Source organism: Tasmannia lanceolata, unplaced genomic scaffold (assembly GCF_043159265.1).
Source record: "Tasmannia lanceolata isolate RefF3 unplaced genomic scaffold, GAP_Taslan_0.1 ptg000018l, whole genome shotgun sequence".
In the NCBI taxonomy this organism is placed as follows: domain Eukaryota; kingdom Viridiplantae; phylum Streptophyta; class Magnoliopsida; order Canellales; family Winteraceae; genus Tasmannia; species Tasmannia lanceolata.
In genome coordinates, this window is record NW_027518695.1 from 23,489,855 (window position 1) to 23,551,134 (window position 61,280).

The window sequence follows — 61,280 nt, forward strand, 5'->3', positions numbered from 1 at the left end:
TGTATGCTTCCGAGAGTAGTATATCCAGAGGCAGCCAGTTTTGACAGTACGTCGGCTTTGGCATTTTCTGTTCTTGGTACTCTGATGACCTCGAAACTTGCAAACCGGCTGGAAAGTTGGCGAGCCTTGGCGAGGTACTTAATCATACGCTCATCTCGAGCTTCGTAGACCCCTTGGATCTGGTTTGCTACCAGCTGCGAGTCGCAGTATGCTTTTAATTTCTGGGCGCCGGTCTGAATTGCTAGGCTCATTCCAGCAAGGAGGGCTTCATATTCTGCCTCATTATTGGATGCACGGAATCCGAATCTCAGGGCGTAATCTGCAGTGAACTCATCAGGCCCAGTGAGGATGAGGCCGGCTCCACAGCCGTTTTTATTTGAAGATCCGTCGACATATACTTCCCAAGTTGGTGTGCTGGTTATGGAGTCCTGCTCGACTGACGGTGGCCTGATTTCCGTCCGAATTTCTTCTGCTATACATTCTTCAGGAACTGCTCTCTCTACAACTGAGAGCTGTACTGCTTCAGGATCAATGAGCTGTTGGGGGATGGTGCACTCAGCCACGAAGTCTGCCAGTACTTGAGCTTTGATGGCTGGCCTAAGTACGTACTGAATATCGAACTCGCTTAGCTCCACAGCCCATTTCACAAGTCGCCCGGAGATATCTGGTCGATGAAGTACTTGCCTGAGTGGCTGATCAGTCAGGACTTTTATGGTGTGGGCTTGAAAGTAAGGTCTCAGCTTCCTGGCCGTCATTACCAGCGCGTAAGCCAATTTTTCGACCCGCTGGTACCTCGCTTCTGCGTCGTGAAGAACCTTGCTGACATAATAGATAGGATTTTGCTGGCGGTGTTCCTCACGGACGAGAACAGCTGCCAGAGCCGTGGAGCTAATGGAGAGATACAGAAATAGCTCCTCGCCCGGCTCCGGCTTTGTTAGTAGTGGTGGGGAGGACAGGTACTTCTTCAATTCTTCGAATGCAGTTTGGCATTCCTCCGTCCAGGGCGCGGCCTTGAGTCCTTTGACCGCACTAAAGAAGGGCAAGCACCTTTCTGCTGATTTCGAGATAAAGCGTCCCAGTGCGGCTATCATTCCCGTGAGCCGCTGGACTTCTCTAATAGTTTTTGGAACAGTGAGCTCCATCACAGCTTTGATCTTCTCCGGGTTTGCTTCTATCCCTCGCTGGCTTACCATGAATCCTAAGAACTTCCCTGAACTGACACCAAAGGTGCACTTGGTGGGAATAAGTTTCATGCTGTGCTTTTTTAGGACCTGAAACGTTTCCCTGAGATCAGATACATGATCCTGCGCACTGCGACTCTTGACCAGCATATCGTCCACATAAACTTCCATGTTGCGGCCGATCTGGTGCTGAAAGAGTCGGTTCACTAGCCTTTGGTAAGTAGCTCCGGCGTTTTTGAGGCCAAAGGGCATAACGCGGTAGTAGTAAGTCCCTTGATCTGTGACGAAGGAGGTCTTTGGTATATCCGATTCATACATCCTGATCTGGTTGTATCCGGAGAAGGCGTCCATGAAGCTCAACAATTCGTGACCTGCCGTGGCGTCAATGAGCTGGTCGATCTTCGGGAGTGGATAGCTGTCCTTAGGACAAGCTTTATTCAGGTCGGTGAAGTCGACGCAAGTTCTCCATTTTCCATTTGCCTTCTTGACTAGGACTACATTTGCCAACCAGTCCGGATACCGAATCTCGCGAATGAAGTCAGCTTTTAAAAGCCTCTCCACTTCTTTTATTGCCTGTTGTAGACACCCCATTTTGACCGTGCCCTAAACCTTCCAATTTTGTGCGAAATCCCATCAAATCAGCTAGGTAGGATCCCAAATTTCACCCCAAGCTAGATCGGAGTCTCACCAGGGTCTCTGCGAAATTTCGTCGGAATCCGAGCGCGTTTGCCTAGCGAACGAGCCTCGAGAGCATCGTAATATAAATATATAGGGGGGTTGAATTAATCAAGATAGGGGGTGTCCATGGCGGAAAAGGAGATAAAATATCATTTTCGTATAGCCGAGGGGTGAATTAGCTCGTCTGAGACAGAGCCAATTCGTGCGCCTATCAAAGTGTTTGTGCGCTTATTAATTGTGTGTGCTTATCAATTTGGATGGTGCTGATATCAACAGCTGTATGTTTATATATAAGAAAAATCAGCAAGAGAGAGAGGGGAGGATTCATTTTATTTTTTTCGTAGAAATTCTCAGAGAGAAAGGCAAATCCCAAAATCTCCCAAACCCTAGTTTTCTTTATTTTCTTCTTCCCCGATCCATTTTCTCCGGCCGATCTCCGGCATAGCTCCGGCTGAGTAGTTCTCTTTGATCTCTAGCAAACTCCGGCCGACATACTTCTTCCATTTTCTTCCTTATTTTCATCTGTAACTATTGATTTCCAGTTCTTTCTCTTCATAAAACCTTAGAAATCTTAGATCAAAAGCACAAAACCCTAAGATCCTTGCTTGTTTTCAGATCTAGAGTTCCTCGTATTCTTGAAAGAGAAAAATTCCTAAAAATCCTCGAAAATCTAATCTAGTTTTATTTCGTCATCTTCTCAGATCTTCACATCGGCAATTTTTCCGATTATTTTCTTCAAATTCCGGCCACATTCTAGTGAAACTCCGGGTGAAACTTCAGTCAAATCTTTCATTTTCTTGTCTGATTGTTCTTATTGTGTTTCTCTCCTCTTTTAATCTTTCCATCTCAGATTTGAAGTTTTTAAATCTCATTTTCTGGCCATAGAAATCTCAGATCTGTAAAAGAAATCATAGATCTAGTTTATTGCTCATTATTTTTACCTTTGTTTAGAAGATCTTTAATTCTTTCTCATCAATAGCATTTTAAGACAAGCGTGTTGCAATTGCTTTGGAAAAGAATTTGATTTAGAAGAATCAGAAGAAGTTGAAGTTGATTCAAGTGACAGATCTCGTTTGAGTAAGTAAATTGAAAGGCTGAAGCTATAGAAAAGTTATTTTTCTTATTATTTTTCTTATAATACCTGATGAGAAATTACTTTTTGTATTTAGATTTCTTTTATGTAAATGAGTTTCTTTAGATTAATGAGATATTTAAAATCATTGATTAAATTTTTTATTATTGCTTGATCTAATTTTTAATTTGTTTATAAAATGAAATTTTTTTTTTTAAAAAAAAAAAGAAAAAAAGCTCGTGAGCAAATGTTTATTCTGATTGTAGATTAGGTCTATTAATTTGAGTTGTTGATTTATATTGATTTATTTAATTATATGGAATTTTTTTATTTTTTTTATTATTTTTAGCTTGCATCATGCTAAATTTTTAGAGTCAAAATTATATTCTTATATAGACATTGATCAGATAAGTTATCAGTAATCTTTGTGTGAATCTATATATATATATATATATATATATATATTCGGTTTGTTATGTTAAAAGTAGTTTTGTGATTCATAAAAATTGAATAGATAGTCACTAAAGATCTTAGTCTTATTTATTTTAATTTGTTTAATATTCAAAATTTTCATTGGAAATGAAAGTCATTATAGTTTCGATATTCTTTCATGTATTCTTTCGTGTGTTGTCTGTTCTGTATTCTTTGTTTCAATCAGACTGAATTTGGAGAATTTCTTCATTTGGGTGGTTAATATGTGATAATTAATCATAAATTTCCTATCGGTTGATATGATTAATTATTATATTTAGTTGGCTATTAGGCCTGGGGAGTGTAATGTGCTGTTTTTATTCATTATGGCCATTCCTTAATGATTATTTGGATTTAGAGAATTTAAATATCATTTCTTATGTATAAAAATATTACTATGTCCTTATGTCTTGAACCATGATTCCATCTCTATTTGTTTCCCCCTTTAATATCCACCTTTATTTATTTTTATTTTTATTTTTATATATTTATAGGTTTTGAACCTTTGTGTTACTCATAAGGATAAGATGATATTGTATTATTTTGGTGAGGGCATTATCATATTTATCTTTATTTAGGTTGTTCATGGTTTTCTCTAATTGGTTTATAATTCTTATCATTTATTCCTCTTCACTCTAATGTCAAATAACTGATGAATTTCAAATTCATTTCTCAACTCATATATCATTGTTGCATATTGCTTAAGATAATTTCTAATCCTTCTTTTCAATTTGAATTTTGAACCAAATGATTAGGAGTCTGCAAGATGTTTTCACACTAGTTGTTTGTATTCATTCACATTATTGAGGTGTTAGATAATCCTTTGGTAATCAAGGTATTTGGGTCATACCCTTGGTACACATTCATAGGTTCTATTAATAAACAAATGTCTCCTCATTTTGTTCTTTAGGAACATTATATTACATTTACAAATTTTTATAGTTGCATTTCATATTGTCTTTTCTTTCTAATTGAATTGCAAGAACCATTTGTGAACTTTTAGCAATATTGTGACAGTCCTTTAGACCTTCAAGGGATAATTCAAGTATGGATATTTCACCAAGAAATTCAGAAACATTGTCAATTAAGAATTTAGATGTATTTTTGTCAATTTTCTTCCCTTTAAGAAGTAGTAGAAATATGTTCCCCAATCTATTCGAGCCAAGGAAAATCAAAGATGTGAGGACAGTTTGTCATTTTATACAGAAGTCACACACTACAAGTATTACCAGACATGGTTATTAAACCCATGATCCCCAATTCAGTTGATTGAAAAGCCATTAAGATAAATATTCTATCATCAATTCTGAAGACATGATAGTGCCTATAACAGCTCTTGTTTTTTTTGTTGAGATATAGAAACACCCCTGTAATTTTTCTTTGATAAGATTCAATGGTGTTTAATAGCAACCTTCATTTGGCTTTGACATGTGTGACCCCTCTTTGCTGATTAGTAGATCATTAAATGCCATGTGAAGAGCTATTGTTAAGGGTTTCAAAATGAAAATGGCTTTAATAAAACAGTTAAGGCAGAAGGATGATTGCTCATGAATTATTCGTAAATTTTCTCTTGAAGGAGTGTGATAATAAGTCCAGCTCTGTTTGGTTCCCTTTATTGTGCTGAGCATTTATACGTATTCTCTTTTAATGCATGTAGTTAATAAACAATTGAATTTAGAGAGCTTTATTTGCTTACCTAATAAGCAAGCACATTTATGAGGTGAATGTTTCTATGTTCTCTATGTAAAAAGTTGAAGAATTTTGGGATATGATCATTCAAATGAGTAGAAATTTCTCAAGATGTAGATATTACACTGTCATATGTCATATGTGAATAGAGATATCAAAATCATTTGGAATGAGCTGATCTATGTGTATTTTGTCAAAATCAGTTGTGAAAATATTAGCTGATGGTTGTTGTATTCCTTTATTAAATTTTATATTTAGTCTAGTTTGATTGTATATGTAAGTCATTGATTTTATTGAGTTCGAAATCACGATCACATTAACAAGGTCATAGGGTTTTTATAGTGTATTAAGCTCTGCAGGTGGATTACTATGTTTCTGTTTTGACATAATTTCAGCCCGTGATTTGGCACCTATTTCAATACAGACTTCACTCACCTTAGCCCAGTTTCTGTACATTCTAGCCCCACTATTTCAACACAGAATCTATTTTCATTTGAGGCACAATTTTCGCACAGAATCTGTTCACCAATCATGCTCATTTTCTGCTCACAAATCTGCCCAGTTTTTTGGTACAAAATCTGCACATTTTCTGCACAATTTTAGCACACAAATTCTGCCTATAAATCTGTTTTTTGTTTAACACAGTGCACACACACACAAATTTGTCTTTGTTCAGCACAGTTCATGCATAAATCTGCTCTGTTTTGGCACAGATTCATACAGATTCAGCCCCATTTTAAGTACATTTCTGCCCCCTGTTTTAGCACAGATTTAGCCATGTTGCCACCCAGTTTTTAGCATAGTTTTAAGGCCTCAAATTTTTTTTTTGGGCATAAATTCTGCTCTTCTGCGCACAAATCTGTCCCAAATTTTGACACAGTTCAGTTTGAATCTGTCCCTTGTTCTTGTATAAATTCTGTCGTAATTCAGCACCTACCGTTTTGTATAATTTTGTCCCTAGTTCACCCTTGAATCTGTCCCAATTTTTTGTCTAGTTCAGACCCTGGATCTGTCCACATTTCAGCCTAGTGTTTAACACCATTCTGTCCATCATTTAGCCCCATTTTTGGTGCAAATCTGTACCCATCTTAGCTCTGTTTTGGTATAGTTTAGTCCATAATTTAGTCCTGTTTTTACACAATACAAATCCACAATTAAGTTCATAGCAGTTCCCATCTCATTTTTGATGTAGACAACCCCTAACCCCTTTTGAATATGGATAACCCCCACACTCCATTTTGATAGTGGCAGCTCATGCATTTTTTTTTATAATGGAAGCCTTTATTTCATTCTTGTAATGGCAGCCACATCTTCATCTTTGTAATGGCAGCCCTTCCATCATCCTTTTATGTCATTTGTCACATAGAGGTGCTTATGGGAAAACTTAACAGTGTTTCTATGCCTAAAATTTCAGCTCATGTGTAAATGTATGTGTATAAGAGTAAGTGTGTGTGTATTTAATTCAAAACAAGTTTTAGTTTAGCTATATCTTTGAGTTCATATGCATGTATTCAGTTCAAGGTCTGTTTTAGCTCAAATGTGTCTTTATATTCATATATGTGTTATCATTTTTAAATATAACATTATTTTGGGCAAGCCATTTGGTGTAGCAAAAATTGTTTAAGTTAGGAAATCTGCCTTTATACCTGATAGGATAGAAAGTTTAGGGTTTCAAAGATATTTCTGGTGTACACTGTGGATCAAGTGATGCTCATGATTTACTAAGATATAGTGTTGGACCTTTCACGTTCAATGGAAATGCAAGGTTAGAAATTTTGATCTGTTTTTTTTTTTTTTTATAAACAAATTCAATCCCTCCATAGTTTGTAGTTCTTTTCATGAGTGTTATAAAGTTAGATTAAATTGATTTTTTTTTTTAAAGTCCATTTTTAGTGGAAGTTGTTTTTTTTTAAGATCAATTATAAGCTAATGCTTTTATGGGCTGTGGTTTATGACTGAGCATATAGAAAGCAGTGTAGTTTATTCTTATTATGCTGAAATTGTAGCGTGCAAGTGTGTAAACTAATGCTTTTAGACTTTGAAATTAGTGGTAAACAACCACCCAATCATTCAAAGGGCTGTTGGAACATTTTATTCTGATTTCACTTTAGTTCAGGTTATTAGTTGGATATACATAGAGAAGTGTATCTTGATTATAATAGGTGTAATTAAATGTCTATGGATTCTATTGGAATATTTCATAGGACAAGGTCAATGTGATCATTAAAATAGGGCAGCATTTACAACTGTTTTCATAGGCTTATATTGATGTCATCGTGTTCAAAAGAGTTATATGAATATAGTTTGTCTTCTTTATTTAGTTGTAATAATTTTGGGTATGTTTGTCTTCTTTATTTAGTTGTAATAATTTTGGGTATGTGTAATTGATAAGGTAATAAAATATTTAATGTTATGGGGATAAATTGGGCTTGTTAAGGCTGAAAGAATTAAAAATAGACTTTGGTTTATGAGGTTAAGGAAAGATCTTTCTATATGTGCAACTATTAGTTCATAAAATAATTTATTATAATTTTTGGAAGAATTATGATTATTATAGAATAAAAGATTAATTTTATGTATTTCCTTCAGCAGAGAGTTCTCGGATGCACTATTTTGATGTGGTTATATTTTGTCTGCATATCATTGATGAAATAATTTGTGTATAATCATAGTCCATCATATGTACTTTCGTATGTCAATGATAATAATTTTTTGAGGTGATTTGCTAGAATGCTTTAAGGTTTATCATAAGTCTTTGAATATTTTAGATGCTCATGGTAGCTCTTTCCTTTGTAAGAATAGTTGAGCATAAAATTGGTGATTTTCTGTTTAAATATTTTCTCTTTGCGTGAAGTTTTTTTTTTTTATTTTTATATAATCATTCTAATACTTATATGATTCCAGTATTTTATTTTTTTTAATTAGTCATAAACCTGTTCAGTGTTGAAACTAATAAAGCATGGTAATGACACAAATTTTTGCTTTACATTTAACTAGTAGTTATATTGCTAGTTTGCTTAATGGAAGTCTCTTTTATTTTCCTCTTGTGAAATTGACTAGGTTTTCTAGAATATTTTCCTTGCTATGGCAAGGGCGATGAGGGCGCTAGCCTAAGCCTACCCTTAAGGGACTTGCTCAGTCCAAGTAGCGCTCCTCTCCATTTGTATATAAAAGACTTTCTTCAGTCTCATTAGCACCTTTGTTTATATCTTATGTAACTTAGTTGCACCTTTTCTTAGAGTTTTAAAGAGTCTTTGACTCATTTGCCCCCCTTTAGAGTGTCTTTGATATACTTGTGACTCCCTTTAGTGTTGTTTGGTTTAGAGATTTATCCTTAGAGACTAGCTTAGTCTTGTTCGAGTTTAACCTGTTTGGATCCTATTCTTTTCTCTTTTATTTTAGATTTCAACTACTTGTTTGTGGTTTAGTTCAAGTGTCTTTGACACTAGTTTGCTTGTTCGGGGTTTCCTCGTAGCTTTAGGGTTTTACCCTAGTTTGTCACTTTGTGTGTTCCCTTTGGCCTTTGACCAAAAGGGTGAAAACATTTAAAATTTTAAAATCCATAAACCATTGAAATCTTAAAATCACAAGAGCAATTGAATATTTTAAATCACAAAAACATTAAAAATTTGAAAATCCAAAAACAATTGAATATTTTAAAAATAAAAAATAATTGAATATCTTAAAATTAAAAAACAATTGAATATTTTAAAATTCAAAAAACATTGAAATATCTTAAAATTCAAAAAACAGTCGAAAAGTATAAAAAATCTTAAGTCTTTTGAAATGCTTTTGAACTTTATGAGCATAATAGGAGAGTTCGTTTCGAACTACGTTGGCTTGATCCTCTTCCACGAGGTACGTAGTGCAGCTTGGGATCCATATCCCAAGTCCAGCCAAACTTTGTAAATAAATGTTTTACCCTTTTTTTTTTTTTTTTTTTTTTTTTTTTTTTTTTTTTCTTCAAAACATTGTTTTCAACAAGATCTTCCTCTAGAGTTAGGAGTTTGTCCTAGATAGAGAGTTTTAGAGTCAGGAGTTTGTCTTTGATGTGTTGTGTGGTTTGTTTGTGTTTGTGTTAGAGTTAGGGGTTTGTCCTAGAGTTATAGGAGCGCCTCCGTCTGGTCAGTTGGCGATTCACATCACCGATTGATGACTAGGTCTTGGATACGTTAGCGAACCTATTGTTTTCCTTAGGAAATACAGCCTAGTTACACATAGGTTGTAGGAACCACCTGCATTAGCCTAGGGCTAATCTGCATTTAGTTAGGGCATATAGGGTGTCCTAAAATCCACAATTCACTGGAATTTAAATAATCGTACAATAAACTTTAATAATTGGTCCGGTCTTTTAGATCGAGTCTATGATAGAGGTCTAGGTGTCTTAGGCATCCTAGCTTAGAATAGGCGCGAAGAACTACGTTGCCTTGATTCTCGTGGAGGCGGGGATACGTAGGCTTCTTTGGATGAATACCAGACCATCCGAGGACTCAGGCTAATAATTTAGAGTCTTAGGATTTGTTGTGTAATTATTGTATGATTTGATATGTTTTCTTACTTTTTAGTACTGATCCTATACCTTTAGCTATAGGTTGCATGTGTTTGCACATCAGAATTTAGACACCCATTAGACATGTCACTCATAACCTAGCTTTGCTTAGGTGACACATTTTTCATTTCATTTTGTATGCTTATTTCTTTATCCTCAGGAAATGCATGCTTAGGTAGACGATTCTTGAGAATTGTTCCTATTTCATATGATTTTCGCCCGAAACTCTTTGAGGTTAATAATAAATGGCATAAGAGACCAAGTGCTTGCACTTGGACGAATTGGGGGTGCTCTCAGACCTTCTCCATTCGTAATCAGGCACGGACCCATATATATTTTTGGTTATCCATGGTATACAGAGCATATTTTTGTTTAAAGGATCCATGGCCGTATACCGTGGATGGCGACTCTGAGTTTGTTTAGGTACGTTTCGAATCCGGATTTGTTCCCGAATCGAAAGGTATCTCTTTTATATCGCCACTCGTGCTATGCTATGAGGGTGGCATCCGTTTCGAGAGTTCCTTGGTAGAGCTCTCCTTCACACGTGGATGATCCAGATGGTGTTAGGGACCCGTTCCCTCGCCGCCTATCTCGGGATCGGGGTCCACACCTGTCGTCTTTCAAAAGCGAAATGTCTCCTCTTCTGCTTGACCGGTCTACAGGTCGAATCGACACCGAGTCGGTGGGTGCTGATCTCTGGGTCAATGCCTGGCATATCAGCAGGAACCCATGCAAAAACATCTGCATTCTCCTGGAGAAACTCAGCAAGCTGATGCTGAATACTACTGCTGAGAGAGGAACCGATCAGAGCCACCTTCTCACTGTCTTCTGGGCATAGTGGGATGGAGATGAGATCTTCAGCGGGTTGGTTCCCCCTGAGTTCGTCCCTTACATCAAGTAGTTCAATTGGCAGTGATTCCACTGCATTTTTGTCTTTGAGTGCCGTCGCGTAGCACTCCCTAGATTGAGGCTGATCTCCTCGGACTTCGCCCACGCCATTGGGCGTTATGAACTTCATTTTCTGATGGTAAGCCGAGGCCACTGCACGGATCAGGTTCTGGCCAGGCCGTCCCAGGATAGCATTATAGACCGAGGTGGCCTTTACTACCAGGAAGTTGACCATGGCGAAGGCTTGACAAGGTGGGTCTCCGACAAGAACGGGGAGCTCAATCTGGCCCACCACCTTTACGACATCTCCGGAGAAGCCAAATAGATCCGAGTTCACCGGCTTCAGACGGTCGTCGCCTATCATCATTTTCTCGAAGGCATGGTAGTATAAAATGTTCGCTGAGCTCCCATTGTCCACGAGAATTTTCTTTACCTCCCAGTTGGCAACGAGCATGGTTAAAACCAGAGCATCGTCGTGGGGTAGGATAAGGTTGTCCAGATCTGCATCTGAGAAGGAGATCTCATTCTCCGTTCTCGTCTTTTTGCTGGTTGAGTGCACGGCGTTAACCCGTCGCGCATATGCTTTGCGGGTAGCAGAGGATGTGCCCCTGGCGGCTGGTCCACCCATTATTGTACCGATGACCCCCCTTGGCTGAGATCGAGATGCCTCCTGCTGCGTACTGGACGGCTGAGGAGTTTTGTTACGAGCAGGGGGCGGCTGTGATCTTCGAGGACTGCGGCCTCGGGGGCTCTTCTCTCTTCGTTCTTGCTTGCGGCGGTCGGTTCGAATATACTTTTCAAATAACCGCGGCCGATCAGCTGCCAATTTCTTCTTTGAGCTGCCAACACTCATCCGTGTCGTGGCCGTGGTCCTTGTGGAAGCGACAATATTTTGAGGGATCTCTTCTGTTTCCTTTGGAGATCATTCTCGCAGGCCACTTCACAAATTCCTCTTCGCTGATGGCAGCCAATATATGTTTTCTGGAAGTGTTGAGGGGTGTGAAGTTCTCTCCTCTTTTTTGCGGAAGCGGAGACTTCTCTCTCCGGGGAGGTTTATCCTCCCTGCGTTGCTTAGGGAGATTCTTCTCTTCAGAGGTTATCCTCCGATTTGAATTGAGAGCTGCCAGGGTTTCTTCCACCGTTATGTACTCCTCTGCCCCGGCCATGAGATCCGCCAGTGAGTGCGGATTTTGTCGGGCTACGGCCCGACGGAAGTCGTTAGACCTGGCGCCCGCAAGGAGCGCATTCATAGCTGCTGAGGGATCTAAATTGGGCACCTGAAGTGCCTCCCTGTTGAAGCGGCGGACGAACACTTTCAGAGGATCATTGTCGTCCTGTCGCAAAGCCATCAGAGATGCTGTCGTTTTCTTCGGCCTGCGACTGCTCATGAAGTGGCGTACCAGATCCTCTCCGAAATCATCAAAATTACTGATGGAGTTCGGTTTGATCCTGGAGTACCAGTCTCTTGCCGCACCAGTTAGCGTCATTGGAAACGCTCTGCAAATGAAGCCGTCGGAGACACCGTGAAGGAGCATCATTGTTCTGAATGTCTCCAAATGGTCGATGGGGTCAGTGGTCCCGTCGTACTGCGGGACAGCGGGCATTTTAAATCCTCTGGGTGCTGGAGCACCCAGGACATCATCAGTGAACGGCGTTCTGCTTGAGAACACCCTGGAGGCGGGCCGGCTCTGATCCTTCGCCAACTCTTCTATCCGGTGATCCATCTCCTCCATTCTCTGTAGGAGCGGATCCGTTCTGTGCTCCGCGGGCCTGATTCTTCCCATTGATCGGCTTACTGCGGAGCCGGACTGGCTCTCCGGACTCCTTCGACGAGACCTGGACTTCACTGGTGGAGCACGGTCTTTGTGAGCTCGGGGCCTTGGTGCGGAGCGGGACCGTGACCTCTGACGGCGGTAAGGTTCTGCTCGGGCATGTCCCGCTGTGGAATGATGGACTTGTCTGGCGGAGTGGTGAGTTCGATCCTCACCATGGCGCGACGACTCCCCCTGTGGACGTCTGGCCTTTCTTGGACAGATCGCGGAGCCTCTGGGGGAGGTTGTGAAGGCGTCTGAAGCAGTTGCTGATACTGCCCAACGAGAACTGTCATCTGTTGAAATAGAGCTTGAACTTGTTCCGGAGTGGGTAAGGGATTCAGATGCTCTGAGCTAGCAGGGCTCTGCTCAGCTGTAGCAGAGGCCGCCACTACCAGCGAGGCGATTCGTTCACTTCGGGTCCTGCGAGGCAGCACGGCTTGATCAGTCCGTGCAGCTGGCACCCGCGCATTCTTGCGCCCTGCCATTTTTTGTGAGATGTTTGAGAACGGCTTTTAGTTCTGCGGTCCCACGGATGGCGCCAATCTGTTAGGCCAAAAATCGGTAACAGGTACAGCAGTGACGTAAGGGCTGAGCTGGATGACCAAAGGAGCTGAGTCCTGGGGGGACCGGAGTGAACGAGTAGTGAAGTGGCTAGAAGCGAGTCCTGCTATGAGGGCTGAGTCCTGCACAAGGCAAGTGAGGTCAGAAGACCAACCCGGGTTTTACTCCGGACAGGCCCTTCGACACTCAAGTCAGTATGAGCAGGAGTGAAGGGGAGAAGTCTAAGAGTTTGGGTGGAGAGGGTTTTTCGCATTACCCATTGGTCTGAGCTTTGATCCCCTATTTATAGGGGATAACCTGGTGAGGTGTCCAGGACAGGTGTCCTGGACAGGTGGCGGCCTGTGAGAGGCTGGAGTTCACCTACTCCAGGACAGGTGGCGGCCTGTGAGAGGCTGGAGTTCACCTACTCCAGGACAGGTGGCGGCCTGTGAGAGGCTGGGATTTTTACACCCCATCAGTTATCTTTCTCTTTTCTTCATTTTGAATTTAACCGCCGTTTTACATTAGTGACATATATATTATGTAGACTTATATTTGAGTTTTTTGTGATCTACTTGTCACGGCTTTTAGTTCATTCTGTGTATAACAATAGGTTCCATCATGGTTATTTTTAAATTCACAGTGCAATTAATACTGGGGAAACTTTGTTATTTGTAAAAATTCCTTGTGGCCCCACTGCCTCTATCTAATTATTATCTGTTTTTGTCAAATATTTATCAAATATTTTATGATTTCATTTGTAAATTAAATATTTCAAACTTTCAAGTTCCTGTTGTGTATAGAGCCCTATTGGCAGCAGAAGCATTGGTTTGTGGAGTAATTCTCTCATCTATAGCAAGAAGGATTAGAAAGTCAAGATTTTTACGTCACATGTACAAGTAGTTGCACGATTCTGGCATTTTTTACTATCTCAACTAAATGAAAATATAGTCATCACATTGTGTGATCTGAACTTTCTTTGTCATCTTAACTAAATAATATGAGAATGACTAAGAAGAAAGTCACTTTTACAATCAAAAGGCAACTTTATGGTCCCACATTGGGGTGGGGTGGGTTGGTGGGTGGGGAGCTGTTGAGCTTGTAGAACATCGTGAGGCGAGCGACGACATGGTCTTTGTGAACACCAAAAATTTTGATACCCAAAATACCCCTACTTAAATTTTCGTCCACCCTTAAAACCCTTAAAAGGAGAGGGCGTTTTTGTCTTTTGGAATCCCATTAGGGTTAGAACTCTTAATAGAAAAACTATAAATACATCCTCTAGGGTTCTGCAGAACATATCTCAATCCTAATTGTTTCTGCAGCCCTCGAAGAGAGAGAAGTTCGTGAGAACGGTGTGGGAGAATCGATCGCAGAGCTTTCGTCTGTGAATCCGGGTAAGAACTTCGAGTCTTAATTGTTTACGTAGTTAAGAAAACTAAAGAAAAGAATATGATTAATCTGTTAGGATTGGCGTGTGTGTTGATCTAGGGATAGATTCATAGATCCCTAAGAAAATAGAATTTCGAATATGGAATTAGAATATTTAAGGTTTAGATCGATCCCTAAAAAGATTTAATTAATTTTTGGAAATTAGATCTGATGATTTTCGAGCGTGAAATTGGAGTAGATGGATTCCTCTCGTCGATACGAGTCCAACGGATCCAACCACGCGCGATTTGGATGTCAAACGAATAAATTATGGCCGTTTTAGTGTCAAAAACAGTGAAACTGGATTATAACTAGACCCACCCCATTTTCTGGATCCATCTCACATCAATAACTCTACCCTTTCCGCCTATAGGTAATTTTAGATAAGTTTCCTTTGCAGTGGATACCTGAATTCCAAGTCTGGCTCGTAATAATCTATCTTCCGGGGCATACGATGATTCTTTTGTTGTCTGAGGCGTTAATTTACCTACTAAAATATCACCTCTTTCTATTCAAGATCCCAACATCACAATTTCATTTATGTCTACCAATGGTCGTTGGAATTTCATATATCCTGCCATTCTCCACGAGAATTTTGATTTATTGGCGAAAAGGAGAAGAAATAGATTCATCATCCCATTCCAATATGATCAAGACCGAGAGAAAGAACTAATGCCTCGTTCTGGTATCTCGATTGAAATACCCATTCCCGAAATGCCTTTCTGGATATTCCTCAATGTCCCTGCTATTCACGGAATGTGAGAAGCAGATGAATAATCATCTGCTTCCGAAAGAAATCGACGAATTTCTTGGGAATCCTACAAGATCAATTCGTTATTTTTTCTCTGACAGAGGGTTAGAACTTAATTTGGGTTCGAATCCTACCGAGAGGTCCACTAGAGATCAAAAATTGTTGAGGAAACAACAAGATGTTTCTTTTGTCCGATCCAGGCGATCGAAAAATGAAGAAATGGTTGACCCGATACTGAATAAACGAATATCTCCTCTAGATGGGAGAAGATCCTCTTTGAAAAGCAGTTTTGTCCCATCCGCTAGACCTTGAAGAATTCCCAAGGGACCAGCATATTCAGGCCCAATACGTTGTTGTATCCCTGCGGATATTTCTCTTTCTAATCACACAATCACAAGTACCCCTATTGCGATCCCTGATACGGGAGTAAAAATAGGGACAAGCATCCCTATAAGGCCATAGCCTTCTTTTAAAGATTTCGATATGGAAAAAGAATTGATAGCTTGTACTTCTGTTGTATCAATTATCATTTTCGGGGAAAACTGGGTCCGCACATGGGGCAGACGTCCGGCAAATATGGTGGACGTCCGACTGAAATCAGTCGGGCTAACTAAGAGTTTCCCGGACGTCCGGCAAAGTTCTCGGACGTCCAGCGCGACAGTTTTTCCCCCGGCAACTTAAATTTCGAAAATTCATAACTTCTTCGTTTCTCGTCCGTTTTCGACTTTCTTGTCTCTACGGAAATGCCGAAAACGTGATCTTTCTGTTAAAAATAGTTTCAAGAAGTTTTGAAAACTTTATAATAATGATAATTCCAAAATACTAAAAAGAACCATAGGATAGTTTACCGATTCTTTTCTGATTGAGCACTAAAGGGTGTCTTGTGTTAGTGGAAGGACATATATGCTTTATGAGACTGAAATTAATAATAGAACTTATGAGGAATATTGATAATATTGATTGTAAGTGACCAAGGTGTACTGTGAAAAAGGATTTCAAACTTTAATCGAGGTGAGTAATAAGGGAATATATTGATGGGTTATCCCAAACTCTTTTTGACAGTATTCTTTTGTTCACATGCTTCACTGTTTGAAAGCCAATTCAGATTATTGATTATTGCACTCTATTGAATATTTAAATTCATGATACCTTATAGATTGAGACTATACGCCCATTATGAACCCTTTTGAACCACATGCTATTGAATGCCTAACCTTCTGAATATCGAATCAGTTTTTCTTGAGATACTAGTTTATTTCTGGACCCTTAGCCACTGGGGGAATGCATAATACCTTTGGCACTTAGATACCATTGGCCAGTGTAATTACCGCATTATAGTAGACAGATATTGAATCAATAAACATAGCACTATCGATGTCTCAAGAAACTCTGACTTATCGAATTTAACACCCATAACGAATATTGAAATTGAATGATGCCTTATTTCTGAAATTGATGCCCATTGAACTACCAATCACTGTTACCTTTGAATGCTTTACCGTCTTTGGATTGCTTTGCTTTTGATATCTCATTTGTTAGTGTAGTTTCTTATTACATCACATGAGTGCATTCAGTTCACCCTTATTTAATGGTTTCAGATCATGCAGAGTGATTCCAGCTTGAGGTTGGAGTGGAACGGGAGACTTTTGGAAGTTCCAGTTATTTGCTTTATTTTCATATTTAGTGAGTAATTGCTTTTAGTAGGCATTGGATAGATATAGTTTTATTTTATTTCAGTATTTGGGAAGAGAGGAGATTGAATTTGATGTAATAGACTAGACATATGTTGGTTGGATAGTTTATGAATGATTAAGAATTATGGATTGGGCATGGTTCTGTTTTATTGTTAGCCTTGCATGCTCGTGAAGGCAACTTTACATGCATGTGGCGCTGTTGCACCCCTAAGCCTTATGTTGTGGTTATCATGAATGTGTGGCTTGGGGCGTGACAGTCTTTGTCCCATGCCGAATGGACATCCCATGTGAATGATAAAGAGATACAAGCACTGACAGTTTTGCTTTTCTTTGAGGAACCCTTCACGAGGATTGACGGAACATGGGCCTTGGACTATCTCATCAAGGTGTTCTCAACAGCATCTGGCCTTACTCATGGTTGCGCCTGACTTATGGCTGCCATTCAGATCAACGGATCTGATCATATACACGACGCAAAAGTGGCACCAAAAATGTCATACAGGAAGGAACATAACAGACTAACTATAGCATTTTCTGATTGATATTTAGTCGGCTGCAGTGATCTAAAGTTGTACATTACAGGTTAGAAGTGCTCTTAATCTTCCTCAGAGACATTCAACATAGTAGCTTCATTCTAGAGCAGCCATCTTGTCTTCCTTTTCTTAATCTCAATCTTATATCTCCAGATCAGAACATAATGCCAGAAAATGTTTTAACTGGCCAATGTGGCATGCTTGTAGTTAAGATGCCCCTCACAACGCATTTGTCGCTTCTCCAAACATGTTCATTTTGCATGTTTATCGTATATCTAGGTGTGGGTTGGGAGCTGCTGAGCATTTTAGTTTTAATTAGCATGTGTCCTGAATGGCTGAAAGTCAAAGATAGGATTCTTATTCTTCCTTGGTAGCTAGTTGGGCTACCAAAACTAGAAACCATGGAATGAGCTGTTACCCAGCTGACCAAATGATCATTGAGCTAGTAGGCCCATTCTTCTCAGGTGGCTAGTTGGGCCCACCAAAACCACTAATCTAATGAGCTGTCTGACCAATTGATCATTGAGCTAGTAGGCCCACCAACGCCTGAAATCATGGAGTCTTCTTTACCCAGTTTACCAAATGATTACGGAGAATGATATATTTTGAGAAATGACAATATATTCATATTAAGCATTACAAGCAGAGAGGGGACCAGGAGTCCCCCTGTACACAAAAATTACGGAGAATGATATATCGGACTTGAATCAAAAATTCAGGTTTAGGGTGGAAGTAAATAGGAGCTCTGGTTGGAGATTACAAGATTTAATAGCGGAAGTACTTGATTTAATAAGGTCGTTGGGGCCTAGGATTGAACATCGAAGGAGATCGGCAAATGAGGAGGCGCACAGATTAGCAAAAGCAGGAGTTCTGAGGGAGGAAATGTTGGTTGTTAGTTCGGAGTTCTGAGGGAGGAAATGTTGGTTGTTAGTTCCTTGTAATCTCGTTACGGGACTGTGCCGGATCACTGATCCTTATCTTGTACTTTGGGGGGGACAACGTGTCCCAAACGATCTTTAATAAATTGTCAATTTAAAAAAAAAAAAAAAGGAGCTCTTGTTATCCTTTTTGTTAGTAGCTGGCTGTATTATGGTTTGATCTGATTAAACAACTATAGGTGATGGAAATAAAGAAGAGGTTCTAGTATGCAGGACAAAGTGGCATGTCAGTAAAATCATAAACATTGGACTGAAGAAAGTCAGGAAACTACACTTGGTTGAGGTCAAGGTTCTTGCATTGGGAAACTAGTCCTGTAGTCAATGTATTGGAATTTTGCAGAGTTTTGATCTAATCTTTAATTAACCTTGAAAGTTTTGTTAAAGAAATCAGCTGATTATGTAACAGCTAAGCCCGAGTCCCACAAGTACATTGACCTCAATATCCTGTCACTCAAATTGCATCCTCTCTACAACTCGTTTCTTTCCCGTCCTTTACTTCGGACAATCCGGTCACACATACATACACAATGATCTGTCTGAATGTCTTTAAGATTGAAAAATGAATATCCTAGGCAATCAATGTTTTAATTCTGATGTGGGTGAACCATCCAATCTGAACTCCCCTTTTTTTTCATGGCAACTTTTTTTCTAGCAAGATTATAATAAAAAAAACGGAGGGCGACAGAGAGTGTCAACACCAAAGACACAACAGAGACGAGAAACAAGAAACATAAAAAGAAAAATACAACAGGACCCCCAAGTCAGGGGGGTAGAAAATCAAAACACTCCAACAGTACTCTATCTACTCCTTCCCTAGCTAACCGATCTGCCATGCTGTTTGCCGATCTTCTAACATGGTTAAAAGTGATGGTAGATCCTTCGTTTTTATCCAGCATCTCATCAAAGAACTGAACAAACCTCCAGGGGGAACCAAAGAACCCCTAAGCCACTGAATGGTATTAAGAAATCCCCTTCTACTATTACTTTGTCTAATAACTCCTTATCTAGCCGGAGGATGCCTTGGAGCACAGCTCTAACCTCAGCTACACCAGCATCAGCTGATCCAAATGGGCCTTGAAAATGCCCAAATGACGTCACCCCTATGATCCCTTAGAAGCCCTGCTATGCCAGCCGGTCCAGGATTACCAGTACTAGAACCATCAAAATTCAATTTCAACATGCCACCAACAGGAGGTTGCCAAGCTTGAACAATAGGGGACCGATGCTCAACACTTAAACAAATCTCCTGCCAACCTTCCCATAGATCGAACAGCGAAACAAACTGGAATAAAGGCGTACGCTAGGGTCAAGGGCAACTAAAAATGGCCTTAAATTTCATGGCAACTATCTTTGTGATTTCCAGACAAGCCACAACCAAAAATATCTTTTCACCGAGTCTCAAATTTTATAACTTTTAGAGTTTGTCTGAACTGTTCTGCATTATGGTCATCCAGCATTTAAGCCTTCCTACGCTTGAAGACACTGTTATCTAGCTTATATTTTTGATTTCTAATTGATGTAAAAATGATATGCTAATATTTGCAGGCAGTTAATTAGATCAGCAAAAAGCATTAACAGAAAATCAGAAGCCTTTCAAGATCCTTATGCTGAATATGTGAATGGGATTCAAAAGTTGGAGTCTGAGTTTCTTAAGCATCATTCCAAACGCTTTTCATTGGCTTCCTGCACTTCGCCTGTTCCAGGTTTGTGTGATCTTTATATTACCCCCTTCTTCTTTTTTTTGATTAGTCTTTATATTACCTTTCAACGAAATACGAACATATGATTAACCAGTTAGCAAGCATGCTGTATTGACAGTTGTTTTTCAGTCTAGCGAGAGTAAGTCCTTCAGGTTTAACCAAGACGCCAACCCGTCAACTATCAGATACAGAAACTTATTATTCTTCCTTCCACAACACACCTGAAAGGAAGAAATTTTCAAAGGAAGAGTGGGAAACATTTACCAGAGATTCCACTAGAAAAAGCTTTGGAAGGGTTAGTTTCTTCCCCTGATTTCTCTCGATGGGCTGTAGCGAATGCTGAGAGGATCACTTTGACACCAACTGAAGAAAGCGAAGGTAAAATGAAAGGGCAGCGCCGCAGTTGGTTACATTGGTTTTAGTCATTTGATTTGACTTCTGCCATTGTTTGAATCGCAACGAGAATTGAAAGGGCAGGCATTCGGCTGCTATGAAACGTGATGACTTGATTGTAAGAATTTTGTAAAATATTTTCATGGTTTATACACAGATTACTTGCATTTGTATTATATTTGTTCTAATGTTGATTGAAAGATGCCTTGTGCAAGTTTCTGAAGTTTTTCAGTGATGCTGTTTCTTCTGAAACACATGTTAGGTCCAGAAATATTTGGGTACTAAATCAATTGCTTTTCTTTTTCTTCTATTAAAAAAGAATGTCTTGCAACGTATATTATAGGTTTGGTATGATGGAGGAATGCTTCATTAGGGTGCTGCCTCACTGTAATACAATTTGGTGGGCCATTAACAGCTGTGGGTCCCACCTTTAACTGATCTGAACTAAAATGCGATTAGGTAAAAACACGGCATGGCAAAAATTCGAGTTTAATGGAGCACTGGTTTAAAAAAGCGTAGTAAAAAGAAGGAAACAAAAATTGTGTCATTTACAAAACATGGTGTGGTTAAAATTGGAAAGTCGGCCAAAAAAACGTGAACGTTTAAAACGTTTGCCTAAAAAAAATGGAGTTTTATTTGTTGTAAAAGTTTTAAACGGCACACCAATAAAACGTGTTTTTCTAAAAAAACTCTGTTTAAAACGGAGTTTTGCTAACTATGCTTATAACATACATTTATTTTAGCTAATTTTATTTGCATCTAAACAAAGTCTCCTATGTTGAAATTTAGGCGCTAGCAACACAACTTGATCCCTAATTTCAGCGGTCCACTGCTTTGTTAGTTGTCGTACTATCATGTTTGAGGAGTTGCCTTCAATGTTCAAAGGCATTATGAGCAGCAAACCATCACAAACTTATCAGGGGTGCAACTCAGGTGAATTTTTGGGAATTCAGGTTGAGCTTTTACCATAAAATTGAGTCGGGTTCGGGTTGATTCCTATTCATTTTTTAGCAAAAGCTCAACCCAACCCGACCCAAGTTGCAATTAAAGCTAGTGCTTCTGCCTCATTTGTATCACAAATGCTAAATGCCGGGTGATGCTAACTAAGATAGGATTGGCTGTTCATCAGAGCCCCTGAAGAGACCACCAATGCCAGCACGGCCGGGATTACATTTTGAGTTTCCATCAAAAATTATTTTAAGCCATCCAATAGGTGGCGGATCTCATCAAGGCAGCAATTTTGTTGTCTTCCTTTTCTCGAACATGATCGCCTCCCACTTTCTTAGAATCTTTCCAATACTATAGCAAGGATGATCCTTACTCAAACCCAATCAGGTCTGGACTGACATACCTATGGATTTCATTAAATGCTTGTCGCCGTCAAATGAGAATGACGTCATTTTTTGTCAGTTTAGAATTTAGATCATCTTAGCAAGTATGCACACACTGTGCCTAATGTCACGGGGTCAAATTGCTCCTACTCAAAGGAATCTGTGATGGCACTAAGTCTTCACAACTTGGTTAGCCAAACCCACCCTTAAGTACACAATGGGGCTCTCTCAAGAAATGGGACATCAAACACAAATTAAAACCAGTGCAAAAAATGCTTATAAAAACATACACAAGGGACACCAATTTTTAATGTGGTTCGGCCAAACAATGCCTACTTCACGAGTAACTCCATTGCCATCCTCTTTCTCAAACTCTCACTCTAGGCCAAAGCCATTACAAGGAAGTTTTTCTCCCATAATACACACAAACTCCCATTGCCCATGTGCATGGGGCATTTTTGCCTCATATAGCGTAGTTTTGGCAACCAACTGAAGGCCATTGGCCAATTTACATAGTGCCTAAAGGCTATTGGCCAATGTACAACACATCCACAATCCATGTGCATAAGCACTTACGAATTACAAGCCAATAAGTGGCATAAAAATCCAAAACTGTCCAACCATGTGTGTGCAATAGCCACATGGTTTGCCTCCAAGATGTGCATGTGCAATACCACTTTGCCCATTGCCTTGCTGCCAAGTGTGCAAACCTGGGCCATAACCGCCCAACTGTCGCCTTCCTTGTTTTCAAACCACGTCCAAGCATGCTTTAGCCAAATTTAAACTCTTTGTAACCGTTCCCTCTGTGCAAACACACCCACGTGCTGGCCAATTGTCTCGTGCGCATTGGCCTATTGTTGCCCGCCAATGCCATAGCTTGGCTTCAACTCCTTTGCGCACTGTGCATTGCCGCCAATGCCTAAACCCGCCAGTATGCTGGTTTGCACACCAGTTCCCTGCAATGCCAGCGTTTGCACTCCAATGCCCGCAAGTCCCTTGGCCCTTGCGTGCATATACCTTATGCACTCCCTCTTAGCCATGCCCAACCCTTCGCCTTTGCTTGTGTGCCGCCTTGCACACATATGCCTTGCAACCAAGTTCTTTGCCACACTTCGTTGCCAAGCCCATCTACACTAAGTCTTCTTATGCCATAGGCCATATGCCACGGTCTCCTCCCACCTTGTTTCCTCTTGGCCTCTCCCTAGGCCCACTTGGCTATTGGCAATGGTGCAAAGTGCCACCACAAGCTAATGCCTATGCCATTGGTTTTACGGGTCTAACAGCTAGCTAGTAGCTATCACCCATTGCTACATTGCCATTGTTCGTAACCCAAACCTTCATGAACTATCCAAACCTTCATGAACTAATATAGATTTTTGGCAGGAGCTCTTCAAACTTCAGGGCACGCAACTTCGTCTCAGTTAATCTTACTATCTACAAGCCGATGGACAAACTAAAATATTAAATAGATGCCTTGAAAATTACTTGAACTGATAGTTGATCAGCCAAAGCAATGGGTTCACTGGCTTTCTTTGATCGACTGGTAGTACGACCCGCTCCATGTCAAACACCTACCATTATGCAACTAACGTAACTCTTTATGAGGCTATATATGGCCACCCACCACCTACCCACATTTCTTATAAGGATGGTGATGCTAATGGCGCAGACATTGACCAAGCACTTACGTGATCAAGAGTCCCTCATCCGTCTCCAAAGTGAGAACCCTCAAGAAACCCATAATTGTATGAAAAAAGTTGGTTGATGAGCATCAAATTGATAGGGAACTCGAAGTAGGTGATGTCCATGAGACGTAATATGAAGCTGGCTCCAAGGTACTGCAGTCTGTCTTTTCACGAATTGGGGAAGTTGCCTACACAGTCTTCTTGCCCATAAACTTATACATCCACTATGTTTCCTAATTTGTTTCTCAAGAAAAATTTAGGCCACCACAGTGTAAATCAAGCGATCACAATTCTAGATGGTCAACCTAAAGTTAAAGAACCAAGCCGTCACTCACTTTTAATTCATTGGTCAAAGTCTTTTCGAGAGAATTCCATATGGGAAGATTGGGTTGACCTTCAGTTATGGTTGTCGAATTTCCAACTGTTAGAGAATTTCATATATGACCGTTAGATCTAGATGAGAGTGAGAGGTTAGGTTGTTAGAATAGACAAGCCAAGTTCTTTAGATTAGGATTCTCTTGTTCTTATCCTTATAATCTTATGTTGATCTCTAGGTGCTTATTTAAGCACCTTTCCCAATTAATGAAATCATCTGAGAACAGTAGAAATCTGAAGTTCTTCACCAACCTCGAGGACAATGTGATGTTTTGGGATGCCATATATTTTCAAAATCCCTCATTTGTTGAACAAACAAACCAAACTTCTATTATAAAAAGTCTTCAATTAGAAAAAGGTTTTACAAATTTATAGAAGGCCCCAACACACTAAACTTTTTCTTTAAGCAAACCTACTTATCCTATTCTAGTCTTTTACTAACTCTTAAATAAAGAAAGAAACCAACTTAATGTCACTCCGAACTTTAATTAAAAATCATTTACCCTAAAATAGTAACTTTAACTCATGCCAAGTTTCAACCTAGACAAAACCTAAAGAACCCTACAATTCAATTTAGAAAGCATTAATGGTTCACTTTCTTCAAATGAAATTCAACTTAAACCCACTAAATTAACTAAGCCTAGAAATCAAATAAAATTACTACAAATTCTTGTAAATGAGAACAATCATACCCCTAAAATTTCACCAAGAACCAAAAGTGCTGCCCTGCCTCTCCTCCCCAATTATTTCCTCTCTCTCCTCTTCTTCTTTTTTCTTTTAGCCTTAATCATGAGCTAAATTCATTTATAAGAATTACATAATCTGAAGTTCTAGTACTAAGAAAATTGTGACAGATCAAACGGGAAATGATAAATTCGTGCCTTTTCTTTTACATGGGACATCCCGCTGCAGTGAACGTCGCAATCAGGCCCGTTGAATACTCCTGACGTGAAGTACATCAGCCCCTCTGCAGTCCTAGACTCGTAGATACACTGGAGCTGGCTGTCCCAAGTTTAAAAAAAGAGGGGGCCGATTTATCACTTCCCCGTCAAAATATAGAGATCAAAATTGAACTTCATTAACTAGCTACAAAAAATGAAGTAAAATGTTACGGTCCTGGGTGGTTGATATGTGATAGGTTTAAACGGCCCGTTCCATCAGTCTTGGGACTTTTGCGATATTGGTTCATGCCTAGATATGGGACTATGCATGACCCAAGTTGGTATGGGACGTTTTTAAAGGGCCTAAGCTAACATATCCCATCAATCATTGGGCTTTTGGTGTATTACCTAGGTACGTGCCTCCCGCCCCCCCTCCCCCCCCCCCCCCCCCCAAAAAAAAAAAAAGAAAAGAAAAGAAAAGAAAGGATTACCACGAATATTTCGGTAGGGCAAGAGCTCATTGTGACTTTTACATAGTGGGCTTCATCTTTGATCGATCCGGGCCATCCATCCCGTAGGCCCTTCGTTGAATCATTAGGGCATGCTAAAAACACTGGGAATATTCGGTTCGGTAAATCAGACCCGATTCCAAATCCCCACAAGATGGCCATTTTAGCATTGGCCATCTAAGTCCAGCCTATTGCTCTTGGTCCCACACTTATCTGATGATTCTAGACCGTTGATCAAGTATGATGAAAAAGTCTTCTTTAAGTGGTTGATTTTTCTATCCGTCAATTATGTAAGTGAGATCTGCATTCAGCTTCTGATCACCGGCCACATGTACCACGTGTGTACTGTGTCATGTTGGCTTTCATTCATCAAGACTAGATGAGAGACCCTCCGGTCAATCTATTACTTCAAACAAAAGGCAAGTGAGACTCTTCCTCCCTCTATCTCTCTCTGGGTTTAGTTTTTTAATTGCTTTTAGAATTCAAACAAAATATAACTAAATGCAACCAGCCTGCTACGCCATCCTATTTTGTGAGTATTATCTATCCCTAGAAACTACCTTCACCAGGGAGAAATACACCATCAGAATCAGTCAATGCTCTCTCTCTCTCTCTCTCTCTCTCTCTCTCTCTCTCTCTCTCTCCATATGTTTATGCTAGCAATATAATACAGATCTTTTGAAGATTGATGCATGCAATTACTTATACTTATATATAGTTTTTGGGATTGTGGAGTTAAAAATGGACATGTATAAACCTTTACAAATTTGTCCATATTTTGCCTCCACAGTTTGAAGGGTTAGTATGATCCCATGGAGCTGATTTTTTGGGCACATCTTATATATATATATATATATATATATATATATATATATATATATATATATATATATGTGGGCCTATCAAATGAATGCTTTGGATCATCCAAATAATGTGGCCCCTCCTATGTTTGTGAGCTCTGTTCAGATAAGGTTATGTGAGCTCTGCTCAGATAAGGTTATCTGAGCAGCTACTCACAAACCATTTCTTCATATATAAAATTTCTTAAATATCTCCCACATATTTTTCTGTGAGAATTACATATCACTTTTTTTAACAAAGGCACCAATTCAACCCACATATTTTCAATCATACCCCCTCCTTTATGCTTTTTAACAAAGACACCCATTAAAGCCACATAATTTCAATCTTACCCATTTTTCGGCATTATTTGAAAAAGAAAATCATGATTTGCTAGCCACCTTCTCCAAAGGCTACGCCTCGCCCATCCTTTGCAATTGTATGTGTTCAGAGATTTGTCTTATTAAACGTGGTGAAAAACTGCACGGAATTACTATTTCTTGAGAGGTGGCTAGCAATAATTTCTTGAAAGGTGGCTAGCAATAATAAGTACCCAAAGAAGCTAGCAATCATAATCATTATTAGTAAAGTTTTGGAGGGAAATTACGGACAACGGGTACCTGTATATGACAATTACGGAAAAACTATAAAGAAGAGGTATCGAAATACAACAATTACAAAAAATCTCCTTTTTCTTATTAATTTTTTGACAATATTACGAATTCAACACACCTTGAAAAATATTTACAAATTCAGGGCACCTTCAGAGGAACAACATATTATGGAAACCTCTATAGATTGGAGGGTTAGGATCAGCCTATGGAAATGATTTTACAGGCACAACATATTGATGTTGTGTTCCATCACATGGACGGTTTGGATCAACCTATGATATGGTCCGTACAATTCTAAGGCCGGGTACGGGTCCAAGATTCGTGATCCGTAAATTTCCCCGGGTCATTTTGAACTCGCCCGTGTCACCTGGACCTGTACGGGTCTGGTCAAACCCTCCCATATTTTTCAAAATCTTTTTGATGGGCCCAAAAATTAATTTCTTCAAATCTTTGAATTGGTCTATCCCCCACAGTTGGTGGGCCCAAAAATTAATTTCTTCAAATCTTTGAACAAGGTAGGCCCTACCTGTATTTTTCAAATTGAATTGTACGCCCCACCCCATGATCCAAACCCTCCATTTGATAATCATAGCCCTCCGATCTAAAGAAAAACTGCGTATTACGGAAACCACTATAGATTAGAGAGCTGTGATCATCCCATGGAAATGATTTTTGGGGCACAGCCTATTTACATTGTGGCCCATCAAATGAATGGTTTTGATCATCCTATGGTGTGGGTCGTGCATTAACATTAAGGCCAAATTGTAGGCCCCACCCATATTTTTCAAATGAAGTTTGCGGTCAACGCCATAGGATGATCCAAGCCATCCATTTGATGGGCCGCAACGCAAATGGGTTGTGCCCCCAAAATTATTTCGATGGGATGATCGCAACCCTCCGATCTATAAGGTTTCTGTAATATGCAGTTTCTCTATTGTCTATCATGAGAAGTTAAATATAATTTTTTCCCACTCCCTGTGCATCGTACGGGTTGTCTCACTAGTATCTACTACAACATAGCAAAAGAGAAAAAGAGAGAATTATTTGAAGTTCTCCCAAAATTTTATGAGAATTACACATCACTTTTTTTTTACTATTTTTAATAAAGGCACCCATTCAATCCACATATTTTCAATCCTACCCCCTCCTTTATGCTTTTTAACAAAGGCACCCATTAAAGCCACATAATTTCAATCCTACCCCCCTCCTTTATGCTTTTTTAATTATGGAAACCTCTATCGATTGGAGGGCTAGGATCAGCCTATGGAAATGATTTTACGGGCACAATCTATTGATGTTATGTTCCATCACATGGACGGTTTGGATCAACCTATGATGTGGTCCATACAGTTCTTTGTCGGCCTGTGCATCGCATGAGGTTTTTTACTAGCACGGGGTTTTTTACTAGTATATATATATATATATATATATATATATAGAGAGAGAGAGAGAGAGAGAGAGAGAAAACGGTTCCTACACATATGTGTAGAGAGTTATCTACACACTAGCTTAAAATACAGTGGGGGCCCACATTGTTTGGGTGATCCAAGCCATCCATTTTAAAGGCCCTCACATAGATAGGGTGTCTATAAAAAATCAGATCCATAGGATCATCCCAACCCTACGATTTGTGGAGGTAAAATGGATGTCTTTAAACCTTCACAAATTAGTCCATTTTTTGCCTCCACAGTTCGAATGGTTAGGATGATCCTATGGACCTGATTTTTTGTGGACACCCTATCTATATGAGGGCCTTAAAAATGAATGGTTTGGATCACCCAAATAATATGGCCCCCACTGTATTTTAAGCTAGTGTGTAGATAACTTATCTACACATATGTGTAGGAACCGTTCTCTCATATATATATATATATATATATATATATATATATATATATATATATATATATATATAGTGCATCTTTATGTAGGACCATTGTACTGGATTTTATGACATTTGGCTATGTAGGGTTTTCTTCCATTATACGATCTGACGATTTATATGTGACATTTGGCTTATGCCTCAACAACATCTTTATGTTGGGTGTTCTTTCTGTTGTGCGAACTTTAATTTGATCCAAGTATTCAATCCTGCCATTGAGATGCTCAATTAACTCCTTAATTTTGATATTAGAATGATTTATTAAAAAATTTGTGCATAAGGATAAACACTTTGGATGAATTAATGCGAATGGGTGTAATCCTCATTGCTCAGAAACGCCCAATCCTGACTACATATATGTATGTATTTATGTATAGGAAATGGTTTCTGAGCTCGAGCTCAAATAGCTTATTTGAGCTAGAGCTCAAACATAGGGTGGGTTGCTATGTTGTTTTAGTTATGTTAGATATTGATTTTATAGGACCTAATATAGATAGGGTGTACCTAAGAAACTATCTCCATAGGATCATGCTAAGCGTTGATTTGTGGAGGTTGAAAATGGACGGCTAAAATTGGGTCTATTTTTTGCCTCTATAGATCAAATGGTTAGATGATCGTATGGAGAACGTTTGTTAGGAACACCCTATCTATGTCAGGATATATGGAATTAATGGGTTGGATGAGTCAAACAACATGGGAGATGCCCTATTTTAAAACTCTAGCTCAAATAAGTTATTTGAACTTGAGTTCAGAAACCACGTCCTCATTGATGTATATATAATACATTGTAATAGAGACATGAATGCTAAACTGAAGGATGCCCTTGCAAAAACCCAGCCGCAAGGGTGCCCCATTGGATCCATGGATCCACATCACCAAGTACACTAATAATATAAAATTAAAAGAATAATAAACTTACTTAGGTGGTGTGGAACCGATGGGGTGCCCTTGAGGCTAGCAATTGCTGGGGCTCCTTTATTTTAGCATTCCTCAAGTGGAGAATAGATGGGCCTTTAAAAAGTCAAGGGAATCCTCATCAGGTCAAGGTCCAACGTGAGAGTTGGCAACTTACCTAATTTTGATAATGATACATGAGACGTTTCTTTCCATCAAAACATAGGTATTTGCTAGGGAGTTAAAGTGGAAAGCCATTTTGCGGCTGACTTTTGCATTGGAGAATAGCCACCTCAGATGAATGAAATGAATAAGACAAAATATGCAGAAAAGAGAGCATGTGTGTGGCAGTTCTCGCATGCAAAAGTCAGCCGAGTGAGAGCTTGACCTAGATATCTGAATCATTTCCAAAACGCTTCGGCTTAGTTACAAATCAAACAAAATCGTCTTTTAATTCGTTTTTTGGTTGCCTGTCAATGTCTCGAATTTTGCTTGGAAATGACGCCCTTTTGTCATTCCCCAAAGATTCCACCAAAATTTCGTCGATTTCATGGTTTGCCATTGGGCTCTCTTTCGAAAGCCACGTAAGCCGACCAGCTCCCGACATCCCAGGCAGTCAAAATGCGAAAAAGCAAAAAACAATCTACCAAACGTCGTACAGCGTTTTAAATCCTAGCGAAAGCCCAAGTTTTTTCCACTTTTTTTGCAACCAAACAGGCCCTTTGGCACTTTGTTTTACCTGGGAAAACCATATAAAGCTTGCTTGAATTCCTCCTTTAAGATATGGGAAGCATCTCCCAATTAGATAAGGGAGAATACGTATGGGAGTTGGAAATGAGAGAGTCAAAAATCCAATGTAGACATGAGAACTATTTCTAAGGCTTAGTAATTTGACAGATTTGGTGGATCCATATTTTATTTGGGTAAAACTTATGAGGAATGATAAACTGAAGGGCGCGCTTGCAAAATCCAGCTACAAGGGTGCCCCTATTGGTCAAACTCAACAAAGTGCATTAATAAGGGTTACCGAAATGAATGGATATGGGGCAGACAAATAGAGCAATAAATGTACATTTTAAAAAGAACCAATAGGAGCGCCCTTTTAGTTGTTTTCTTTGCGAGGGTACCCCCTTGTGAGAACTTATTTACAATTTTTCCTAGGGACGTGACATATTCGCCCCTTTTGTGAGCCCAAGTGTACTTATAACTACTTGATTACACTAACAAATGGGAGGCCAAGTAAGAAACATACTCTCAATGAACGTGGCTTCTATGAAATTTGCAAACTATGAACTCTGAACTCATACCTCAGCCGGGCAAGGGTATCGGTGGACCCAGACGGTCTGATGGATCTGAACATCAATGGACAAGATTCGAACATAATAGCTGAACCGTGTTTTCTAGATCCATATGTTATATATATTATAGAATATAGTATATTACTAGAGAAAACGGTTCCTACACATATGTGTAGAGAGTTCTCTACACACTAGCTTAAAATACAGTGGGGGCCCACATTGTTTGGGTGATCCAAGCCATCCATTTTAAAGGCCCTCACATAGATAGGGTGTCTACAAAAAATCAGATCCATAGGATCATCCCAACCCTACGATTTGTGGAGGTAAAATGGATGTCTTTAAACCTTCACAAATTAGTCCATTTTTTGCTTCCACAGTTCGAATGGTTAGGATGATCCTATGGATCTGATTTTTTATGGACACCCTATCTATGTGAGGGCCTTAAAAATGAATGGTTTGGATCACCCAAATAATGTGGCCCCCACTGTATTTTAAGCTAGTGTGTAGATAACTTATCTACACATATGTGTAGGAACCATTTTCTCATATTACTAATAATGTATTTGGTATTATAAATTATATTATATTATAATAATATATTTGGAAGGGAGAAATCAAAGTTTTGAGACTTGTGCAAGGTTCCCTCCATTAATTTGAAGGGCAAAATCAAAGTCTTGAGAGTTGTGCAAGTTCCCTCCACTTTTTCATTTTGGAATCTTTTCAAATGCTTTGGTGTGAATTATTTGAAATTGTTGAATCCCACATGGATATTTGGGATTCAAACCCCTTCACTCCATCTCTAAATAGGAGATGGTTTCACTCATCTCATTCAAGTTCTTTGGAGCTCTTTCTCTTTGAGAGAGCACCATGGAAGAACTTCAAATAATAATAATTATATATATATATATATATATATATATATATATATATATATATATATAGAAGAAGAAGAAGAAGAAAGGAAGGAAGGAAGAAAAAGAATAAATATAAAGACAGTTAGGCCTGACGGCTATAACGGTCATTTAAACAAAACGTTTTAAATTTTAATTGCCGAAACAATTTTCTGTTAAACTGCTATATTTGAAGAGTTGCGTCTCTTCTTTATAAGGGTGCAAGTTTCTTCGAAATATGGTGTTCTTTGCACCGATTTTGAGTCTCTTCGGAAGGCTGTCTTTGCACCTATTCAAAATCTTTAAAAAAGACCCGATTCGAGTTTATTAAAGATCTTCTTCTTCTAGAATTTCTATTGTCTTTTCTCTTCTGTATTTCATACTAGTTTTAAGAGTTTTTTCGAGTGGGTTCTGTTAGGGTTAAAATCAGCACCTACCGTTGATGAACGACACGTGATACTTCAAACTAATTAGGAACCGATCTACGAGATAAGGGAATGGGATATTATCCTCTCCTTATAAATAGCAACGTCCATAATTGGGAAACCGTCCCTCAAAGAGGCAATATGCTCCAAGGCGGTGATCTTCCAAATATAGGAGTCACATTCATAGCAACTTACTTGTACAGGGAAATAATATTAAACAATAGATATAAACTTATCTCCCAGGAAGTCGACCAATAAGGAAAGACTCCTGAAACAGTAAGATTCTAATCATCATGGACTCTATTCTCTATAAAAGGAGACCCTCACCTTCATAATGGAACTACGTTAGACTTGATCCTAAAAAAAAAGGGGTACGTAGGCAGCTTGGGAAGACCAGGTTCAGTCAAATCATCTCCCACCCCTCCTTCGTTGGTAACACTTCTGAACTTCATCTCCTTCCCTTCAATTCACCTGTGATTCCGATTTCTAGCTTAAATATTGAAGTATTATAATTCCGATACTACTAATACCTTTCTGTGAGTGCAAGTTGCTTACAGGAATAACTCTATCACTACTAGAACGTGTAGAGCGGATTTCGGCATCATCAGGTTCTGATTCGGAGAATACAAGAAGTGCAGTATTGTTAAAATTCTCACTGTTGGGCATTATATCCTGGAGATAGAATTTCAAGAGTCCATATGCAACTATATGTGGGAAATTACTATCTTAAAGATAGCTTCCTGGAAGTAGGGGTGCAACTCGGGACGAGTTGAACCCGAATTTGGGTTGGGTCGGGTTAAGCTATTTTAAAAATCGGGTTGGGTTGGGAAAAACTAACCCGGATTGGAAATCGGGTTGGGTCGGGTTGGGGTGTCAGGCAACCCGACCCGACCAGAAACCCGACAAGTATTCCCATATGTATAAAACTTTAAAAGTTAAAACGGCAAACGAGTGAATATTCCAACATAAATTTATCCTTATGAAGCTAGAAATGTGCTTAAATTTCAACATAAATTTATCCTTTAGTTACAAAGAGTTTTTATATGGTGGATGCCTGTGTAGGAATGTGAGCAAAAAAAAGAAAAGTGTGGCCCACAAAAAAACATGTGCATGATGGGCGGGTCAACCCGACCCAACCCAACCCGAATTGGACATCGGGTTGGGTCGGGTTGAGGAAATTGCAATTCGGATTGGGTCGGGTTGAGCCCAGCCGGGTTGGAAATCGGGTTGGGTCGAGTTGGGTTGGAAAAATGGGTTCCTCGGGTTGGGTCGGGTTGGCCTCAACCCAACCCAACCCGCCCGAGTTGCACCCCTACCTGGAAGTGTCTTGCCCAACAAATTCTACTGTTTTATTTTCTGCATTCTGTTCTGTCTTATAATTATCTACAACACCATATCATGAGGCCTAAATAATTTTGGAACCTGATTTAAATGTAGCAAGAAAATCCGATAGAATGTCCTAATCTGAATGGAGGGTGCCAACGTATGAAAATAACCTTGCCAAAAACGAAAGTCCTTTCATATTTTATTCATTTATGCCTTTCAATGAGAGTATTTTTGTGACATTTAAAAACCCTACTTAAAACAACAAACAACATTTCTTGGAGAGTCGATTTCACCTTCATTGTGACTAATTGCGCCACCCAAAACAACTCATATTCACATTTTTGTGAATGGCTTTGTTTAAGCAATCGAAAGAAAATAAGGAATTGAATGAATCGAAAGAAATTAAGGAATTGATACATAAGAACAATATCGATATTACGGTTTAAGCACTCTGTCGCTATATGGCCGAAATACAAGCACTTGAGCTCATCAATATTACGGTAGGACTGATTAGCACCCGCTGATCATGAGCTTCTCTTTCACCCATCTCATCCCGTAGAGCACATCAATAATAAGGGTTAACGTCTTAAAGGATGAGCCAATATGTTATTGTGACTCAGAGTTTTGAAACGCGTTACGTGTTCTATAAGTTGCTATAGTTGCCTCCATGACTCTTCGACTTCATTGATTTGGTGATTCTAATGAGGAGCCTGCATACGGATACCTCGGCCATGCCTACGATTGTTGAAGTCGTCTCTTAGCTACAAATGCCAAGGATCAATGAGAGCTCTTATACCAAATTAGTGGAGCGGAAGAAGAAGAATTTTGAAACCAAAAATAAATTCAACTAACTTCATTTATGGTCTTCTCCATAATCGTAACATAAAGAAGAATAAGAAAGGCCAATTACTATCATTCGTCCAATATATATCCCTTAGAATAATAAAAATCTTAAATAACCAATAAACTTCACGAACTATTCTTTATTTAACTTTCCTAACAAAAGTAAAATACCTAAAGATATCCTAAAATACCTCACTAAAAATTGACTGGAAGCTAAAGATAAAGATAATAGTTAGGAAGCAAGATCCTCAAAATAAGGATATTTTTATTACTTGATTGAATTTCTGGTAAAGATCTTTGGGCAATTTTGGTCAAATGATGCGTCTCTATCACACAAGAAAGTGAATGGGCTGATTTCGGGCGACACATCTTGCGATGGTGGAGAAAGAGCCTCTTTATGTTATCCATTTCCAATAGACAAAGGATTCAAATGGATTGTGACCAAATATCAGTGGATTTGATACCAATGGATTTGATGATACGTAGAAACGAACAAACCAATGAACCATCTAAAATAGTTACTCTCTCGATCTCAAAACACAAATAATGAGGGGATATGTGCTACCATTAGCAATGTTGTTAAGTAATTATGGGGTTCAAGATGGATATTAACTAATATTAATTAATTAACTATAGCAACAACCCTAATTTGTTAATTACTTTTTTTACTATTTTTTAGGTTAATTAATTGACATAATTTAATTAAAAGTAACTTTGAGTTAAGATCCTCTCTTGGCAAAAAATCAAGACATACTAAAAGAAATGTAGTTAAAGCAACTTTACTTTAATCTTCTATATAAAACATAACCACAAGTTATCAAAAAAATTAAAATCTCTCTCTCTCTCTCTCTCTCTCTCTCTTTATGGGTATGTTACAAACCTGATTCAGTTCGAACGGAATTGATCTTCTTAGAGGGAAGATCAGCCTCTCGACCCACTTCGAGGGAAACGTCAGCCCTCCTTTGTGTTCAAAACACAATTTCCACGATAGTTTTTTTCATTCCTTCAGAAAAATGACTATTTACAAGTGAAATAAAAAAGCTCAATCACTTACCATTTCCTCTAAAACTCCTACCTAAGCTAATCTAGAAAATTTAAAACCTTATCTCTAAGAATCCTACCCATATTGCAAAAGCAACCAAATCAAACTAATTTAATCAACCCAAGCGGGACCCATCTAGTACGTAACAGACTGCAACTTGGGCCGAGCTCGACCATAACAGGACATATTCAACATGATTTCGGCTTCGTTTGGCTTGGCTTTGTATTTCCTTCGGTCAGGTTGTAAAAAGGCAAAGGCAACCTGATTTACTTTTGGATTGGGTTAGGGTTGAGGCTGTGAGCAACACGGTCCGAACCCTTCACCATCCCCTAATTTTATTTTGGTTTTAACACGATTTTTAAAAGGGCAACGATAAATTCGCACCCCTTGAAACGAGGGTATGTGGCGCTTTTTAACGTCAATTCACGTTAAAGGGGTGCAAATTATCCTACAGCGGGTGCAAATTTATCATTGGCCTTTTTTAAAAGGGGAGTTATAAATCAACCCTCATATATCTTAAATCGACGACCCCTTTTAACGTCAAATGTTAGGGCATGTGAGTTGTCCACCTGTACGGCCTTTAACGGCAGGTGGCAACTTTATTCAACACCCTAACGTTTATGTTAAAAAGGGGTCGATTTCGATATATAGGGGTGTATTTATCACTCCCCTTTTAAAATCATAGAATTATGTTGTTGTTTTTCTATATATATTTTTTTCCATTTTTGCACTGGAGCAACCCGGCCCGATTGGGTTACACGGGTTGGGTTAGAGTTGACCCTATTGACCCAAGGCTCGGGTTGGGTCAAGCTAGGCTTGAGGTAAGGCTACCTCGGGTTAGGTTAGGATTGGCAGCAACCCCACCCAACCCAACCCTGCCCTAGTTGAACCCGTATATCCACCTATGACCTGTCTAGATGAATTGGAAGTTGAGCCGGCAGACACTCCTTAACAAGGTGGGTGTCTTTACAAATTAATAGCATCATGACTTAAAGACTAAGTTTAGAATCATATCAATGGCAAAGGAAAAATTGCCAACGGGTGACACCAAAATACGAGAATTGCCAACGGGGGACACACTTTTTAAAAATTGTTAGAGATGAACAAAATGAATAGGGCTGGCAACGGGGCGGGTCGGGGCCGGATGTTGGGGTCCCCTACCCCTTCCCCTCTGCGGGGATTTCCCCCCTCCCCTTCCCCTCCCCTCTGTGGGGATGGTGGGGAATCCCCCTCCCCTCCCCGCGGGGAATATCTAATCCCCTTCCCCTCCACGCATCCTTCGGGGACAAAATCCCCGCCCCGCCCCGCCCCAACATCACCCCCTCTTTAGTCATTGATACACTAATGCTGGGTGTCCCTAATCAACTTGATGCAATTTCAATATATAAAAATGTTATAAACTAACAATCGATAGGCTAACTATTAATTAAATTAGCAAGAGATTGGTATAAGGAGTTTGTCTTCTCTTCTTTATATATTGATTGCAATGCTGGGCAGCAACGAACGTCCAGATTTCACTTGTTTGCAGTGTTTTTTTACTTGAAGATTTAATAAGAGAGGGCAGATCCATATTCGATATTTGTGTGTGGACGATGGATGGATGGACCCATTGGACCGACAGTAGCTGTTGTTGGATGATGGGATTTTCGCACATTGCTAATTGGATTCGATCCAACTTCAATTTTAGATCAAGTGGTATCATAGCCTGCCATTTAGAGTACCCAACATCCAAACCCCATTTTGGATCATTAATTTTGGGAAATGTTATGAGCACTACTGTATTCTGATGTTCGCACTCCTGACTTTATTAAAAGTAAGGTATGGCCCGCACCATAGGATGATCCAAACTGTCCATTAGATGGTGCACACCCTAAATAGGTTGCGCCCAAAAAATCATTTCCTTAGGTTGATCCTAACCCTCCGATCTGTAGATGTACTGAATGATCCTATTCCTCTATAGATCGGAGGGTTCGGATCAACCTATGGAAATGATTTTTGGGGCACAACCTATTTAGGGTGTGCCCCATCTAATGGATGGTTTGGATCATCGTATGGTGCGGGCCATACCGTACTTTTAATAATAAAATGCAATTTATTTTGGCTACCGATGTTGGCACTACGATTTTTTGATAATTGCATACAATTATCACTCACTCACTCAGCTTGTCTTTATTATTTCAACATCTGTCAAAAGGTTATTATAGTTCCCAAAATGCTCTCAGAAGCTAATTAAAAGGAAAAGACAAGCTAAGTCTATGTTTGGGGGAATCTTGCAGCCGATCCACAGAGTTTCTAGTAGTTTTTCTAAAAAAAAAAACACTTAAAAATATATAAAAAAATGGCATTGATTAACGGGGCTAGGCGGGTCGGGGCGGGGCGGGGCGGGGAGGGGACAACTCCATCCCTTTCCCCTTCCCCTTCCCCTCCCCGCACCGGGGAATTTTTAAAATCCCCTTCCCCTCTCAAATCGGGGAATCCTCGCTCCAAACGGGGCGGGGCGGGGCGGATCCCCGCTTTTTCGGGTGAAATTGCCAGCCCTAGTTATCAAACTCTCAAAAGTAGGGGTGGCAACGGGGCGGGTCGGGGCCGGATGTTGGGGTCCCCTTCCCCTTCCCCTCTGCGGGGAATTTTCCCCCTCCCCTTCCCCTTCCCCTCTGCGGGGATGGTGGGGAATCCCCCTCCCCTCCCCGCGGGGAATATCTAATCCCCTTCCCCTTCCCCTTCCCCTCCCCGCATCCTTCGGGGACAAAATCCCCGCCCCGCCCCCTCTTTGGAACCCAACCAAACCAGCAAACAGAGCTTCTTTCTTCTACGTCCATTACAGACAATATTGTGATGAATGTTATGATTCTATTCATGTGATCAACAAACAGATGGACAAAATCAGAAATGCATGGATGAGACAACAAACATAAATAACAACAGGACCTCATCTTTCAGCAATTTTCTGCATAAATTATGAAATGATAAATAGGAAATGAGCACCAGGATTACCTTCATTAACAGGCAGCCAATGTGCAAAAAGTAACTATTTCAGTAGTCACAATGAACTTTAAAAGTCCATAAGTGGGCGCTCACACACGCAAAATAATGTTCATTAGTTCATTCTGTATAGCATGTTAACCCCCAGATGAGCATGAGAAATGAGAATGGAAAAGAGAACAAAATCAACAAATGACTTATTTCTTTAACTGCAATTTAGTCTAGTGCTGACATGAAACAAATTTCTAGTAGCTAAATTTTTCTTGTTGAAAATTAAAACCTGCAATCCAACCCTAAAATTCTGTTGGCACTACGATTTTTTGATAATTGCATACACTCAGCGTCTCAGGCTTTCAGCTTGTCTTTATTATTTCAACATCTGTGAAAAGGTTATTATAGTTCCCAAAATGCTCTCAGAAGCTAATTAAAAGGAAAAGACAAGCTAAGTTTATGTTTGGGGGAATCTTGTAGCCGATCCACAGAGTTTCTAGTAGTTTTCCTTAAAAAAAACACTTAAAAATTTACAAAAAAATTACATTGATTAGCGGGGCGGGGCGGGGCGGGGCGGGGACAACTTCATCCCTTTCCCCTTCCCCTCCCCGCACCGGGGAATTTTTATATTCCCCTTCCCCTTCCCCTTCCCCTTTCAAATCGGGGAATCCCCTCCCCAAACGGGGCGTGGCGGGGCGGATCCCCGCTTTTTCGGGTGAAATTGCCAGCCCTACTCAAAAGGGGGTTATCAACCCTCTTTAACAATTTTTCAAAAGTGTGTCCCCCGTTGGCAATTCTCGTATTTTGATGTCTCCCATTGGTAATTTTTCCAACGCAGAAAATCTGACTCCAAATTTGCTTTCCATTCATGTTTGTACTACGCGTATTGTAGGCGGGCCCCACCTAGTCACCGCCTATTAATAGGGAAGTGATAACTTGGTACAGCCCCATCTAGTGTAAAAGAGTAGGACTCATAAAACTCATAAATACAATAGAGGGGGCTGTCCCAAGTAAGAAAAGGGAGCGAATATATCAGTTCCCATTATTATTATAATTAACCGCGTTTGAGTGGAGCCGAACCTTCCTCCGTTCTTGCCTTCGCTTTCAATCTCACTATAAAACTCCCATCTCGTCTATACAAATTCCAATTCTCTTTATCTTTCTTTCCTCAGTCTCTCTTCCTCTCAAAAACCCACTTTTCTTCACAAAAATCCCCTAGTCCAAGATGAGTTATTACAACCAGCAACCCCCTGTTGGTGTTCCTCCTCCTCAAGGTATCCTCATATTTCTAGGGCTTTTTTTTTAACAAAAGATCGTATATTTTCTAGGGTTTTCTGTATGGATGATTTGGGTATCCTCTACTTTTTTTTTCTTGGTTTTTGTTAATGGGTCTAATGGGTTTTTTCTTTCTTGTTTTTTTTATGTTGATGGATCTAATGGGTTTGTTTGGGTTCCTTCTTTTTTTTTAGGGTATCCAAAGGACGCATATCCTCCACCGGGGTACCCTCCACAAGGGTACCCTCCCCAGGGGTACGCGCAGGGCTACCCTCCCCAGGGCTATCCACCACAAGGCTACGCTCCACAATACGCTCAGCAGCCGCCACGTCAGCAGAGCGGTGGCCCCAGTTTCATTGAAGGCTGGTAAGCTAATCTCTCTCTCTCTCTCTCTCTCTCTCTGTCTTTGTAGGCTGTTGTTTGGGCCGGATCTATCGTTAGATCCAGGCCGTCTGTGTAGTGGGGGTCCTACACGCACGGGTAGGATTTAAGCCCTTATAGCCCTCCTTTTTTTTACTGTACGGACATCATAGGATGATCCAAACCGTTCATGTGATGGACTATAAAGTAAATAGGCTGTGCCCCCAAAATCATTTCCATAGGATGATCCTAGCCTCCTATCTATAGAGGTTTCCATAGTTTGCAGTTCACAAATTATTTACATTCTAGTCCAAACTCCTAATCAATCCACTTGCGTAAATCCACTCTGAAAATTTCCAATTTTTCGCTTTTGTTATACAAAAGTCTGAGGGGCAAAACGGTCATAGTCCAAACTCCTGTTTTGATATTTGCACCCCTCGATTTGTATTTTAAGCTTTCTGTCGTTGCGCTTAGCTGCGATTATGACTGAGCCGCCGGGTTCGAAAATAAAGACGGTTGCAAATATCAATAGAGGGTTTGCCAATTGTCGGGTTGTTTAGAAAATGGGTGATGATATATCCACACCCAGTGCAGGATAATTCGCACCCCTTGTAACGTGATTTTGACATCAAAGCGTGCCACAATTCACGTTACAACTTACAAGGGGTGCGAATTTATCATCTTCCTAGAAAAATAATGACAGTGTCAATTCATTCTCTTGGTTTTCCTTTTACAAAATGGAAACTAGTTTTGGTCTATTGAAAAAGTTGGGTGAGTTGGTCTTGTCATGCACCTAACCATTTGTTCCCTCTGCATTTAAAACTACTTTTTCTTCCGCTTTGGGCTGTTACAACTCTCTCTCTCTCTCTCTCTCTCTCTCTCTCTCTCTCGAGGGTTGCAGTTATCAAAACAGAGTTGTTGCAAATTCAGCATTGGGTAAAAATATGAGGAATGCTAAACTCAAGAGCACCCTTGCCAAAACTAGACTAAAGAGTGCCAGCATTGCTAAAAATAACTTATAACAAGTATTGTAAAAGAGGAGTCATAACATAAATACACGAGTGGGGGCTGTCCAATGGAAGAAAATGGGTCGGATATATCACTTCCTTCTTTTTTGTTGGTTTCTATTTATTTATTCATTATTATTGTTGTTGATTTTTTTTTCCAGTTTGGCGGCTCTTTGCTGTTGCTGCGTTCTGGAGGAGTGTTGCTTCTAACAAAGAGGTTGCAGCGATTTGGATGAAGAAAGTGAATTATGTTGTCCATTCTTTATACTCAGCTTCTTCTTTGTTACTTTGGATTGATGGAGTTGATAGTACTTCGGTATTGTGAAACGATTTCTTCTTTTTAATGTAAGTTACATCTTTTGAAAATTCTGAATTGCTTGTGTACATGGAATTTTAGTCCTTTCGTGGGGAACAATAACGAAACAAGATTAGAGTATTTGATGCATGAATGATTGTATTTCTTTTGAAAAAGAAGCCTTTGGAAATCAAACAAAACTCCCTATGTGTATAGACACATGGGGGGTCGATTTAAGATATATGGAAGTCGATTTATCACTCCTCTAAATTTTTGGTCTACTGATTTTGGGTGGGCAGGGGACAACTTTTTTAAAAAAAATGCTTCATAGGAATTGTTTACCTAGGAAAATGACAACTTTAATAAAAAAAATGCTTCATTTTATTATTTTACACCCCTTTGTACAAATCCACGCAAAACTAGGCCCGGCAAGAATTGACCCGGACCCGTGGGTCGACTTGGCTGCCGTAATTTTCGGCTCAGGGTCAACATTTTGTGACCCGTTTCTAAGTTGACCCGCGGGTCACCCCGGCCGGTCAAAACTGGGCGGGTTCGGGTGGACCGTGGGTGCCCGTAGAAGTGAAACAAAGTAGTTTTTCCGTAATTGTCATATAAAGGTACCCTTTTTGGTACTTCTTTCGGTACTTTACCGCACTTTTTTCATAATTTTCCTCCAAAACTTAGCCACCTTTCCAGAAATAGTATTTCCGTGCAGTAAAGGATGGGCGAGAAGTAGGGGTGTCAACGGATCCACTTCGGATCGGATCCACCTGTGTCACGGTCACGATCCATTCAAATTCCTTACCGGTCGGATCGGATTCGGATTGTTCTTCGGATCCTACTTTCCACGTCACGATCACGATCCATTTTAAATCGGACCGTCCATTGGATTGTCCTATTATGTCCTACTAAGCTTAGCACACAATTTTTTTTTTTTTTTAAGAATTAGAATGTCAGTCCACCATAATGAAGAGCAGTGATCGACTTCAAAAAAGTGACTAAAAACAGGAAAAAATATGTATCCACTATCCAGTATTCTAAGAAGATAATAGAAACCAAAAACTTAGCAGGAGTTTTCCGTGCATACTGCTCGGATGCTGGGAAGGCAAGGGTGCTGCGATGGCGAGGGTGAGAGCAATGATTAGCAATAGCGAGGGTGAGAGCAATGACTAGGGACAGAACATTAATTAATGTCAATGGAGTAGATGGGTTATGGTTACCAATAGGAAGATGAGATGTTCGTTCCACAGATGGGGAAAGGATACTTACATGGGAAGGAAGAGGAGATTTATTTCGAAAAGGAGATCTCGTTCAATAAAGATGGAAACCGGTAACTACTAAAAGAATATGACTATTTTGACGAGAATACCCCCACTTAACATTGATGTTGTAATGATTTTGAGGGTATTTCTGTAAGATGATTTTAGACGATAGGAAGATGAGATGTTCTTTCCACAAATGGGGAGGGGATACTTACACGGGAAGGAAGAGGAGATTTATTTCGAAAAGGAGATTTTGTTCAATAAAGATGGAAACCGGTAACTACAAAAAGAATATGACTATTTTGACGAGAATACCCTACTTAACATTGATGTTGTAATGATTTTGAGGGTATTTCTGTAAGATGATTTTGGATCGTGACTGTCCCTAAGGACTTTCGCAGCATACCCGGATCCGATCCCAAAAATTTCGGATCATATGATTGGGAATCCGAAATATGCCCATGGACCCTCTTGGTATGCTTATATCCTGTTCATTAAAGTTCGTATTCGGATGGTCCATCGGACCGTCTGGATCCATTGACACCCCAAGCGAGAAGTAGCCTTTGGAAAAGGTGGCTTGCAAATACCTATAAAAACAAAAAACAAAAAAAACAAAAAATTACTAAAAACAAGGGTGACCCGTGGGTGGACCCAGCCCGTATGGGCTAGGTGCGGGTCCAAGATTCGTGACCCGTAAATTTTTTCGGGTCATTTTGACCTGGCTCGTTTCACCCGGACCCGTGCGGGTCTTGTCAAACCTGGCCCGGCCCACCCGTTTGCCAGGTCTACGCAAAATGGACATTTTAGTATTGGCCATTATAAGTCCGGCCTATTGCTCTTGGTCCCACACTTATCGGATGATTCTAGATCTTTGTTCAAGCAAATCGTGCAAATGAGATCTTCATTCAGCATCGGACCAGACCCACTAAGCCATCTTGTGATGCGGAATAAAATCAACGGTTCTGATCAACAGGCACATGTACCACGTGTGTACCGTGTCATCTTATCCTTCATTCAACAAGACTAGATGAGAGACTTTCCGGTCAATCATTTACTTCAAACAAAAGGCAGGTCATGTCTCTCTCTCTCTCTCTGCGCTTATTTTTTTAATTGCGTATCGAATTCAAACACAATAAAACTAGGGGTGGCCAGAACCGACCAGAACCGAACCAGAACCGAAGAACCGAACCGGAACCGAACTGTAAAAAAATATTTTTGGCCCGGTTCGGTTCCACTGATGAAGAACCGAACTTATTCGGTTCGGTTCCGGGTCTAATGTTCTCGGTTCGGTTCTGGAACCGAAGAACCGAACTTTGAATATATATATATATATATATATATATATATATATATATATATATATATATATAATATTTTTATATTTCTATTATACATATACTTAATAATATAAATTACTTATAATATTAATAAGTAATAGTTAATACTATTCTTATAATAAGAAAGTAACTTATATTATAACTTTAATTAAAAGTTTTTATAAATTATAATTAATAATTAATAATTAGCCATTAGTACCGAGGAACCGGACCAGACCGAACTGATTATGTTCGGTCCGGTTCGGTTCGGGCCTACTGTGTACTACGGTTCGGTTCGGTTCTTACGGTTCATGGAACCGAGAACCGAGAATCGAAAAAAAGGAACCGAGAACCGAGAACCGAACCGGTTGGCCACCCCTAAATAAAACTAAAAGCAACAGGCCTGCTACGACATCCTATTTTGTGGGTATTATCTGTCCCTAGAAACTAGGGCTGCAACTTGGGTCGGGTTTTACCCGACCCGAAAATAGCTTGGGTTGGGTTCATGTTTCTTGGGTTTCAGGTCGAGCCGGGTCTACGATCCAAAAGCCCGCATGAATCTCGGGTCGAGTCGGGTTTGAAGGGCCCCGACCCGACCTGAGTTACTTAAGTTATAGTATGCATTTTTTTTTTCTAAAACTTTATTGCTTTAAAGTGAAAACTTATAGGTAAAACTCACGCACGCACGCAATCACAAGGACTCTTTCCATCTTCTGTTCGTTCCCCCCCCTTTAGCTCTAGGGTTTCAATTTTCAACTAAATAGTTAATGCACTAAATAGTTTGTTGTTTATCTAGTATGAGTATAATAATTTTCATTTGATATTGAATCAATTTATTTTCTTTGGACCAATTATTAGTTAATGGACTAAAGAGTTTGCCATGCTTGAGTTTTCTACTTCTACGAGTTGAGTTGCCTTGCCAAACAAGAGTTTTCATTAAAAAATTGTGTCAACATAAAAAAAACCCGACTCGACCCGACCCAAGATTTATCATGGGTAGGACCGGGTTAGGGAATCGTTGGTTTTCCGGAAAAAAACCCGACCCGACCCGACCCGACCCGAGATATTTCTCGGGTAGGGTTGGGTTCTTCAAAACCCGACACGCCCGACCTGAGTTGCAGCCCTACTAGAAACTACCTTCACCAAGGAGAAATACATCATGAGAATCAGTCAAAGCTCTCTCTCTCTCTCTCTCTCTCTCTCTCCACCATGGGTTTATACAAGCAATATAACATGAAGATCTTTTGAAGATTGATGCGTGCAATTACTTATGCATATAAGCTACCTACCCTCTTTATATGAGCTTGCTCAGATAAGCTATTTGAGGTATCGCTTAGAAACCTTCACAAATCATAACCCTAACTATAACCTATAATTCTAATCATAACCATAACCATAATCCTAACTAACCTATAGAATGACTGAATGACTGGGTTGGATGACTCAAACAATTATAGGAGATGGTGTATTTAGAGGGCTGCTCAGGCTGCGCAATACATCAGAAACCTTTTCGTGATACACACACACACACACACACACACACACACACACACACACACACACTAGTAAAAAACCCCGTGCGATCACGGGCCGACAAAGAACTGTACGGACCACATCATAGGTTGATCCAAACCGTCCATGTGATGGAACACAACAGAATTAGGTTGTGCCCGTAAAATCATTTCCATAGGCTGATCCTAGCCCTCCAATCTATAGAGGTTTCCATAAGATGTTGTTCCTCTTAAGGTGCCCGGAATTCGTCAATATTTTTCAAGGTGTCTTGAATCCGTAGTATTATGTAATATGTTCACAAATATCCATAGTACTATGTAACATCTGCCCCCAATCTGTAATTTTGCATAGAATATGTTGACTTTGTCCACTTATTTTTATTAAAAAAGCATAAAGGAGGGGGGTAGGATTGAAATTATGTGGCTTTAATGGGTGCCTTTGTTAAAAAGCACAAAGGAGGGCGTAGGATTGAAAATATGGGGGTTGAATGGGTGCCTTTGTTAAAAAAAGTCAAAAAATTGATGTGTAATTCTATTAGAATTTTGGGAGAAATTCAAATAATTCTCTCATTTTCTCTTCTGCTATATATATACACTAGCAAAAAACCCCGTGCGATGCATGGGCCGACAAAGTTGACCACCTCAACTCAAGCCGGGTTGTTTTGGATTTTGAGAACCAATAGTGAGTCACCAATAATCAGTTTTTAACTCACAATTGGTTCTCAAAATCCAAACCAAACAGGGATTAACAATTAACAAAGGGAAATGTTATCCGCACTACTATATATTGATGATCACACTCTTCACTTTCTTAAAGTACGGTATGGCCCGCACCGTAGGATTATCCAAACCGTCCATTGTGGACTGTGGAGACTATATCAGTGTTGAAAAAGAAAAACACATATACAGAACTTCTTCAGATGGAACCCAAATTCGGGTTTCGGGTCGGGTCAGGTTGCCCGACAGCCGAACCTGACCCGACCCGATTTCCAATTCGGGTTGATTTTTCCCAACCCAACCCAACCCGATTTGCGAAAAAGCTTAACCTGATCAAACCCAAATTCGGGTTGAACCCGACCCGCGTGGGAACATCCAAGTAACAACGATGGTTTCAAATTATATATAGTGCTAATGTCTTCACTACCATATTTTATAATGGCACTACTCACCATATTTTGATGATCACACTCCTCACTTTATTAAAATGTACATTATGGCCCGTACCATAGGATGATCCAAACCGTCCATTAGATGGGCCACTGCCTACGTAGGTTGTGCCCCAAAAATAATTTTCATTGGTTGATCCGAACCCTCCGATCTAAAGCGGGTTATATGTTGATCCAAACTATCCATGTGATGGAACACAACATCAATCGGTTGTGCCTGTAAAATCATTTCCATAGGTTGATCCTAGCCCTCCAATTGATATAGGCTGATCCTAGCCCTCCAATCGATAGAGGTTTCCATAATTGTTGTTCCTCTTCAGGTGCCCAGAATCCGTCAATATTTTCCAAGTGTCATGCATGAGTAATATAAAGTAGTTCTTTCGTCATTGTCATATGTCTTTAACTCTTCTAGGTAGTTTTTTTTCGTAATAGTCATAGACATGTACCCTGGGTTGGTACTTTTCGTATGTAGATTACAATTTTACCCTCAAATAATTTCTCATAGAGATAGATGTTAGATATCAGCAAAGGGGTTAATTATAAAAGAGTAATACTGATGTGTAAATCTCACATAAAAAGAAAAGAAATTCCTTTCTTCTCTAGCTATATAGTAGTAGATATACTAGCAAAAAACCTTGTGCGATGCACGGGCCGACAAAGAATTGTACATACCACATCATAGGTTGATCTAAACCGTCCATGTGATGGAACACAACATAAATAGGTTGTGCCCGTAAAATAATTTCCATAGGCTGATCCTAGCCTTCCAATCTATAGAGGTTTCGATAATTGTTGTTCCTCTTAAGCTGCCCAGAATTTGTCAATATTTTTACAGGTGTCCTACATTCGTAATATCAAACTTTCCGTAATTTTACCCGCACATAGTGAATAAGGAAAAGTAGTTTCCGATTTCCAACCCAATTGGGTTCAACCCGACCCAACCGGATTTGCAATTTCCTCAACCCAACCCAACCTGACTTCCAATTCGGGTTGGGTTGGGTCGGGTTGACCCGATTTGATTTGGTACCAATTGTTGACCACCTGAACTCAAGCTGGGTTGTTTTGGATTTTGAGAACCAATAGTGAGTCACCAATAACCAGTTTTTAACTCACAATCGGTTCTCAAAATCCAAACCAAACAAGGACTAATAATTAACAAAGGAAAATGTTATCCGCACTACCATATTTTGATGATCACACTCCTCACTTTATTAAAGTACGGTACGGCCCTCACCATAGGATTATCCAAACCGTCCATTGTGGACTGTGGAGACTATTTCAGTGTTGAAAATGAAAACCACATATACAGAACTTCTTCAGATGGAACCCAAATTCGGGTTTCGGGTCGGGTCGGGTCAGCTTGCTCGACAGCCCAACCCGACCCGACCCGTTTTCCAATTCGGGTTGATTTTTCCCAACCCAACCCAACCCGATTTGGGAAAAAGCTTAACCCGACCCACATGGGAACATCCAAGTAACAATGATGGTTTCAAATTATATATAGTGTTAATGTCCTCACCACCATATTTTATAATGGCACTACTCACCGTATTTTGGTTATCACACTCCTCACTTTATTAAAATGTACGGTATGGCCCGTACCATAGGATGATCCAAACCGTCCATTAGATGGGCCACTGCCTACATAGGTTGTACCCCAAAAATAATTTTCGTAGGTTGATCCGAACCCTCCGATCTGTAGCAGGTTATATGTTGATCCAAACCATCCATGTGATGGAACACAACATCAATCGGTTGTGCCCGTAAAATCATTTCCATAGGTTGATCCTAGCCCTCCAATCAATATAGGCTGATCCTAGCCCGCCAATCGATAGAGGTTTTCATAATTGTTGTTCCTCTTCAGGTGCCTGGAATCCGTCAATATTTTGCAAGTGTCATGCATGAGTAATATAAAGTAGTTCTTTCGTCATTGTCATATATCTTTACCTCTTCCTGGTAGTTTTTTTTCGTAATTGTCATAGATAGGTACTCTGGGTCGGTACTTTTCGTATGTAGAATACGATTTTACCCTCAAATAATTTTTCATAGAGATAGATGTTAGATATCAGCAAAGGGGTTAATGGTAAAAGAGTAATGCTGATGTGTAAATCTCACAGAAAAAGAAAAGAAATTCATTTTTTCTCTAGCTATATAGTAGTAGATACTAGTAATACCTGACGTGCGATGCACGACACGGCCAAAAAAAGGACTATGATACCGAAAAAAATTAGTTAAAAATATGTAGAAACAATAAGCAAAAAAGTATGCATAACCACGTACCAAGTAATGAAAAAAAATGCAAAAGAAAGAGTTTTCTAATTACTTTTTGTGTAAAAAAAAAAGATACACGATACGGCGAAAAAAAGTATATGATACAAACTTTTCTAATTAATTTTTGTGTAAAAAAAATAAAAATTTGCACGACACGGCCAAAAAAAAAGTATATGATACAAAAAATAACATTATTTAAAATATCTGTAGAAAGAATAAGTAAAAAAGTAGGTAAAAATAAATAAAAAAAGTATCATATACTTTTTCTAAAAATATATGCATTTTATATTTTCTAATGCTTTTTAACAAAGGAGGGGGGTAGGATTGAAATTATGCGGCTTTAATGGTGCCTTTGTTAAAAAGCATAAAGGAGGGGGTATGATTGAAAATAAGGGGTTTATCTAATTCTAAGCTCTCTGAAGAACTATGAGACTTTTGGGGGAATTAAACATATGTTCAATGTCCAAGATATCAGCACCAGAGCTTCTTATGAAGACTTCCAAACCATATAAAGGTATTAGAAAAAATATTTCATATTTTTCTTTTTCTTCATTTACTGCCTTGATGCATTGAATATGTTGCATCTTCAACCCGAAAATAGGGGAACCATGATGTCTTGTATCTGAGTAGTTAAATTTTAGTTCATTTTTCTGGAAGAGTCTGCTATTTTGATTCTTTTTTAATTCTAAGAAAATTTGAGAAATTGTATTTCCATGGCTTAACCTTTCAATGGATCTTCTAGGCGGTTTCTATCAATATTAAAGTAGTTAAAGTTCATGGAATTAGGTTTTAGTAATTCTTTTTTCTTTTCCTTCTCAACTAGTTCTTGGACTGTGTGATGGATTTCTCCCACTCTAAATACAAAACTTAATTGAACACTTTGGTTTTGGGCTTTTACTAAACTTTTCTGACTAATTTTCACACCATGTTGTTGGCTTCCTTATATTTTGAGGCAGTACTTCATATGTTTTGAGGAAAATTGTGATTTCATTAAACCACTCCTTTGGGCGTCAAACTCGCGTACACACAAAAGTAGTTGCGATCTTTTTGGGGTCTTCAACCCACAAATGGTAGAGTTGGTTTATGCATCAAGCTGTGAGGATTATTCCTCAATTGTCCAGGATCTGCATTTTCTCTCTTTCTCATTATAAACTTGAATGAAATTAAAGCTTTTTTTTTTATAAATATATTTCTGATGTAATGTTATTATCATTTTTAAAATTTCCAAAAAATTGTTATTAGCATTTTTACACTTTGGTTTTGAATAGAATTCGGAGGATTGTTCATCATTTGCCAAGTATCTGCATTTTCTGTTTCATTATGAAATTTAAGCTTGTTCTAAATATTTCTCTACTATAATGCTATTAGCATGTCCCTCCTCTTCTCTTTGGGCAATGAACCAGACGAGCCTATTCAAATTTATAATCTCATGTTTTTGGTCCTTTTTTGGTAATAGCCTGGTTGCTGTAAGCCACCCACCAGCTACGGCTTCACCTACGTGAATGCAACTATAGGGCAAAATTCAGCTGCCAATACAACGATTGCTGATGCTGAGTGCAACACATAGTACAGTGATAAAGACACCCTTTGCTACAACTTACAATTGCACAATCTTTGTATGCTTTTTTTGTAGGTGTCGTACTATCACTTGGATTATTTCATATACTGTTAGTTGTTATGTAATCTTTGAAATGTGGCGTTTGGATTATTTCATATAGTTTTTTTTTTTGAATGGAAGTATTATTTCATACAGTGATACATAATCTTTTCTTTTCCTAAGAATTTGAAATCAAAACCTCCACTCTGGTCTTCAGAGATAGAAAGAGCTCCATCAATGCTATTGAAGCTGAACATATTATTTCTGTTTTTTTCCATTTTACTGCCTTGAAAATGCTAAAAAATGGCTATTTTGCTCTTTCCTATCAGCCACTTTTCAGGTATGAACAAGTACGACATCACAACGGCCGATGCTATGTTGACAACTGGGATTTAGGTATGTAATAAACACCATGTTCTGAGTCTGGAATATTTTCCTTTTAGCCTATTCTTCCATAATTCACAGCTTACACAAATGTAACTTTCGCAGGAATTCAAGGATCCCTTGATGGAATTTCTATCGTAGAAACTCTAGCATTCTGAAATTTCTGGTGGTTCTAATTTATAATCTTTAATTTCTTGGTCCATGCTTTTGGATGTATGACACCAAGATGATGTATTCTTCAAGTGTCCCAAGGCCCAATTTTTATACCAGCCTTATTAAAAAGCATAGAGGCCTTCGCATTTCTATGCTCCACTCTTTTACCGTCTTTCTTGAACCGATACTATATTACACCCCTGATTTTCCCTATTCCATCCTGTACGTACCATGATTTTATAACAATGATATTGGATTGATTATTGCCAAAACCAATCACTTCCTCTGAATTATCCTTTTTGTTTCTATTCCTTATTAGTGATTCAGTTCTCTTATCTCTATGTTTTTTCCCTTTTCTTTTTTGTTTCTATTCTATGTTTTTATGGAGAAATTATATGGTGCCCAACCGTCGGGTCCCTTCTGGGTGGTCGTAAAAAAGTACAGCTCTTGAAATTTGATCCAACAATAGCCTCTTAAAAAGTGGACTGCTATTGGATCAAATATCAAGGGCAGTACCTCCCACATGGGGGCACCGTATAAAAACTCCATTTTATGAATACATCTTTTAAATAAAAAAGTTTTAAATCATAATTTTGTGGTCGTCCCGTACATCGCACGAGGTATTTTAGTAGTAGTAGTAGTATATATATATGAGAAAATGGTTTCTACAAACTAGTGTAGATAAGTTATCTACACACTAGCTTAAAATACAGTGGGGCCCACATTGTTTGGGTGATCCAAAGCATTCATTTGATTGGCCCTGACATAGATATGGTGTCCACAAAAAATCAGCTCCATAGGATTATCTCAACCTACGATTTGTGGAGGTAAAATGCACGTGTATAAACCTTCACAAATCTGTCCATTTTATGCCTCAACGGTTCGAAGGGTTAGGATGATCCTACGAAGCTGATTTTTTTGGAACACCCTATCTATGTGAGGGCCCATCAAATGAATGCTTTGGATCACCCAAACAATGTGGGCCCCACTGTATTTTAAGCTAGTGTGTAGATAACTTATCTACACTAGTGTGTAGAAACCGTTTTCTCATATATATAGGTACGCTTAAGCGCACCAACGTTTCGTGCGTTGAAGGGTTTAAATAAAGAGAAAAAACGATCGTTTTGTTTTCAATCTTCTGTACATCAACCAAATGTTGGGTTTGAAGGCTTTTGTATAGAACGAGGGTTGGGTTTTCTGCTTCCGTTGAAAAACGAAGGAGGGTTGGGTTTTCTGCTTCCGATCGTTTAACGATCGTTGGGTTTTTCTGCTTCAATCTTTGGTAAACGAACGAGGGTTGGGTTTGAAGGCTTCAAGAGGGATTGAAGGAAAGGTTTGAAGGCTTCTGTTGAAAAACGAACGAAGGTTGGGTTTCTACTTCAAGAGAAAAAAGATCGTTGGGTTTTCTGCTTCAACGACTTTGGTTCTCTCTTCTCCGACGACTTCGCTCCCTTCAAGGTTAGTACGATTTTCATTTTTTTTTCCTTCAATCCCTTTTTTTTTGCTTTTCTTTCCTTCCTTACAGCAGATTGAATCAGAAAACCCAAATACAAAAAAATGAAGTTGGGTTTTCTGCTTCACGCCTCCAAGAGAAAAACGAGGGTTCGGTTCCTGTAAAGAGAGAAAAGAGGGTTGGGTTTTCTGCTTCAATCTGCTGTAAACGAACGAGGGTTGGGTTTTTCTGCTTCAAGAGAAAAACGAGAGTTGGCTTTTCTGCTTCAAGAGAAAAACGAACGAGGGTTGGGTTTTCTGCTTTTCTTTGAAAAATGAGGGTTCGGTTCTGCTGCTTCTCGCCTCCAAACCAACGAGTTGGTTCTCTCTTCTCCGACGGCTTCGTTCCCTTCCAGGTTAGTACGATTTCCATTTTTTTTCCTTCAATCCCTTCTTTTTTGCTTTTCTTTCCTTCCTTACAGCACATTGAATCATTTTTCACACATACAAAAATCAGATTTTTTCCTCTCGGCAGATTGTTCAGTTCTTTTCAATTCTTCAGTTGTTTTTTATCTTGAATCATTTTTCACACATACAAAAAGCAGATTTTTTCCTCTGGGCAGATTGTTCAGTTGTTTTCAATTCTTCAGTTGTTTTTTATCCTTTTTTTTTGCTTCAGTTGATTGTTTGGATTCATCCTTAACTTCAAGGGTTATTGGACAAGATTAAAATGAAGAAACCAGAAAACAGTAGATCTATTTCAAGGGTTTTCTTCAGTTGTTTAAGGGTTTTCTATTTCAAGGGTTTACCTACATTCAAATGTCTACTTGTTATTTATAATGCGGGTACATTCTTATTTTTCTCTTCTTTCAATTATTAGAAAAATGGAACCAACCTCTTCGCAACCATGTGGGTTACGTATCGAGGATAATGACCGTGCACAATCTGGTTTTGTTGATGATGCTTTATCGCAAGCCTCCGGGTTAGGTATTGAAGAAGTTGACGCCGATGTTCTTATTGTGGTTGATGATGGGGGTGATGACGGGGTTAATCTGATTGAAAATAATATAGAATGGCCAGATACTGATATGAATGACGAAGATGAGGGTGATAGTACGCCCAATAAGGCTGCTAGTGAGAATAGTAGTGTGAATAAGCCATTTCTGAACCAAGTGTTTGATGATTGGATGTTTGCCTTTGAATTCTACAATTCTTATGCACTGGCTACTGGTTTTGGATTATGGAAATCCAGTACAAATAGTTCTAAAAAAACAAATGTTGTGAACTCAAGGAAATTTGTGTGTGATAGAGAGGGGGTGAAAAAGTATAAGGCAAATAAAGTGGATGATGGTAAGGAAAGGAGGGAACGACGAGTTGTCAGATTGAATTGCAAAGCTAAGATGACCATAAAACGAAGAGATGGGAAGTGGGTAGTGACCACCTTTGATGACATTCATTCTCACATTCTGACCTCCCCACTGAAGAGGCAAATGCACCATTCCCATAATAGATTCAGTAAGAGTGAAAGTGTTAAGACGTTGATTGACTGTCTCAATGAGACCCAGATGCCGGCTGTGAGGATTGCAAAGGCCATTAATTCAACAAACGATGGAATATCAGGTGTGATAACACCTGATCAAGTTGCTTCCCATTTGAGAAAAAAGAGGGTGAACAATATAGGTCAAGAAGCTGTCTTAGTGGCCAACCATCTTCAAAAGAAGCGATCAGAAGACCCGAATTTCTTTTTCTCGATGGAGTTGGATACGGATGGGACCTTCCGATATGTTCTGGGCTGACGCTAGGGCTAGAGATGCTTATATGACATTCAACGATGTCAATGTATTTGATGTCACTTACAAAACCAATAGGTTATCTCTGCCATTTGCACCGTTTACGGGAGTGAACCATCATAGACAGTCGACCCTATTCGGATGTGCGCTGTTAGTTGATGAGACAGAGGAAACCTTTAGTTGGTTATTTGAACAGTGGTTGACGTGCATGCATGGTAAAGCACTTGATGCAATTATAACTGATATGGATCCGGCCATGAAAAATACAATTGGAAGAGTTTTTTCACACACCCATCATAGGTTTTGTTCGTGGCACATACACAGGCATCTGCTTGAGCATGTTGCAGAGATGAGGGATTCAACTAGTAATTTCTACCTCGATTATAATCGTTGGTTTTTTCAAAAAATATGGAGGATTGTGAGCAGTTGTGGGAAGATTTGGTTTGTAAATATGAAATCGGGGAAAGTGATTGGTTATCTAGGATGTGGGAGCAGCGAGAGCATTGGGTTCCAGCATATTGGCGAAACACATTCACTGCAGGAATGACTTCGAGTCAACGTAGCGAAAGCATGAATGCATTCTTTGATGGATATGTGAATAGCAAAACTGGCTTGCATGAGTTCTTAGATGCATGTGATAGAGCACTGGTTCAACGTCGTAAAACGGAAGCCTAAGAAGATTTCAAGTCGAAATATTCGAAAGCAAGTATGAAAACGAATAGCCCATTGGAAGAAGAGGCGGGGATATTCTATACGAGGAATATGTTTAACATTTTTCAGGATGAGTTGAGGGATAGTAGTGGTTGTTGGTACGACCACTTGAGCAAGGATGGGGCCGTGGAAGAATATTTGGTAGGGCCCAGAAATGATGTGAAGAGTAGATGGTTTAGGGTATTTTATGATGATTCCGATGGAGTGACTGTCAAATGCGATTGTGCTAAGTTTGAAAGGGAGGGGATCTTATACAAACATATCCTTCGTATTATGGATACGAAACAATTGAAGAAGGTCTCCGACCATTACACGTTGAGGAGATGGTCAATTCAGGCAATGTATCAAGTAGGGGGTTCAATATCTAAAAGGCCACAAGTGGGTAGTAGCGTGAATCTGTTTCAAAGGTGGTGCCTAATCTCAAGATGGCAACGACTGGTTGATGGACCCGGAAGAGATGAGAAAGTTTTCAACAGGATGACTGAATTTTGTGATCTTCTTTTCGCTGAAGAAGAACAAAAGCAGAAAGAAAATGACGTTACATTGGAGGCTAGTGAGATACCAATCGTTGGTAGCGAAGTATATTCAAACTTTGGCGTGAGTCAAATACCTGAAATCACAATTCGAGACCCACCAATTACAAAGACCAAGGGCCGTCCAAAGAATCCAACAGGCTTGAAATCTAGCTTAGAGACATCTGTATCCCAACCAAAGAAACGGACGTGCAAATCGTATGGCGGAAAAGGACATTATAAGTCGACATGTAAAAATAAAGGCCAGGTTTGTTTTCTTACCTATTTATTCATTTGTATGTGTACATGGAGTGATATTTGTTAATGTTTATATATTAATTCAGTTATGGTGAATGCTAATAGAAGCCTAAAAGAAAGCACAAAGAGGAAGGTGACGTAGAGGAAGATGAAGAGGCATAGGAGGAGTACATATAAACTATGATCTATCTCATATATTTAGTGGGTACTATTTTTAGTTTGTTACTTTCTGAGCATAAGTAATTACTCCGTTTACATTAATAGTTCACATGAGTAGGCCATTTTCATTCCTTATTTAATTTAGATTATGATTGGCAACAGTTGTAATCGGTTTTTTTATTTATTTTTATGATCCAGATGGAGGAACCTGGTGGATGAGGCAAGTAAACTCCTTACAATCAAAACTTTCTCCCAAATTCAAATGAAAATACCAAAAATTGAATTACAAATGGAGGGAAGGCTATTTATATGTTTCCTTCACAACTGGAATTCAAATAAAAATAAAACTCAAATGAATATACCAAATCTACCCTAGTCATTGCATGTAATGTAATGTCCAAATGTTGGCCATATAGTTTCGGTAAGGCATTTTGAGCATGATCTACAAATCAGTATAATTTTTTCAGTAGTTCACTGACCTAGAGTCTCAAAATCAAAGCATCAAACAAAAAATTATGCACAAATGCTTAAATAATGCTTGGCGGCTTATTTGCTACAACAATGACATGGGCATTTTGTTTAAGTTTTACAAATTTTTTCTAAATATTAGCATGTCTCGTGGAATAAAAAGAAATTTAGCATAATTCTTGTAATAGTCAGTGCTTTGGTTGCTATGCAAGATGTTATCCTGGTAACTGTTTTCTACTAATCAGATATTACTTGTGCAGCAAGTACCGGTTTGTTTCAAAGGGCACATCTTCATAGAGAAGAAGGATATATTCTTCTCCGAGACCCGCAGGGAAAAGCATATATAGTAAGATTATGTACTAATAAGAGTGTATGCAATATATCTCGTGGGTGGGCCGCCTTTGCACATGCCAACAATATTGAAGGAGGAGATACATGCATATTTGAGTTTGTGGGTAAGCGTGAAATGCGTGTGCATATTTTTCGATCGGTCGAAGAAAATATGGCAGGAAGTCTTGAAACATCTGATGGCTCTTGGGACACTTAGAGTTCCATTATTTTAGTCCTCTAACAGCACCTATTATGTCACAAACTATAGTAATGAATTATGTCAAAACTGTTGCGGTTCAGCACATTTCTTCTATTTTGTGTGGAAGATATTTCTACTTAGGCATGGAATGTAATCAAATATTAGTGTGTAGAAGCTATATGTGTACCTTTTCTTGGTTGAAAGAGAACACACTACAAAAAATAAAAACTGCATGTATTTTGTTATTTCTAGTAGTTATATTTTCTCTGAGGGTTATTTTGGCTTGCCATGATTGCTTGGACCGAGTAGTGTGCATGTAAGCACTTCTCCAGTTTATGAAGGTATCATTTTATTTGATTAGTATTAAGAGGGACTTCAGGCCTCTTCTGGTGCCACCAAAATTGGTCATTGTTTGCAAATACGATTATTTTAGTTTAATTTATTTGTGGATGAGACATCAAGGGCTCTTTGGAAGCCGTTGGATATATCATTTCTAAGAAGATTATAGCCATTATTTGCAAATAATCATAACTAACATTTTTTTGTATTTAAGATTAAATGCAAATAAATTTTCAAAAGTAATCGAAGAGGAGGTTCATATAGAGATATATGGTATGAACTAGACCGTTTTTCAATGTTATGGACTATAAGTTAAGTTTGACATCAGACTTATGGCAATCACAGGTATTTTTTGTTGGCGATCTAACCTCAGTTGTGTGGCTGATATCAATCACCAGGCGTTTTATGCAATGAAGTTAGTCACGATGAGGGAGATTCACCAACCTCCCAATTCAAAACCAAACATGAAAAGGGAGTGAGAATGGACTCTGATTATTACAAGTCTCAACTAGGAGTTGTGGGGATTGAAAATCAACCCACATCCAATCTAATGTTCAGATAACCCTTTGATATACGACTGCTGGACCAGAAAGAGGAGGTACATGATGCTAGAAACTTACCAACTTCTCCAAAAGCTTAAGCTTTTTGTAGTAACTAGCTGTTTCACACGGTATCAGAGCCAACTAGCTTTTTCACGCGGTATCAGAGCCAAAGGTCTCGAGTTCAGACCTCCTCGTTATAAAAAATCCACATGCAACGGTCAGCCCAAGAAGTGAAGCCACATGTGCCACGAGTTCATAATCTACTAGGTAGAAGGGTGTGCTGGGTGTTGAAGTATAAATGATTAAATAATACAAACTCTAACAGCCTATGCTTTTGGAATTATTGTTTGTTTCACATGGCACCATAGTTACTGCCTCACCATGTAGAAGAATAAAAGCACCAGCTATCGAGCACTAAGAAAATGCAGCATAGGTAGGCAAACTGAAGCAAATGGAATCCGCTTAGGATTCCACGCAAAAAGAATAATAACGAACGTTGATTTTTGTTGTCTTTCATCTTATGCTCGGGATGGGACGACAACCCAGTTTTTCATGGATTAATAAATAGCCAAGATTTCATTAATATCTAAGTTTCTATTTTTAATGCTTTGTGTCATCATGAATCTGAGCCATTGATCATCGAACAAATTCGTGGGTACAAGTCATACGGTTCTAGTGTCCTTAGCAAACAATGGTCGTTCAAAAACAATGTTTAGCCCAGTGCATTGCATTTATCAAGGCAAAATGAAAAAGTAAAGTAAAATTTCCAAATGCAATCCATTTTGCACCTTTTCCAAATTTATGTGACCAAATATCAACATGGATACAACAATAAAGGACAAGACCAAGTCCCATAAAACAAGTACATTCCAAAAAAAGTTGAAAAAAAACCCTACAAAGTCCACTAACGAAAGAAGTACATTTCATGCTTTAACATGAATAAGGTACAAGAAAAACATAATCCCTGTTGCTCCTAAGACTTTAAGGAAGCTGTTTTCATTCTTGAGGAAGCCGATCTCACTCTTGAGGAAGGCTATCTAATTCTTCATGAAGGCGATCTCATTTTCCAGTGCTTTTATGCGTTCCTCGTTTATCCCCTTCTCGCCACGATCTGCACATCTGTTGCTGCATGTCTCTGCTTCGTCATCCCAACGAAAAGATTTGCAATTGCGAGCCTGCATGTTATTTAAACATTACATTTCCCAAGTGTTCCAACATCTATTTCAAAAAGAAAATAGATAACAAGTAGAGAATGGCAAGTTTACTCACAGCACATGCCCAAAACGGCCGGCCTTGGTTATTGTTTATGTTGGTCCGAGTGATTCTTCGAACTAGTGGCTGTTTACACAAACATAAGTTTGAGTCCAATCCCTGGCATGACGTACCACTTGTGTTGCATGAGGATGCCATAACGTTTCAATATGTACTGCAAGATAATTGAATCGAAGAACATACATGAATATTGCAATCTAGCTGTCCCTCGAAAACGACCAATATTTAGGAACATAACAAAAAAAATACAGAAACACAGACAAATCACAGAAACAAATTTGGGCTTGAATGCAATCTCAAAACTTTCTAATTGCACTACAAAATATATTGATTTTAATTTCATAACTTTTTACTTGGCCAACATGGAGTAAAAAAATTCAGTGCTATTAAAACTGCAAGCGGAAATTTTGCTATTAACAGAATTTATCACACAGATATGAACACTAAAAAAACACAAAGAACAATCATGAAAAATAATAGATAGAAAAGCCCAAATACCAGAAATTGAATGCACAAACAGGGTGGAGAAAAGCCCTTCACGGAGAAAATACCAGATATGTCGTCGTGAAGCCCTTCACGGAGAAAAAACATAAGCTCTCGACGTTCGAAGGGTTGAGATTTTTCATTTGTAACTTACAATGTACAAGGACGAAGGTGCTGATAGGCTTCCTCTCATTCTATTGGAGAAAAGGAACAATAAACAGATTCAAAATTACTCCATTAAGTACAGGGTTTCATCCAGAAAAGACATTCCTGATGTTTCAAGCATACATCACCAATGAAATTCCCAATTAAAACTCCCAATTATTAAACACAGATAGGACACTTTCTTTATACCTCCAACTCCCTACTCCACCTTTCACCACACAAATATAACTAAAATTGAACATGGGTTTATAGTAGGATGTGAGTAGAGTCAGATAAATTAAAGAAAGAAAAGCCCCAATTCATTATAGCCAGAAGAAACCAAAAAAAAAAAAAAACAATCGGAAACAAAGAAGAAAAAGAAGAAAAACCATCCATTAGGAAATTCTTCCCTCATAGGGTTTATGTCAAAGATAAACCCTACGAGGGAAGAAGACGAAGGCGAGAAGTAGAAACCCTAGTTCTCGTTTTTCCGAAGGGTTTGAAGGAAAAAAAAAGGGGTTGAGGGAAAAAATTATTTCCTTCAATCAAATTCTTGGTACTAACCTGGAAGGAAAAAATCAGATTTCACCATCAACCAAATTCTTAGATCAAAACCACGACATACAAAAATTAGATTTTTTCCTCTTCCTGTTGTTGCTGTAAGGAAGGAAAGAAAAGCAAAAAAGAAGGGATTGAAGGAAAAAAAAAATGGAAATCATACTACATGGAAGGGAACGAAGCCGTCGGAGAAGAGAGAACCAAACTCGTTGGTTTGGAGGCGAGAAGCAGCAAAACCGAACCCTCGTTTTTCAAAGAAAAGCAGAAAACCCAACCCTCGTTCGTTTTTCTCTTGAAGCAGAAAAGCCAACCCTCGTTTTTCTCTTGAAGCAGAAAACCCAACCATCGTTCGTTTACAGCAGATTGAAGCAGAAAACCCAACCCTCTTTTCTCTCTTTACAGAAACCGAACCCTCGTTTTTCTCTTGGAGGCGTGAAGCAGAAAACCCAACTTCATTTTTTTGTATTTGGGTTTTCTGATTCAATCTGTTGTAAGGAAGGAAAGAAAAGCAAAAAAAAAGGGATTGAAGGAAAAAAAATGAAAATCGTACTAACCTGGAAGGGAACGAAGCCGTCGGAGAAGAGAGAACCAAAGTCGTTGAAGCAGAAAACCCAACGATCTTTTTTCTCTTGAAACAGAAACCCAACCTTCGTTCCTTTTTCAACGGAAGCCTTCAAACCTTTCCTTCAATCCCTCTTGAAGCGTTCAAACCCAACCCTTGTTCGTTTACCAAAGATTGAAGCAGAAAAAACCCAACGATCGTTAAACGATCGGAAGCAGAAAACCCAACCCTCCTTTGTTTTTCAACGGAAGCAGAAAACCCAACCCTCCTTCGTTTTTCAACGGAAGCAGAAAACCCAACCCTCGTTCTGTACAGAAGCCTTCAAACCTAACATTTGGTTGATGTACAGAAGATTGAAAACAAAACGATCATTTTTTCTCTTTATTTAAACCCTTCAGCGCACGAAACGTTGGTGCGCTTAAGCGTACCAACAATTTTCTCTCTCTCTCTCTCTCTCTCCCTATATATATATATATATATATATATATATATATATATATATATGGGAAAGGTGAGCGTACTCGGTCGAGTAGATAAGCTTATCTACTAGGTCGGGTTAAAAACAGTGGGGGCCCACATTTTTTGGGTGATCCAAACCATTCATTTGAAAGTCCCTTACCTATATAGCGTGTTCACAAGAAATCAGCCTCATAGGATCATCCTAACCCATCCAATAGTGGAGGGAAAAATGAGCAGATTTGTGGACAAACTGTGTTTGTCCATTTTTTCCCCAGTTTTCCCTCCACATTTGGATGGGTTATGATGATCCTATGGGGCTGATTTTTTGTGGACACC

At 39.2% G+C, this 61,280-nt stretch overlaps 3 protein-coding genes across 6 annotated transcripts; all 3 read left to right on the forward strand.

The window, feature by feature from the left end:
- The first annotated feature begins 39,205 nt into the window (after positions 1-39,205).
- On the forward strand, positions 39,206-41,217 carry LOC143851754 (uncharacterized). The gene is made up of 3 exons (XM_077361241.1): positions 39,206-39,404; positions 39,600-39,771; positions 40,934-41,217. Exons 1-3 carry the CDS (start codon positions 39,356-39,358, stop codon positions 40,980-40,982), a joined length of 270 nt encoding a protein of 89 aa, XP_077217356.1. The 5' UTR covers positions 39,206-39,355; the 3' UTR covers positions 40,983-41,217.
- Positions 41,218-44,589: 3,372 nt separating this feature from the next.
- On the forward strand, positions 44,590-56,838 carry LOC143851577 (protein FAR1-RELATED SEQUENCE 5-like). Of its 4 annotated transcripts, XR_013236410.1 has the most exons (4): positions 44,590-50,586; positions 50,680-55,439; positions 55,535-55,634; positions 55,787-56,838. XR_013236410.1 is itself a non-coding variant. In XM_077361050.1 (2 exons), exon 2 carries the CDS (start codon positions 52,998-53,000, stop codon positions 53,952-53,954), a length of 957 nt encoding a protein of 318 aa, XP_077217165.1. In that variant the 5' UTR covers positions 44,590-50,586; positions 50,680-52,997; the 3' UTR covers positions 53,955-56,838. The 4 variants fall into 4 exon arrangements, 1 of the variants encoding a protein (XP_077217165.1); XR_013236408.1 differs by having other exon boundaries at positions 50,680-55,634; XR_013236409.1 differs by having other exon boundaries at positions 55,535-56,838.
- Positions 54,657-55,591, forward strand: LOC143850202 (protein FAR1-RELATED SEQUENCE 1-like). The gene is made up of 2 exons (XM_077359468.1): positions 54,657-55,439; positions 55,535-55,591. Exons 1-2 carry the CDS (start codon positions 54,657-54,659, stop codon positions 55,589-55,591), a joined length of 840 nt encoding a protein of 279 aa, XP_077215583.1.
- Positions 56,839-61,280: the final 4,442 nt, after the last annotated feature.

What these genes read in the sequence shown, in the direction of transcription:
- LOC143851754 (XM_077361241.1), top strand. Translation starts at nt 39,356, where the DNA reads ATGAGTTATTACAACCAGCAACCCCCTGTTGGTGTTCCTCCTCCTCAA. An exon ending in TGGTGTTCCTCCTCCTCAAG is followed by an intron (nt 39,405 to 39,599) that starts GTATCCTCATAT and finishes CTTTTTTTTTAG; the next exon opens with GGTATCCAAAGGACGCATAT. An exon ending in CCCAGTTTCATTGAAGGCTG is followed by an intron (nt 39,772 to 40,933) that starts GTAAGCTAATCT and finishes TTTTTTTTCCAG; the next exon opens with TTTGGCGGCTCTTTGCTGTT.
- LOC143850202 (XM_077359468.1), top strand. Translation starts at nt 54,657, where the DNA reads ATGAAAACGAATAGCCCATTGGAAGAAGAGGCGGGGATATTCTATACG. An exon ending in CATGTAAAAATAAAGGCCAG is followed by an intron (nt 55,440 to 55,534) that starts GTTTGTTTTCTT and finishes GAATGCTAATAG; the next exon opens with AAGCCTAAAAGAAAGCACAA.
- LOC143851577 (XM_077361050.1), top strand. Translation starts at nt 52,998, where the DNA reads ATGCGGGTACATTCTTATTTTTCTCTTCTTTCAATTATTAGAAAAATG.